General features: G+C 43.3%; 2 protein-coding genes across 3 annotated transcripts; both read left to right on the top strand.

The window, feature by feature from the left end:
• Positions 1-24633: 24633 nt before the first annotated feature.
• LOC311137836 (uncharacterized protein) lies at positions 24634-26565 on the top strand. Of its 2 annotated transcripts, XR_014613982.1 has the most exons (3): positions 24634-24683; positions 25027-25204; positions 25636-26565. XR_014613982.1 is itself a non-coding variant. In XM_084172435.1 (2 exons), exons 1-2 carry the CDS (start codon positions 25012-25014, stop codon positions 26445-26447), a joined length of 1005 nt encoding a protein of 334 aa, XP_084028561.1. In that variant the 5' UTR covers positions 24933-25011; the 3' UTR covers positions 26448-26565. The 2 variants fall into 2 exon arrangements, 1 of the variants encoding a protein (XP_084028561.1); XM_084172435.1 differs by lacking the exon at positions 24634-24683 and having other exon boundaries at positions 24933-25204.
• Positions 26566-46523: 19958 nt separating this feature from the next.
• LOC311138071 (protein ILRUN-like) lies at positions 46524-58635 on the top strand. The gene is made up of 5 exons (XM_084172722.1): positions 46524-46828; positions 47497-47651; positions 47805-48002; positions 50141-50448; positions 56805-58635. The coding sequence occupies exons 1-5, from the start codon at positions 46671-46673 to the stop codon at positions 56838-56840; spliced, it is 855 nt and encodes a 284-aa protein (XP_084028848.1). The 5' UTR covers positions 46524-46670; the 3' UTR covers positions 56841-58635.
• Positions 58636-72089: the final 13454 nt, after the last annotated feature.

Here is a 72089-nt window from a genome sequence, read left to right on the forward strand (position 1 = left end):
CCAGGGAGGGTTTAGGTAAAATATACTGAATTAAAATATAAATGTAACATGCAACAATTTCAAAGATTTTACTGAGTTACAGTTTATATAAGGAAATCTGTCAATTAAAATCAATTAATTATGCCCTAATCTATGGATTTCACATGAGTAGGAATACAAAGATGCATCTGTTGGTCACAGATACTTTTTTTTTTTAAGGTAGGGGAGTGGATCAGAAAACCAGTCAGTATCTGGTGTGACCACCATTTGCCTCATGCAGCCTGACATCTCCTTCGCGTAGAGTTGATCAGGCTGTTGATTGTGGCCTGTGGTCCCACTCCTCTTCGATGGCTGTGCGAAGTTGATGGATATTGGCAGGAACTGGAACACGCTGTTGTAAACGTCGATCCACATCATCCCAAACATGCTCAATGGGTGACATGTCTGGTGAGTATGCAGGTCATGGAAGAACTGGACATTTTCAGCTTCCAGGAATTGTGTACAGATCCTTGCAACTTGGGGCCGTGCTTTATCATGCTGAAACATGAGGTGATGCCCTACAGCCAATTCTGTCGAATCAAAATAATTTGTAAAAAACAATCAGATTTCGACCGAAATATGGCTGAGACGCAAAGAAAATTCAAGGAGAGGGGGTACAAAAATGGTCAGATTACTACTGCCATTGAGAAAATTCAAAACAAATCGAGACCTGATCTTTCAAGGACAGTCTCGCAAAAATAACCATTCTTGCGTTCTAACTACACGCTATTCAAAGTGCTCTGAACAAATTAAGAGAATCGTTCACAAACATTGGCACATTCTAAGATCCGATGACAGTATTGGTAATGTGTTTTCGGACCCTCCCTTGGTTGTATTCTCGCGGGGCAGAAACCTCAGAGATCAATTGGTAAACTCTGATTTACCACCTCTAAATATCCCTGCACAACGTCTATTTGCGCCTCTACCGGATGGAAACTACAAGTGTAACGGCTGTGCTCAATGCAATGGCACTTACAAATGTAGATCCTTTAAACACCCCCAAACAGGGAAACAGATCCCAATCAAAGGTGTTATCACGTGCTCCACTAAGGCAGTTATTTATCTTAGAACTTGTCCTTGTGGTAAACATTATGTGGGTAAAACAAAGCGTGAATTAAAAGTACGAATCTCGGAACATCGTAGCACCATTAGGTGCAAAAACTCGACATACCCAGTCGCTGCCCACTTTTTGGAAGCGAACTCCTCGATTTCGTCCCTACGTTATATCGGCATCGAACATGTCACCCTCCCTAGGAGAGGGGGTGACCTCAACAACTTATTGTTAAAACGAGAGGCTGCCTGGATCTTTGTATCTATGATCGTATGCTATCCATGTTTTTTGTATATTCTGTTTATCTGCGTGTGTCCTTTGACACTATATAAACTAGTGACCCGCAGTGTTTGTCATTATACCCTGATACGTTGGTTATTAGGTTATTAAATTATTGCATCTGAGCTCCTAGAGTGTGGGGCTTTCCTTTTCTTTTCCAAGTGTTCTACTCCGTCAGCCAGCACCTCGCCTAAATAGGTGTGTGTTTCTTTCGTCTCTATATCAATCAATTGAATTTACCACAGGTGGACTCCAATCAAGTTGTAGAAACATCTCAAGGATGATCAATGGAAACAGGATGCACCTGAGCTCAATTTCGAGTCTCATTGCAAAGGGTCTGATTACTTATGTAAATAAGTTATTTCTGTTTCTTATTTGTAGTACATTTGCAAACATTTCTAAAAACCTATTTTCGCTTTGTCATTATGGGGTACTGTGTGTAGATTGATGAGAAAATGTTTTTATTTCATCCATTTTAGAATAAGGCTGTAACGTAACAAAATGTGGAAAAGGTCAAGGGGTCTGAATACTTTCCGAATGCACTGTATATATCTATTCATCAATTTATCATGGGGTGCTGCAGTACCATCAGCACTCTTACTTCCCGCAGCTATGAACAAGACCATGATTTTGGGGGGTTTCACGAAATTGAATCCATAGAAGGGTCCTTTGGAGGAAGGATCGTTGACATATAATTGACATGTGTATCTTAAAGCATAACTGACCACATGGTATGGCAACCTGGGTGCAAAGAACAGGACAAAACTGTCCAGGGCCCGGTTTCCCAAAAGCATCTACACCTGTAAAACACAAAGTCATTAGACAAGTGCAAAACTCTTAAGAATACATATTTACAAATCTGACATTGGATACAGTGAGGGAAAAAAGTATTTGATCCCCTGCTGATTTTGAATGTTTGCCCACTGACAAAGACATGATCAGTCTATAATTTTAATGGTAGGTTTATTTGAACAGTGAGAGACAGAATAACAACTACAAAATCCAGAAAAACACATGTCAAACATTTTATAAATTGATTTGCATTTTAATGAGGGAAATAAGTATTTGACCCCTCTGCAAAACATGATTTAGTACTTGGTGGCAAAACCCTTGTTGGCAATCACAGAGGTCAGACGTTTCTTGTAGTTGCCCACCAGGTTTGCACACATCTCAGGAGGGATTTTGTCCCACTCCTCTTTGCAGATCTTCTCCAAGTCATTAAGGTTTCGAGGCTGACGTTTGGCAACTCGAACCTTCAGCTCCCTCCACAGATTTTCTATGGTATTAAGGTCTGGAGACTGGCTAGGCCACTCCAGGACCTTAATGTGCTTCTTTTTGAGCCACTCCTTTGTTGCCTTGGCCGTGTGTTTTGGGTCATTGTCATGCTGGAATACCCATCCACGACCCATTTTCAATGCCCTGGCTGAGGGAAGGAGGTTCTCACCCAAGATTTGACGGTACATGGCCCCGTCTATCGTCCCTTTGATGCGGTGAAGTTGTCCTGTCCCCTTAGCAGAAAAACACCCCCAAAGCATAATGTTTCCACCTCCATGTTTGATGGTGGGGATGGTGTTCTTGGGGTCATAGGCAGCATTTCTCCTCCTCCAAACACTGCGAGTTGAGTTGAGTTGATGCCAAAGAGCTCGATTTTGGTCTCATCTGACCACAACACTTTCACCCAGTTCTCCTCTGAATCATTCAGATGTTCATTGGCAAACTTCAGACGGGCCTGTATATGTGCTTTCTTGAGCAGGGGGACCTTGCGGGCACTGCAGGATTTCAGTCCTTCACGGCGTAGTGTGTTACCAATTGTTTTCTTGGTGACTATGGTCCCAGCTGCCTTGAGATCATTGACAAGAGCCTCCCGTGTAGTTCTGGGCTGATTCCTCACCTTTCTCATGATCATTGCAACTCCACGAGGTGAGATCTTGCATGGAGCCCCAGGCTGAGGGAGATTGACAGGTCTTTTGTGTTTCTTCCATTTGCGAATAATCGCACCAACTGTTGTCAACTTCTCACCAAGCTGCTTGGCGATGGTCTTGTAGCCCATTCCAGCCTTGTGTAGGTCTACAATCGTGTCCCTGACATCCTTGGAGAGCTCTTTGGTCTTGGCCATGGTGGAGAGTTTGGAATCTGATTGATTGATTGCTTCTGTGGACAGGTGTCTTTTATACAGGTAACAAGCTGAGATTAGGAGCACTCCCTTTAAGACCTGTATAAAAGACACCTGGGAGCCAGAAATCTTTCTGATTGAGAGGGGGTCAAATACTTATTTCCCTCAATAAAATGCAAATCAATTTATAACATTTTTGGCATGTGTTTTTCTGGATAATTTTTTTGCTATTCTGTCTCTCACTGTTCAAATAAAACTACCATTAAAATTATAGACTGATCATTTCTTTGTCAGTGGGCAAACGTACAAAATCAGCAGGGGATCAAATACTTGTTTCCCTCACTGTATATGCTTTAAATCCTTTAGCTACACATGTTCTTAGCAATGTTCAGCTGTGTGTGGAGCTGTCCAACTCCAGCAAAAGAGCACATGTTCATCCCCCATTTATAAATATGAAAACAGATGGGCGCGGAGTTTGAGAGCTGGGCCCACTTTCCCAAAAGCGTCTTAAGGCTAAGTTCATCGTTAGAACCTTGGTAGGAGCATCGTTAAATCTCTGAGCTGTTTCCCCAAAACCATCGTTTTTAACGTTGCACTTAAACACTCGTAATCTAACGCCTGCCTTAGACCACTGGTAGAGCGCTAAGTGCTTCATTAGAATATTTTATTTTGTCCTTGAGGACAAGGCTATGACTTGAATGGAGAAAGCTGATCTAAGAGCAGCGCTCCCTTTCTTCCGATCCTATCAGTATCAAAACATGCTCCAACTATGCACTTAGCAACCGTGCTCTCTGTGTGGTGTTTTGGGAAACACACGTTACATCTTTGGCCATTTTAGGAAAGGTGCATCGTTATAACACGCGTAAACGTAAGTTCTACTGCTATCGGGAAACCGGGCCCAGATTAGTAAATATGGGCAGCAAGATCATTGAAAAACCTCAAAGGCAGCTCTGTGACATGTATACTAAGCACTGACCATTATAAATCACCCCTCCCATCCTCTATTCCCGGTAGGGCTGACCCCAATTAGTCGACTGGTCGATTTGTTTGGCCGTTAGGTTGTTGGTCGATCTAGATTGTTTTAGTTGAGCAGTAATATATATATATATATATATATATATATATATATATATATATATATATATATATATATATATATATATATATATATATATATATATATATATATATATATATTAGTACCAGTCAAGGTTTGGACACACCTACTCATTCAAGGGTTTTTCTTGATTTTTTAAAACTATTTTCTACATTGTAGAATAATAATGAAGACATCAAAACTATGAAATAACACATATGGAATCATGTAGTAACCAAAAAAGTGTTAAACAAATCAAAACATATTTTATATTTGAGATTCTTCAAATAGCCACCCTTTGCCTTGATGACAGCTTTGCACACTCTCAACCAGCTTCTTGAGGTAGTCACCTGGAATGCATTTCAATTAACAGGTGTGCCTTCTTAAAAGTTAATTTGTGGAATTTCTTTCCTCCTTAATGCGTTTGAGCCCATCAGTTGTGTTGTGACAAGGTAGGAGGGGTATACGGAAGATAGCCCTATTTGGTAAAAGACCAAGTCCATATTATGGCAAGAACAGCTCAAATAAGCAAAGAGAAACGACAGTCCATCATTACTTTAAGACATGAAGGACAGTCAATACGCAACCATCAAGCGCTATGATGAAACTGGCTCTCATGAGGACTGCCACAGGAATGGAGGACCCAGAGTTACCTCTGCTGCAGAGGATACGTTCATTAGAGTTACCAGCCTCAGAAATAGCAGCCCAAATAAATGCTTCAGAGTTCAAGTAACAGACACATCTCAACATCAACTGTTCAGAAGAGACTGGGTGAATCAGGCCTTCATGGTCGAATTGCTGCAAAGAAACCACTACTAAAGGACACCAATAAGAAAAAGAGACATGCTTGGGCCAAGAAACACGAGCAATGGACATTAGACCGGTGGAAATGTGTCCTTTGGTCTGGAGTCCAAATTAGAGATTTTTGGTTTCAACCGCCGTGTCTTTGTGAGACGCGGTGTGGGTGAACGGATGATCTCCGCATGTGTATGGTGTGGGGTGCTTTGCTGGTGACACTGTCTGTGATTTATTTAGAATTCAAGGCACACTTAACCAGCATGGCTACCACAGCATTCTGCAGCGATACGCCATCCCATCTGTTTTGGGCTTAGTGGGACTGTCTTTTGTTTTTCAACAGGACAATGACTCAACACACCTCCAGGCTGTGTAAGGGCTATTTTACCAAGAAGGAGAGTGATGGAGTGCTGCATCAGATGACCTGGCCTCCACAATCCCCCGACCTCAACCAAATTGAGATGGTTTGGGATGAGTCGGACCGCAGAGTGAAAGAAAAACCGCTAACAAGTGCTCAGCATATGTGGGAACTCCTTCAAGACTGTTGGTAAAGCATTCCAGGTGAAGCTGGTTGAGAGAATGCCAAGAGTGTGCAAAGCTGTCATCAAGGCAAAGGGTGGCTATTTGAAGAATCTCAAATATAAAATATATTTTGATTTGTTTTAACACTTTTTTGGTTACTACATGATTCCATATGTGTTATTCCATAGTTTTGATGGCTTCACTACAATGTAGAAAATAGTCAAATTAAAGAAAAACCCTTGAATGAGTGTTCTAAAACGTTTTGTTTATATTTAGGTGCAGGCAGTGGCGCAACTATGGTTTAAGAAGTGGGGGGGGACTTAATTTTAGTGATTTAAATTTTTTGTTTTTTTATTATTATTTTCTTGGGGGGGTAGATCAGCTTTAATATTGCAGATAGATTGTGGCTTCCATCAATGTAATTGTTTGCATCATTTTCAATCCCCCATATATTTGTTGGTAAATATATGTATATTTTTAAATATATTTTCCTTTTATTCTTTTCCCCTAACCATACCATCCCTCCCCTAATTGGAGTAAACTAATGGACAACAACACTTACGCTTCTACTTACAGCTTATACATACTATATATATTTTACGGACACAGTATATTTTACAATAGTTATCATTTGTTTTTAGTCCCATCCTTCAGCTCCACTCAACGCCTCCCATCTATCTCTGAACACCATCCAGTTTTGATTTATATTTTTCAACTGTGATGTAATGTTTCACAAAAGTTCTGAACCTCTCTATTCTCATAGTCTACATGTTGTAAATTTAAAATATACATTTTTGCTAAGAGTATTATTATACACTGCTCAAAAAAATAAAGGGAACACTTAAACAACACAATGTAACTCCAAGTCAATCACACTTCTGTGAAATCAAACTGTCCACTTAGGAAGCAACACTGATTGACAATAAATTTCACATGCTGTTGTGCAAATAGAATAGACAACAGGTGGAAATTATAGGCAATTAGCAAGACACCCCCAATAAAGAAGTGGTTCTGCAGGTGGTGACCACAGACCACTTCTCAGTTCCTATGCTTCCTGGCTGATGTTTTGGTCACTTTTGAATGCTGGCGGTGCTTTCACTCTAGTGGTAGCATGAGACGGAGTCTACAACCCACACAAGTGGCTCAGGTAGTGCAGCTCATCCAGGATGGCACATCAATGCGAGCTGTGGCAAGAAGGTTTGCTGTGTCTGTCAGCGTAGTGTCCAGAGCATGGAGGCGCTACCAGGAGACAGGCCAGTACAACAGGAGACGTGGAGGAGTCCGTAGGAGGGCAACAACCCAGCAGCAGGACCGCTACCTCCGCCTTTGTGCAAGGAGGAGCAGGATGAGCACTGCCAGAGCCCTGCAAAATGACCTCCAGCAGGCCACAAATGTGCATGTGTCTGCTCAAACGGTCAGAAACAGACTCCATGAGGGTGGTATGAGGGCCCGACGTCCACAGGTGGGGGTTGTGCTTACAGCCCAACACCGTGCAGGACGTTTGGCATTTGCCAGAGAACACCAAGATTGGCAAATTCGCCACTGGCGCCCTGTGCTCTTCACAGATGAAAGCAGGTTCACACTGAGCACATGTGACAGACGTGACAGAGTCTGGAGATGCCGTGGAGAACGTTCTGCTGCCTGCAACATCCTCCAGCATGACCGGTTTGGCGGTGGGTCAGTCATGGTGTGGGGTGGCATTTCTTTGGGGGGCCGCACAGCCCTCCATGTGCTCGCCAGAGGTAGCCTGACTGCCATTAGGTACCGAGATGAGATCCTCAGACCCCTTGTGAGACCATATGCTGGTGCGGTTGGCCCTGGGTTCCTCCTAATGCAAGACTATGCTAGACCTCATGTGGCTGGAGTGTGTCAGCAGTTCCTGCAAGAGGAAGGCATTGATGCTATGGACTGGCCCGCCCGTTCCCCAGACCTGAATCCAATTGAGCACATCTGGGACATCATGTCTCGCTCCATCCACCAATGCCACGTTGCACCACAGACTGTCCAGGAGTTGGCGGATGCTTTAGTCCAGGTCTGGGAGGAGATCCCTCAGGAGACCATCCGCCACCTCATCAGGAGCATGCCCAGGCGTTGTAGGGAGGTCATACAGGCACGTGGAGGCCACACACACTACTGAGCCTCATTTTGACTTGTTTTAAGGACATTACATCAAAGTTGGATCAGCCTGTAGTGTGGTTTTCCACTTTAATTTTGAGGGTGACTCCAAATCCAGACCTCCATGGGTTGATCAATTTGATTTCCATTGATAATTTTTGTGTGATTTTGTTGTCAGCACATTCAACTATGTAAAGAAAAAAGTATTTAATAAGATTATTTCATTCATTCAGATCTAGGATGTGTTGTTTAAGTGTTCCCTTTATTTTTTTGAGCAGTGTATTATTGATTGATTGACTGACTTTTAAAATCACCCAGCAGTGCTATTTGCAGAGGGGACATAACTTGGCAGGGGGACTGGGGGTCCTCCCATTTTTTTCGCCATCTAAAGCACATTTCCTGCATTTCTACATAATCTAATATGACCTATGGCGCTTCTATCCATCTACATGTAGAACAAAAAGTAAGCAAAAATGCCCACAGTCATCAAGCTAGGTAAGAGATCATTATTAAATATGTTTAAGTGATTGATAAAACTGAACTAGATCCATGTTAATTCAATAATCAATATTGTGTTGCACCTTTAAGCAATAGCCTAACAAATGAACAACTCTTACCAATAAAGTACAAAGATTTTTTATTGTCTTTAAGACATCCACTATATCAAATTTCAGCCAGACCGCCCAGCCAATCCGAGCCGCCTACACGCCAGTCTAGTCAATAACTCAACTCTCTCCCCAACACAACTTCCTTCATCTTTTTGTTATGTCTCAAGGGAAAGGTTTGGAAAACAAAAGTTGAATGAAAACACACATACACATTAACACACAGAAACAGTACACCCTCCATATAATTCATATCATAGGCCTAATAGTACTGTAGAGCTCACACTATATAGCTGGGTCACCCCGTCCTGCCCCTAGGGGTCCACGGCCCTGTAGCGCCCCAACCCAACACACCCCTCTCAGCTTTAGGATCTTAGTGAAACATTCATTATTGGTTTCAGGTGTGTTAGGCCAAGGCCAGAGTGACAACAGTACCACAGACCCCCAGGGCCAGGACTGTGCAGCCCAGCAGCTAGGGATTGCCTAAATAGGTATCTCCCCTGACGTGGGCATGTTTTCAATGCAGACTCCTTTTGTCGTACAGTATTCCATATAAGGCATCCAGACCTTATGAAAGTTGCACAGTATACCCTTAATCTTAAAACAAACCTAGTGATACTGTGTACATAACTTGACATTTCTTCCATACATTGTGGGAGGATAACCAACCTTCCAATTAATGACAATGCATTTATTAGCCACTATAAATGCTAGGTTACACAGTTTCTTCTGATAATAGTCTCCAGTATCAACATTTTACAAGCAAACAAAAACAGGGAGAAGGGAAAATCTGTAGACATGCTGACAAAAAGGAATATACTCTTTACCAGAATTCAGCCAGCCTTCATAAGACCACAACATATGCAAATATGGCCCATTTTGTGCTTTACACCTCCAGCAGAATAATACCATTTCTGAGTGCATGATATTCAGTTTCACTGGCATATAGTACGTTCTATGGATGGTCTTAAACTGCAGTAATTTATGTCTGAGATTATATGCACATGACTGGACATTCTAACATATCTGTATCCATTCATCATCATCAATAGTGTCTCCCAGGTCTTCCTCACATTTTTGTTTGGCATGTTTTGTGTCATCGGGAAAAGCCTCTGTAAATCAACTTTGGAGGTTTGTCAGACTGCCTTAGAATAGCGTCTGGCTTGTCCAGTGTTTGCTGCTCAGAGAGAATAAAGTGTTGTATCTGCAAAAATTCACCTCTGTCACAGACTGGTCTTCCCTGGCTGCCTGACCCTGCTGAGACCCCTGTCACCATCTGATCTTCCTAAAATGAGGCATGACAAAGAATTACCTTGGTGTACATTTATACATTGATTCTATTCTTGGATAATATAATGGTTCAATAGTTGAAATAACCATTATTCCCAGATCCCAGACTATAGCTTTAAGCTTAAATTGCTGTCCTATAGATACTGTAGGTCTACCCATCAATTCAAGATGGAACTTTGTATCATTCACTGAATATACTGCAAAATTCACCTGAGCTCTGTAGACAGGTCTTCCATGGCTGTTTGACCCTGCTGGGACCCCTGTCACCATCTGATCCTGCTTAGACATGATGAGCATAGTATTGTGTACTGACTGCACTAGAGGGCTGCATTCCCGTGGGATGCCTGCGGGACCTGTGGGTCCCGACAGAGATCATTGCGGCGCGGTCTGCATTTTTCATGCTGCAGGCGGGAGCGGGCAGTCAGACAGGCGACTTCGAGATGAAAATATTTTTGTTGTCCCACAGATTATTTTGAAACGGTCCTCTTTCTGCTTTGTATGCTTTAGCCTACCTATTGTATTAAAAGCACATATTTTTTAGCGTTATTCACACACACAATTCGCTGCTTCAACTTCAGTTGCCTACCTCTCCTAGTTGGGCGTTAGAGTTCAAGTGCACCTAGTACGTGTGGTCTCGTTGAAATAGAGTAGTCTGTCTACATGGACGGAGAATCACGTGGCAGTTAACTTGAATATGAAATTAACTTAAATATGATTAGTCTGTAGTTTACTACAGTGTCTGTAAATAAATATTGATAATGAAAAGAAGTGGAGGGTGCTCAACCAACGTGAGTCGAAGTGCAATCAAAAAAGATAATCATAATTGAAAAGGAAAAGGCACAACGTGCACATAGGTTAGGCTATTATGGTGAGCGAGCGTTGCGCCTTTGCATTTTCAATAAGTATGGATTACCCATTAATTTTTTTCTGCCTGCAAATCGTCCTCTTAAAAGGTAGGCTATATCCTATAGGACTATGCAAAACAAAGCAAGTGTTGCTGTCATCATTCTTGCTGCTTCCAGTTCAGTAGCCATACCTGCGAGATCAGGTGCGCGTGTGGTCTCAATTAAATAGAGTAGGCTATAGCCTATGTATACATGGGCAGAGAAGCACGGGACCGTTCTCTTTCCAAGGAAATGTACTTCCTAAATAGGCCTATGATTAGGCTATAGTTTACTACATTGCCTAGAAATAGGCCTAAATATTGATCATCCATATTTCTCCGTCTGAAAATCTTCCCACTCCTAAAAGGTAGGCTATAAAAATAGCTCAAGAGAAAGTGCAAGTCTCTCCAACTCTGCACTCTTCAAACTACATCTAGCATATCGGGCGTGAGCGGGATGAAGTAATGGGTCCTGTGCAGACCTCTACTGTGCACCATGGCAGTGAAGCCTGTAACGTTAGAGCTGTTTATTACTGTGTCCGTGTGAAAAGTAGGGAATTAGCTAGGAAAACTTGACAGATCAATAATGTTACATTGCCATACTGACTAATACAACTCACATTGCACTGAAAAAACGTCAGAATATCAATTTTCAATCGTTTGGCCGATTGGTTTCATCGTTTGATTCAGATCTAGTTTGATTGAGGCAAAAATAATAGCTAATGTAAGCTAACTTTTGGCCAGCTCTAATGGTACATCAACTGGCAAAAGCTTGCCAAGTTCATTTACTTTTGAAAAGGGACAAAACAAAGGCTACAAAATATTTCCATGCAAACAACTGCTGTTAGATAGTAATAATAGCCACCTCATATCGCTATCTGACAGATAACTAGAGGCTAGAGCTGACCTGGCTGTTGTAGTTACTCACTAGCATAGCTTATTCATTCACCTCAGTCGAGAGGGGATGAAACATTAGCTAACATTACATGTAGTTTACAATGCTAGCTCAGCACTGCAAATAAACACTAGTTTAGATTTTTCTGTTAAGTTAAACAGCAGTTACTTTGCCAGCTGCATCAGTCAACTAAAGAGTAGCCCGTTTCTGTTCTGCTTCCTTTTACAACTCGGTGAAAGAGCGCAACACGTACACACTGAACTATGCTCAACTCTCCCGTGCTGGTCCAGCCAGCCTTCCAGAAACTTTGCCTTCACACAGCCTGTCAGCCTGCTCTGTGGTGTCCGCACGGTCCTAAATAGAGTCGGATAAACACTCCAAACAGCCTACCCGACTGCTCGGAGGTGTCCGCATGGTCCTAAAGCACACTGTTGTCGAGTTTTGTATTTTACATTTACATTTTTGTCATTTAGCAGACGCTCTTATCCAGAGCGACTTACAGTTAGTGAGTGCATACATGAATTGTATGTGTGTATATATATATATATATATATATTTTTTTTTTTTTTTCATACTGGCCCCCCGTGGGAATCGAACCCACAACCCTGGCATTGCAAACGCCATGCTCTACCATCTGAGCTACATCCTTGTATCACATTCCAATGATAAAACTGGGGGAACGCAAATTCAGAATGTGGGTTAGACGTGTCCCCCCCCCCCGTCCCCAGTGAAAGTTGCGCCCCTGGGTGCAGGAGCTCCACAATACTTTTGAGCTAATATTCTATAAGAGGAACAGGAGCTCAAGCAGTAGAACATTTGAGGTGCCAGGACTCGGCTCCGGTGAGCTCCTGCCCAAGCACAGCTTCTTATCCCTTGCGCAAATAGCCTACAGCTGTGTCTGTCCTGAGCTCAGCCCAGAATATTTTATACAATGTTGCTAGTTAAAATTTTTTGCTAGTTTTAAGTTTAAAAATTTCAGCCAATCGATTGGTCAAAAGAACAGACGACTTTCGGTCGACCAAGATTTTTTGGGGTCGGGGACAGCCCTAATTCCCAGAGTTTGAGAAGCTCCCCACAGGGAGGCGGTTTACATTGACATTTTAGTCATTTAGCAGACGTTCTTATCCAGAGCAACTTACAGGAGAAATTAGGGTTAAGTGCCTTGCTCAAGGGCACATTGACCGATTTTTCACCTAGTCTGCTCGGGGATTCGAACCAGCAACCTTTCGGTTACTGGCTAACGGTCTTAACTGCTAGGCTTCCTGCCGCCGGTTTAGGGTACTTGACGGCTACTAAGAATATATACAAAGTGTAATTTGTCCCAAGTGCAATAAGCATACTAAATGTTAGCTACAGATTGTTACACCAGAAAATGTGATTTAACCAAAGATTTTGGTATCCATTACTGGAAGTTGCAGGATAGGTACTGTTTGGTGTAGCACAGATCATTTTCTACCAACCTTAACTTGGCGATACTATCTTGGTTCTCGTTTCGACAAAACATGTATCTTCTAAAATGTCCGTGTCCAGTTGCAAGTGGAGCGTTTTAATTTAGAAAATGCTCCGTTATTAAAATAAATGTTTTGCTCCATTTAAGTAATCCAACAATGTATACGCCGCCATCTTGTCTGTTTTAAAATGTTTTACTCATTGATCGAGACAGGTGAGTGTCATCATGACATGGCACTTTGGGGTGGACCTAGCTCTCAAACTCTAGGTGGCATTCTGCCTGGAACTGAGAGTCCTGACCAAGGGCTAGGGTGACCCACCTGTCTCAACCAATGAGAGAAGATTTGAAATAGACCAATGACTCAACAGATATGCATTTAGAACTGCACTGGCACTGTAGCACTTTTGTACTTTGTAGGGTTTACAAAGTACAAAATGTATCTCGAGAATGATATGCTCATGATGGTGTATTAATGTCTGTCTTGATGTGGTGAAGCCAAATACATATTTCCACATTGCGTCGACATTAACGTTTTTCTAATTCAAATTGAGAAATGATTTAATTGAAGGTGGACTAGGCTATTTGTGACATTTTGTCCTTACCCAGGCCTCCTTTTAAGACTCCATAATGTTTCATTTGTAGGTGCTACAAAGTAAACATTAGTGTCATATGTAACTTTACCGCTTTACATTTCTAACAGTTTGCTTACATATATGAATATTGACAAATATAAACATGAATATTGAAAATATACCATTTTCTATTTTGCAAATGTTTCTATATATTGTTGAACATAAAATACTACATAAAATACTACTCATGTTACAAGGCAAGTGGTGAAGTTTCATATGACGCTTACTTTTGCTTTGTAGCACCTACAGATTATGGAGTCTAAAGAGGCCTGGGTAAGGACAAAATGTCACAAATATTCCAACTTCAATTAAATATTTCTTAATTATGGTTTAAGATAGAAATGTCTAATATATTTCAAGAATCCTTCTTCCAAAAGGAACCTTCTATGGATTACATTTCGTGAAAATCCCAAAAATCATGGTCTTGTTTTGTTCTAGTTTCGTGAGGAATCAAATCAAATCAAATTGTATTTGCCACATGCGCCGAATACAACAGGTGCAGACATTACAGTGAAATGCTTACTTACAGCCCTTAACCAACAGTGCATTTATTTTTAAGTAAAAAAGTAAAATAAAACAACAACAAAAAAGTGTTGAGAAAAAAAGAGCAGAAGTAAAATAAAATAACAGTAGGGAGGCTATATATACAGGGGGGTACCGGTGCAAAGTCAATGTGCGGGGGAACCGGCTAGTTGAGGTAGTTGAAGTAATATGTACATGTGGGTATAGTTATAGTGACTAAGCATAAATAATTAACAGAGTAGGTTTTAGTATCAGATATCATACAAGATTAGTATTAAAGTATTGTACATCTACTCACCACCTTCCGGAGACATTTGAAACCCCACCTTTTTAAGGAACACCTGGGATAGGATAAAGTAATCCTTCTACCCCTCTACCCCCCCCCCCCCCCCCCCCCCCCTTCTACCCCCCCCCAAAAATAAAATAAAAAAATAAAAGTATAATTGTAAAGTGGTTATCCCACTGGCTATAGGGTGAATGCACCAATTTGTAGTCGCTCTGGATAAGAGCGTCTGCTAAATTACGTAAATGTGCCCTTGAGCAAGGCACTTAACCCTAATTGCTCCTGTAAGTCGCTCTGGATAAGAGCGTCTGCTAAATGACTAAAATGTAAATGTAAATCTTATGTTGGCCTATTTCCCTGATGTTAACTTCTCCATCACTCCAGACCCCCAGCAGCTCACTCTCCCTGTCCCTGAGGAGGTTCCCCCTGAGCAGCAGCACTGTGAGCAGGAGTGGACCCCAGGTCTGGGGCAGGAGGACTCAGACCCCACACAGATTAAAGAGGAACAGGAGGACCCAGAGCCCACACCGATTAAAAAGGAACAGGAGGAGCTCAGGACCAGACAGGAGGAAGAGCAGCTTCAGGGGCTGGAGTCTGATATCAAAGAGATCATATTCACTCCTTCCTGTGTGAAAAGTGACTGTGATCAGGACCCCCCTCAGCCCTCACATCTTTCCCAAACCCTAACAATGCAGACCAGAGCGAGGGACTTAGTATGCATCAGCACAACTACAGAGATGGAAACCGAACCTGATGGCAAGGTTTACAGAGGATCAGAATCAAACAATTACTCTCAGCCCTTCCCTGGAGTAAATGGAGCTCAATGTGAAGTCAGTGAAAATGCTGATGGGGGGGTGCCAGTGTTAAAACTACTGCCAGCATTAAAGCTACTCAAATCAAAGAGAACGCGGACAAATGAGAGACAAAATTCTGATACCTCTGTGGAGGGATGGAAAACCGAGGTGTTGCCCAATCAGAAATCAGCCAGTCACGGCAATGCTGCTCCTTGTTGTTGCAAAGTGTGTGGGAAGTCTTTTAAATTTTTGGTGGGTTTAATTAATCATGCGCAAACAGTACATGCAAATGATGCAAAACATATGTGTAGTGTGTGTGGAAAAAACATGAACTCCTCTCAATGTATGATAGAACACCAACAATCTCACATTGCAGAAAAACCTTTTTGTCATATTTGTGGCAAATGTTTCCATTGTAATGCTAAACTGAGAACGCATATGCGTGTCCACACAGGAGAGAGGCCATATTGGTGCCAAGAATGTGGCAAAGGCTTCAGGCAGCAGCAAAACCTTAAAGAGCATATGAGGACTCATACAGCGGAGAAACCGTATCGGTGCGAAGAATGTGGCAAATGCTTCAAACACTCGAGCAGCCTGACTGTGCATATGAGGAACCACACAGGGGAGAGACCATATAAGTGCCATTTTTGTGAGAAATCCTTTGTCTCAGCAAGTAAACAAAGTCTCCACCAACAGATTCACATTGGGAAGAACTGGACACCGTTTCAATGCAGCGAGTGCAGTAGAAGCTTTAGTCATGTGGGGACCCTGAGAAAGCACATGAAGAATATGCACAAACGGTGCCCCCAATTCCAAACCAACACCGCACCCCTAACGACTCACTTTGCGTTCCTTCCGATGTTACCTGTTGCTGACAAAATTCAAGAGGATCACTTTCAGAATGGAGATTCTAATTAGCCCCTAACCCCTCAAGAAATGTCACTGTAATGTACACGGTACCCCCTGTATAGAGCCTCGTTACTGTTATTTTATTGTTGCGCTTTAATTCTTTGTTACTTTTATTTTTTAATTTGTATTTATTTATTGTTTACTTCAGTTTATTTAGTTAATACTTTCTTAAAACGTATTTTTTCTTAAAACTGCATTGTTGGTTAACGGTTTGTAAGCAAGCATTTCACTGTTGTATTCGGTGCATGTGACAAATAAAAATTGATTTGAATTTTTTTTGTACACAGAACCATGTTGTGTGATACATTTACATCTTATCCAGTGTGTTCATCTTAAGGCAAGCTTTCCCAAAGTTGGTCCTGGGGCCGCCCCTGCGCAAAAAACAAAACGGGGGGGAACAGACTTTGGGAATCCCTGTCTTAAGGTAACTAGGTGAGACAAGACAACCACATATCACAGTCATAGTAAGTTAAAAAAAATATCAAGATGCTGTAAATCAATATAGATACATATAGTGACCACTGAACTGCTGTTACTGTAGGATAGACATAGACAGTGTTTTTTTTTTGTGTTTTTTTAATTCATTGTTTTTTTGTCTACCAAGCTGAGAATATATGGAAATTCTGTGCTGTGTCACGTTTTAGGATGTTCATGTAATGGTGTTGTTATTGAGGCATAGTTTTGTCTGTAATATCTCTGCTGTGTGAAAATGGAAAATAAAAAGTTTAAAAAATAAGCGGTCTCCTTTGCCTTTTGCCTCAATGTAGCTGAGCAAATGTTATAATAAAATAGATATTGAATTGCAATCATTTTGAAAATGTAGTGTATGCTTAGGCTACTTATTAAGGCATTTATATCTATTACAGGATTAACTGAATGGATAACAGAGACTGAATGCAATATGTCATTTTATTAAATAGTTTGGGGAATGGCCTTGTCTCCGAGGGAAGATCCTCGGAGCCAGATGATGTGATTGCAGGTAACCCTATGCGAGGCGGCTGGTATCGAAACCCCCGCTAGGAGAAAGAAGTTCCAATAACGGGCCTTTATAAGGTTATTATAGCTGGTCGGGGAGGTGTAGGGTTGTCTAACTTTTGCTGTAACACAGCAATTAAGAGAACTTGGGTAAGTTTGACATATAAATACATTGCAAGATTTACTCCCATTGGTTGAGATAGAGAAAGGTTATAATTGCGAGAGAGAGCAGATATGTTAAACAGCTAAATCTTGCAATCATTGTGCCATGCTCATAGGTTATAAGATAAATAGGTGAATGACATTTCCCACGTGGCTAATAGAAAAGAGAATAGATAGGACACTATGCTGATGAGAACATTTGTAACCTCTTAACATATACATTCCCACTATGCACATAGAATAGGAAAAATTTGCATTATATATTGCATAATGTATTAAGTTAAAGCGAGCATTCAGACCAGCTTAATGATTGAACTTTCGTAAACTACATTGAGTATGAGGATCAGGATTTTTACATTTACGTCATTTAGCAGACGCTCTTATCCAGAGCGACTTACAGATAGTGAGTGCATACATTATTGTTTTATTTTTCATACTGGCCCCCCATGGGAATCGAACCCACAACCCCGGCGTTGCAAACGCCATGCTCTTCCAACTGAGCTACATCCCTGCCGGCCATTCCCTCCCCTACCCTGGACCAATTGTGCGCCGCCCCATGGGTCTCCCGGTCGCGGCCAGCTATGACAGAGCCTGGATTCAAACCAGGATCTCTAGTGGCACAGCTAGCACTGTGATGCAGTGCCTTAGACCACTGCACCACTCGGGAGGATGAGTTATAAAGTCCTCAATATCCAAATTCCAACTCTGGGCTATTTCCATCACTGTAAACAACTTAATCTGCTGTCTAATGGAAGTGAGATGGCCATTTTTTTAGCACTGAAAAAGCCTAAAAAGGAGCTTTACAGCCCACTTTACACCAAGACACACCCCGAAACTTAAAAGAGAAACAACCCACCTGGCCAGGACGGTCAAACCCCATATACATTTGGTGTTAAATCTTGGTCAGCTTTATTCTTCAGCATGATTGATTGGTTAAATCAGCTCTATTCCCCATTTTAGCCAACCCTAACCCTTTTCCTAACCTTAACCTAATTCTCCTAACCTGCTACAAAAAGTCAATTCTGACATTGGTTATGTTTAGAAGGGGTATAGCCTTACAGCAGTGGACAATTGTCCTTCAATGTTCTAAATTATTGTCTCTAACCACGTTTCCATCCACAGTTTTTATGAGTAAAGTCATACGGTATAATAAAAAAAATCACAACAGCTGTGATGGAAACAGGAAGTTTTGGTACAATGTTATAAATGCCAACAAATAATTTGTTCGTTTGACATGGTGGGATATTTTTGTGTCTGTAAAATGATTAAGCGTGAAATAGTGCTGGAAACGCTTTTATGTGCAAATATTGATATAATAACCATCATATCGAAGTAAACTTGAAGTCACACGATGACATGTTGTGTCGTCCTCCAATTACGACTCGTCAGGAAAGGAATGCAGTTTATAGGCAAGGCTACAGATTAAATCAATTATGATGAACTTCACAGGGTGGTGAAAGCACAAGGTGATGAGTTTGATGCAAGGTGATGAGTTTGATGCTCCTTTCCAATAAATATCGAGGTGGCATGATGATCGATGCTTGACAAATAATTTTGTTGGGAAAATGACCAACATTCATCTACTCTCACGCTTATTGCCCTCTGCTGGTAGGGTTTCGGTACCGCAAGATCGTCGCTCTTTGTATACCACGTGACTAAATGCAGAGCGGGTCGTCCACAGAGTTTTAATCTTTGGTTCGTCACTCCCGCCATCTTTGTTTGAGCAGAGCTACCGCGTGAGCAGAATAGCATAAACGTATTGACTTCAATTTCCCTCAAAATGTCCAAACTACAGCTGTTGAATGAGTTTCTCTCACAGCGCTTGACGGCGGCAACTATTGAGATATTTGGGGCAGTGGAAAAAACGATAACAGAGTACCAGGAAGAAATCTCCAGTTCAAAGGAGGAGATCGAACGTCTACAGAGGCTTCTGGATGTGGCTTTGAAACCCGACATAAAGTTACATAAAGCAGGTTAGTAGTGGCCACTGCTAACTAGATTATAAAAAACAGGAGGGTGGTATGCACATCCTAAACTTGAGTAACGGGGCTGGGCTAAACAATTATATAGATAAATAATTGAAAGTCCCGCACACGGTAGTTGCTCCCCAGTGTTTTTGGGTGCGGTAAAGCACTGTGGAGCGACTAGCTAGCTAGCTGGCTATATTACGTGTGCGGGCCTTTCTTTATCACTAACATTACTAGATCAATGACATGGCTAGAGTTGTTGCAAAGACAAGTGTTGCAGTCAGGCAGTCAGGCCGCCAACAACTGTAAACAAATTTTATGAAATATATAAACAAAAATGCATTTCTGCCACGAACTGAATGTTTATATAATTTACCCTCCAGACGCCCAGCAGCTCACTCTCCCTGTCCCAGAGGATGTTCCCACTGAGAAGCAGCACTGTGAGCAGGAGGGGAGCCCCAGTCTAGACCAGGAGGAGCCAGAGCCCACACACATTGAAGAGGAGGTCAGGACCAGTCAGGAGGAGCAGCAGCATCAAGGACTGGAGTCTGACATAGAGTTCATATTTACTCCTCCCTGTGTGGAAAGTGACTATGATCAGGACCCACCCCAGCCCTCACTAACCACCAACACAACTGAAGAGATGGAAACCGAACCAGAGGGAGAGAAAAATGGGGCATCATTAACAACGAGTGACTTCCAGTCCCCCTCTGTTGCAAATCCAGGATCCCCTGCAGCACAGAATAACACCAGTGGAAGTGTTGATGTAGTGGCGAGTGGAGGACTACTGTCAGCGTTGGGGTTAGTACGGACAACCGGTATGCAAGCAAGTGTTGGAGGCCGGAGAACCAAAAAATTACCCCACAAGAAAGTACAAAGCCCCCATTCCAGTGCAGTAAGCAGGAAAACTACCAAGTTACCCCTTAAGATAGTGCAAAGCCCTGATACCAGTGATGGAGGCAAGAAGGCTACCAAGTTGCCCCTAAAGACAGTGCAAAGCCCTGATACCAGTGCAGTAGGCAGGAAGACTACCAAGTTACCCCTCAAGACAGCGCAAAGCCCCGATACCAGTGTTGGAGGCAGGAAGACTACCAAGTTATCCCTCAAGACAGTGCAAAGCCCCGATACCAGTGTTGGAAGCAGGAAGACTACCAAGTTACCCCTCAAGACAGTGCAAAGCCCCAATACCAGTGTTGGAGGAAGGAAGACTACCAAGTTATCCCTCAAGACAGTGCAAAGCCCCGATACCAGTGTTGGAAGCAGGAAGACTACCAAGTCACCCCTCAAGACAGTGCAAAGCCCCAATACCAGTGCAGTAGGCAGGAGAACTTCCAAGTCACCACGCATAAGAGGAGAGGAGACTGGAGGACTACGGTCAGCACTTGGGTTAGTTCGGACATTGAGAGCACGGGTCAAGAAAGAACAAAGCTCTCCTACCAGTGCTGAAGGCAGGAAAACTAAAAAGTTACCCCACAAGAAAGGACAAAGTTCTCTTACCAGTGCTGGAGGCAGGAAAATCACCAAGTTACCTAAGGTAACATCACCAAGTAAAAGCCATACTGCTCCTCATTGTTGCAAGATGTGTGGGAAGTCTTTTGTTTTCATGACTTATCTAGTTAGTCATGTGCAAAAAATGCATTTAAAGGATAAATACCATCTTTGTGGGGTTTGTGGGAAAGATTTTAGGTCCACAGATAGTATGGTGAAGCATTTGCAAACCCACATGGGAGTGAAGCATTTTTGCCACGCCTGTGCTAAAGTCTTCACTTGTAGTTCCAACCTGAAAGTGCATATGAGGATCCATACAGGGGAGAAGCCATTTCACTGCAAACACTGTGGGAAAGGCTTCACTGTGAGGAAGTCCCTGGAAGACCATGAGAAGACTCACACAGGGGAGAGGCCATTTAAGTGCACTTCATGTGGAAAATGTTTCTCATCAACAACTCATCTAAGTCGCCACCAGGAAATTCACACAGGAGAGAAACCCTATCAGTGTAATGATTGTGGGAAAAGCTTCAGTCGGAAGGAAAAACTTGCTGAACATATGAGGACTCATACAGGGGAGAAACCATATCCCTGCCCTGAATGTGGCAAATGCTTTGGTCTGAAGGGAAATCTGACCACCCATATGATAAGACACACAGGGGAGAAACCGTGTAGGTGCCAAGAATGTGGGAAATGCTTCTCTTTGAATGCAGACCTGAAAATTCATATGAGGACACACACGGGGGAGAAAAGATATAAGTGCAATGTTTGTGACAAATCCTTCACTCAGAAGGCATACTTGGCTAGCCACATTATGAAACACACAGGAGAGAAATAACAGGTCCAATGATTGTGGTAAATGCTTCAATCAAATGGGAACCTTGAGAGAACATGAAGCGCATTCTCAGAGTAAAAACTCCTCCGTTCATTGTGAATTTATTTTTGTTTTTTTCCTGGTGTGAGTAAATGACAATACACCACCACAGTACAAAAAGGTGAAAGAGACCTGTGTGGGGGAAATGTAAAGGTCAGAACCTGGTTTGAGAGCACATTGTACTCTATATACCATTAGGGACCTCAGAGGACGACTGGGTAGAATAAACTTAGGGTATGCATTAATAAACTTGCAGAGCATTGTAGAAAAGCAGAGTTCGTAGATTGAGTGGATTTTAAAGCAGAAGCGACAGTCCCAGCTAATTTATTATCAAATGTCACACAAGACAATTTAGTCACTATCTTCTATTAGTAAAAGCTATATTTTGTTAGATTAAAGGGTTAGTTCACCCAAATTACAAAATGACATTGGTTTCCTTACCCTGTAAGAAGTCTGTGGACAAGGTATGACGGCAATCAATGCTTTGGTTTAGTTTCCTTGGCACTGTTTTCACATGCTAACTTTTTAGCATTTGTGGCACAAATCCCATTCAAGTGAAGGGACCGATTAATAGATTTTTTTGTGAATCGTGTTCAAATCATCTATAAGTGACTGAGGTTCACAATTTGGACATGATGCGTGAAAAATGCTAAAATCGGTTCCATGACTTGAATGGGATTTGTGCCACAAACACTAAAACGTTAGCATGTGGCCTCCTGTAGCTCAGTTGGTAGAGCATGGCGCTTGTAACGCCAGGGTTGTGGGTTCGATTCCCACGGGGGGCCAGTATGAAAGAAAAAAAAAATTGTATGCACTCACTAACTGTAAGTCGCTCTGGATAAGAGTGTCTGCTAAATGACTAATGTGGAAATGGTGCCAGGGAAACTAAACCAAAGCATGGATTGCGCTCATACCTTGTCCATAGACTGCTTACAGGGTGAGGACATTTGGGTGAACTAACCCTTTAAGGCTAATGGTTGTTTGATAATAAATGTATCTAAATCACAGGAGGTTGGTGGCACCTTCATTGGGGAAGATGGGCTCGTGGTAATGGCTGGAGCGAAATTAGTGGAATGGTAGCAAATATATCAAACACAGGGTTTCCAGGTGTTTGACGCCATTCCATTTTTTCCGTTCCAGCCATTATTATGAGCCGTTCTCCCCTCAGCGCTGATCTATATAATACTGTATCATCAGTATCGGCTTGATTTCATCTTATGAAAATATTTGTTGCAGCAATAACAAAGATAATTTTGTACATGTTTTGTCATTGTAATGGATTGGCTTGGCGCAAATTACATGTGTAGCTTTTTGTTTGACCTAACATTAGCATTTTGTGTGAAACCTATGAATATTTGTCCATTACATTTACCATTAAATAAAAAAGGTAAATGTTTGTTCTTGAAATAATAGCCTACTCCTTCAGTTTGCACCCATTGCACACAAAACATCCATAGATATCATCGATCAGAATCATCTTTATTCGCCAAATACATTTGCATGTAAAGGAATTTGACTTCGTGAAATGGTGCTGCCACAGTATACAGACCCATGATAAACAGGATATACAGACCCATGATAAACAGGATATACCGACCCATGATAAACAGGATATACAGACCCATGATAAACAGGAGATACCGACCCATGATAAACAGGAGATACAGACCCATGATAAACAGGATATACCGACCCATGATAAACAGGAGATACAGACCCATGATAAACAGGATATACAGACCCATGATAAACAGGATATACAGACCCATGATAAACAGGATATACAGACCCATGATAAACAGGATATACAGACCCATGATAAACAGGATATACAGACCCATGATAAACAGGATATACAGACCCATGATAAACAGGATATACAGACCCATGATAAACAGGATATACAGACCCATGATAAACAGGATATACAGACCCATGATAAACAGGATATACAGACCCATGATAAACAGGATATACAGACCCATGATAAACAGGAGATACAGACCCATGATAAACAGGATATACAGACCCATGATAAACAGGATATACAGACCCATGATAAACAGGAGATACAGACCCATGATAAACAGGAGATACAGACCCATGATAAACAGGATATACAGACCCATGATAAACAGGATATACAGACCCATGATAAACAGGATATACAGACCCATGATAAACAGGATATACAGACCCATGATAAACAGGATATACAGACCCATGATAAACAGGATATACCGACCCATGATAAACAGGATATACAGACCCATGATAAACAGGATATACAGACAGATGATAAACAGGATATACAGACCCATGATAAACAGGAGATACAGACCCATGATAAACAGGATATACAGACCCATGATAAACAGGATATACAGACCCATGATAAACAGGATATACAGACAGATGATAAACAGGATATACAGACAGATGATAAACAGGATATACAGACCCATGATAAACAGGATATACAGACCCATGATAAACAGGATATACAGACCCATGATAAACAGGATATACAGACCCATGATAAACAGGATATACAGACCCATGATAAACAGGATATACAGACCCATGATAAACAGGAGATACAGACCCATGATAAACAGGATATACAGACCCATGATAAACAGGATATACAGACCCATGATAAACAGGATATACAGACCCATGATAAACAGGATATACAGACCCATGATAAACAGGATATACAGACCCATGATAAACAGGATATACAGACCCATGATAAACAGGATATACCGACCCATGATAAACAGGAGATACAGACCCATGATAAACAGGATATACAGACAGATGATAAACAGGATATACAGACCCATGATAAACAGGATATACAGACCCATGATAAACAGGATATACAGACAGATGATAAACAGGATATACAGACAGTCAGTATCATGAGCGACCATGGAGGAGACATACCACTTCAATCATCTAGGTTTGTTTCTTATTAACTTAATTTTATGCATAATGAACTTGGCTATTATGATATCAAGTGGCCCAAATACCCTACTGTTGGAGTTTAATTAATGTGTCATATGTTTTGGTCAGCAAGCTGAAATAATTATTAACTCAATCAGTCATACTGCACAGCAGGTGGCGGTAATGTAGCAAGCTGTTCAACACGGCCAATAACTTCCCAGGGCAAGAGCTATAGCTGCGCATGTGTATCCGTTTATATGCATTTGCGAGCAGAAATGCAATAAATTCAATGAATATTGGTGATTCTGTGGATTAAGAGATACATAACATTAATCTATCTGAAAATGTCCAAACTGCAGCTGTTGAATGCGTTTCTCACCGAGCGATTAACTGCGGCGGCTGTTGAGATATTTGGGGCAGTGGAAAAAACGATAACCGAGTACCAGGAAGAAATCTCCAGTTCAAAGGAGGAGATCGATCGTCTACGAAGGCAACTGCACATCGTTACCCAACCGAAGATAAAGTTACATAAATCAGGTTTGTGGCCAGCTACCTACCATTACAGATAGGCCTAGTTATTAATTATGCTACAACATTAAATACATTACACATTGATTGCGTTCTAGGTAGCCTGTCGCGCTGTGCACGATAATCTTGATACCACCTTTCGGGTAGCACACGCTAGTGTAATATCTCAGGAAGCAAATATACTAAGCGATTTTCTGAGATTCACAGATCGACTGCAATAAAGATACCATGGCATGCAAATACTGTTGGCTGATTAAATAATCTGTGCAAGCCTCTAGAGTTTTTACAACACACCCATTCATTTATTAACAAAGTGAATATTTTAAAATGTTAGTGTCAGGGCTCATATGCCTAAAATTTGGACAGATTACATCTCATCTTGTCACTACTATGAATATGGAGATCTAGACAACTCTTTCATCCTCTGTCCTTTCTGCCAGATACCCAGCAGCTCACTCTCCCTGACCCTGACGAGGTTCCCCTTGAGCAGCAGCACCGTGAGAAGGAGTGGAGCCCCAGTCTGGACCATGAGGATCCAGAGCCCACACAAATCAAAGAGGAACAGGAAGAACTCAGGACCAATCAGGAGGAAGAGCAGCTTCAGGGGCTGGAGTCTGATACCAATATTCTAACATTTTCTCCTCCCTTTGTGAATAGTGACTTGGATCAGGATGACCCACATAAGTCCTCCCAACTTTACCATATACAAACTGTAGAGGACAGAGAGAGGGACTCACTACCTACCAGCACAATTGAAGAGATCAAAATAGAACCTGATGAAGAGGGTTACAGAGTATCAGAGCCAACCAGTGTCTCTCAACCCCTCTCTGTAGTAACCCCTTACAGCTCTGTGAGCACATTAAATATGAATCAGCTAATTGGCAATGCAGAATCAGACAAACCATTTCAGTGCAATGTATGTGGCAAATTCCTCAAGCGGGAGAAAAGTCTTATTGTGCATATGATGGGTCATGCAGGAGAGAAACCATTTACATGTCCTTTATGTAACAAAGGCTTTGTTGCGGTAGGCACTTTAAAGACGCATATGAAACTTCACACAGGGGAAAGGCCACACCGGTGCCATGTTTGTGGAAGATGTTTTAAACTGAAAGGAGCCCTGACGGAGCACATGAGGATACACACTGGGGAGAAACCATTTAGCTGCCATGATTGTGGCAAATGCTTCAGTCGGACGAATGCCCTTACAAATCACATGCTGCACATTCACAAGAAAAAAAGAACTTACAAGTGACCTGTGGAGAAAGAGTCAGTCTGAAAAGTAGCCTTCGATCTATATGGCACACTCAAGCCCTTTAATTGAATAAATTATGGGTAAATATTTGAAGGAATAAACGCATGGACCATTTACTAAACAACAGGAGTTCTCATTTTATGAAGCTATAGCTAAGTAGGAGCCTCTGTCATCCGTCTATTATTCAAAACAAAATGATTGAAGACCAACATACAGTGGGGAAAAAAAGTATTTAGTCAGCCACCAATTGTGCAAGTTCTCCCACTTAAAAAGATGAGAGAAGCCTGTAATTTTCATCATAGGTACACGTCAACTATGACAGACAAAATGAGAAAAGAAAATCCAGAAAATCACATTGTAGGATTTTTAATGAATTTATTTGCAAATTATGGTGGAAAATAAGTATTTGGTCAATAACAAAAGTTTCTCAATACTTTGTTATATACCCTTTGTTGGCAATGACACAGGTCAAACGTTTTCTGTAAGTCTTCACAAGGTTTTCACACACTGTTGCTGGTATTTTGGCCCATTCCTCCATGCAGATCTCCTCTAGAGCAGTCATGTTTTGGGGCTGTCGCTGGGCAACACAGACTTTCAACTCCCTCCAAAGATTTTCTATGGGGTTGAGATCTGGAGACTGGCTAGGCCACTCCAGGACCTTGAAATGCTTCTTACGAAGCCACTCCTTCGTTGCCCGGGCGGTGTGTTTGGGATCATTGTCATGCTAAAAGACCCAGCCACGTTTCATCTTCAATGCCCTTGCTGATGAAAGGAGGTTTTCACTCAAAATCTCACGATACATGGCCCCATTCATTCTTTCCTTTACACGGATCAGTCGTCCTGGTCCCTTTGCAGAAAAACAGCCCCAAAGCATGATGTTTCCACCCCCATGCTTCACAGTAGGTATGGTGTTCTTTGGATGCAACTCAGCATTCTTTGTCCTCCAAACACGACGAGTTGAGTTTTTACCAAAAAGTTTTATTTTGGTTTCATCTGACCATATGACATTCTCCCAATCCTCTTCTGGATCATCCAAATGCACTCTAGCAAACTTCAGACGGGCCTGGACATGTACTGGCTTAAGCAGGGGGACACGTCTGGCACTGCAGGATTTGAGTCCCTGGCGGCGTAGTGTGTTACTGATGGTAGGCTTTGTTACTTTGGTCCCAGCTCTCTGCAGGTCATTCACTAGGTCCCCCCGTGTGGTTCTGGGATTTTTGCTCACCGTTCTTGTGATCATTTTGACCCCACGGGGTGAGATATTGCGTGGAGCCCCAGATCGAGGGAGATTATCAGTGGTCTTGTATGTCTTCCATTTCCTAATAATTGCTCCCACAGTTGATTTCTTCAAACCAAGCTGCTTACCTATTGCAGATTCAGTCTTCCCAGCCTGGTGCAGGTCTACAATTTTGTTTCTGGTGTCCTTTGACAGCTCTTTGGTCTTGGCCATAGTGGAGTTTGGAGTGTGACTGTTTGAGGTTGTGGACAGGTGTCTTTTATACTGATAACAAGTTCAAACAGGTGCCATTAATACAGGTAACGAGTGGGGACAGAGGAGCCTCTTAAAGAAGAAGTTACAGGTCTGTGAGAGCCAGAAATCGTGCTTGTTTGTAGGTGACCAAATACTTATTTTCCACCATAATTTGCAAATAAATTCATAAAAAATCCTACAATGTGATTTTCTGGATTTTTTTTTCTCAATTTGTCTGTCATAGTTGACGTGTACCTATGATGAAAATTACAGGCCTCTCTCATCTTTTTAAGTGGGAGAACTTGCACAATTGGTGGCTGACTAAATACTTTTTTTCCCCACTGTACACGTTCAAGTCTACTCATTTTATTTATTTAAAAAAAGAAAAGGTTGTGGGTAAAAAAAAAAAGAAGCATATTTTATATTGGAAAAACAAAACCCACGGGATAAGAGGTGTTTACATCAGGCCAGTGACAATCATACCTGCTCTTTCTGACATGCATGCGCTGTGTGCAACTGGTGCCACATCAAACTTCCACAGCTGTATTATTTTTTTGTAATATTCTTTTTATTGGAATTTTAGTTTCTTCCACATTAAGAGATACAACAAAAATATAAAATAACAATAAATACAATTAAAACAAACAAACAGAGGGAAATGACACACTAAAGCTCAGTTTAAATAATGGAATTAGGCCCAACACATGGAACGTACAGTATAATCATGAGACAAGTAAACAACAACCATTCTAAGAGAATCCTTGCAGCATAACAAAAATAACATAAATCAGGTTCTAGATCATTCAAATAAGGTTCCCACACTTTGTAGAGCTGATGTTTTAGAATTTAACATTGTCACTTATCCATTGTAAGAGGATGTTTTTCCTCGCTGCGACGGTAAGAATGTTGTACAGCCTCCTCTTAGCCGCAGAACTAACATTCCTATTAGGGAGAATTAACAGCAAAGGAATTGGTTTTAATTCTAGGTTGACCCTTAGAAATTTTTCAATTTCTTGAAGGACATTAGACCAGTACCTTTGTAATTGGAACATGACCATAAGCAATGTGTAAGGGTGCCTGCATCAGTTTTACATGTAAGATACTGAGGAGAAAGGGTTAAAAGCAGGTCTGCAATATTTGCAATGTGCCTATTATTCTTAATTGGATTGCGCTAGTGCGATTACAGATATATATATATTGTTTTTGCATATCTCCAAATGTCCTCCCACATCTCCTCGTCAGTAGTAACAGACAGTTCATTCTCCCACACTCGCTTGACCCCCTGTGTGCCTACAGTAGAAAAGGACCTTTGCATCATTAAATACAATTACAGACATTTTCCTTTGTGAGGAAAACAAGCATTCTTTCAATGACAGACACATCAGGGTTGCCAACCAAGGTGGTGCGCTTCAAAATATGTCTTCACTTGTAGAAAGTGGGAAATGTCCTGCTTTGGGAGACGATATTTCTCAACCATCTGCTCAAATGACATTAGAATCTTGTCATCAAATAAATCATTTAGTCTGCCTATGCCCTTATTAATATAAAGGTTAAAGCCAACATCCAGCAATCTTGGTACAAAATCTGTGTTGTTAAGAATCTAGGTAAGAGCAGAGGTTAGTTTGGACCTTCCCTCAAAACGTTGAACTGATCTCTATGCCTTGCGTGTATTAAGTGTAATGGGATTCTCGCAGCTATCTTTTACAGATTTGAAGCTTCTGAAAAATAAAAGATCCTGCTAGGGGTATTTTGAAAAAGAAGTCTCAATATCTAACCAAATAGAGGAGTCGTCATTTGTGATCCAGTCAGACATACAGTGAGGGAAAAAAGTATTTGATCCCCTGCTGATTTTGTACGTTTGCCCACTGACAAAGACATGATCAGTCTATAATTTTAATGGTAGGTTTATTTGAACAGTGAGAGACAGAATAACAACAACAAAAATCCAGAAAAACGCATGTCAAAAATGTTATAAATTGATTTGCATTTTAATGAGGGAGATAAGTATTTGACCCCTCTGCAAAACATGACTTAGTACTTGGTGGCAAAACCCTTGTTGGCAATCACAGAGGTCAGACGTTTCTTGTAGTTGCCCACCAGGTTTGCACACATCTCAGGAGGGATTTTGTCCCACTCCTCTTTGCAGATCTTCTCCAAGTCATTAAGGTTTCAAGGCTGACGTTTGGCAACTCGAACCTTCAGCTCCCTCCACAGATTTTCTATGGGATTAAGGTCTGGAGACTGGCTAGGCCACTCCAGGACCTTATTGTGCTTCTTCTTGAGCCACTCCTTTGTTGCCTTGGTCGTGTGTTTTGGGTCATTGTCATGCTGGAATACCCATCCATGAACCATTTTCAATGCCCTGGCTGAGGGAAGGAGGTTCTCACCCAAGATTTGACGGTACATGGCCCCTGTCCATCGTCCCTTTGATGCAGTGAAGTTGTCCTGTCCCCTTAGCAGAAAAACACCCCCAAAGCATAATGTTTCCACCTCCATGTTTGACGGTGGGGATGGTGTTCTTGGGGTCATAGGCAGCATTCCTCCTCCTCCAAACATGGCGAGTTGAGTTGATGCCAAAGAGCTCGATTTTGGTCTCATCTGACCACAACACTTTCACCCAGTTCTCCTCTGAATCATTCAGATGTTCATTGGCAAACTTCAGAGGGGCCTGTATATGTGCTTTCTTGACCAGGGGGACCTTGCGGGCACTGCAGGATTTCAGTCCTTCACGGCGTAGTGTGTTACCAATTGTTTTCTTGGTGACTATGGTCCCAGCTGCCTTGAGATCATTGACAAGATCCTCGCGTGTAGTTCTGGGCTGATTCCTCACCGTTCTCATGATCGTTGCAACTCCACGAGGTGAGATCTTGCATGGAGCCCCAGGCAGAGGGAGATAGACAGTTATTTTGTGTTTCTTCCATTTGCAAATAATCGCACCAACTGCTGTCACCTTCTCACCAAGCTGCTTGGCGATGGTCTTGTAGCCCATTCCAGCCTTGTGTAGGTCTACAATCTTGTCCCTGACATCCTTGGAGAGCTCTTTGGTCTTGGCCATGGTGGAGAGTTTGGAATCTGATTGATTGATTGCTTCTGTGGACAGGTGTCTTTTTATACAGGTAACAAGCTGAGATTAGGAGCACTCCCTTTAAGAGTGTGCTCCTAATCTCAGCTCGTTACCTGTATAAAAGACACCTGGGAGCCAGAAATCTTTCTGATTGTGAGGGGGTCAAATACTTATTTCCCTCATTTAAAATGCAAATCAATTTATAACATTTTTGACATGCGTTTTTCTGGATTTTGTTGTTGTTATTCTGTCTCTCACTGTTCAAATAAACCTACCATTAAAATTATAGACTGATCATTTCTTTGTCAGTGGGCAAACGTACAAAATCAGCAGGGGATCAAATACTTTTTTCTCTGTATATATATATATAATACTTTTTTTCAAATACTTTTTTTTTATACTGTATATATATATATATATATATATATATTGTTTTTAAGAGAGTACTTTTTTATTTTTAATGGGATTATGGCTCCCTCTAATGTTCCATGTACATAAACACAGTCTGTTACCGGTCATTGCACTTTGACCAATCAATATGCTGATCCTACTGCAAACAGGATGGTACCATTCGCTATGTGCTGTGCCTTTCCCATTATCACCGAGCCTGAACAAACTATATGAACCCTGAACAAGAACTATAATACACCCCAAAAAAAGAAACGTAAAGTTCCAAAAGGGGTTTTTCCCGCCAGCTAACATGCAGGGGATTTCAACTCTCCAATGTAAACTTAAGTGTACATATCCATTCTCTAGTCTCATCACTTACACATATGAAAATCAATAAGACCAAGCCTTGGCACCAATATAGAGTCACACAGATCTCAGTCTGAGCTATGGTGGCAATTACTGTAGCAAGAAAAATAATAAATACAAAAATAATGATGTTACAGAGGAAAAGCATTAGGGTACTCACATCAATACTTACATTTACATTACATTTACGTCATTTAGCAGACGCTCTTATCCAGAGCGACTTCATGACCCGATTTGAATAAAGTTATCAAATGCTGCTAAAGCGCAGCGTAAAGTTATTTACCCGAGAGAGTCAATAAACTCAGCAGCCTCTTCAGGTGTGTAAAGCTCCTTAGACGTTCCGTTGACCATAACCTTCATTGTGACAGGGTACAGCAGTGCGTAGTCCATCTTCATTCTCTTGAGTCTGGCCTTCACCTCATCAAACTCCTTGCATCTTCGTACAACCGCAGTGGAGTAGTCATTGAAGAATGAGACCCTTGGTCCTTGGCGCTGGTTACCGTCAGATCCGATGTGCCCACGACGCGCCGCTTGTCTGTGAAGTTGTGGAACTTTATAACCACTGGTCGTGGGCGCTGGTAGGGACCGGGGATTGATGTTTGAGAGCTATGGGCTCTGTCAAACTTCACACGTCCAGCCTTTGTGTCCATTTGTAGGTAGCCAGGGATCCATTCCTCTAAGAATTTGATTGAGCATGTCCCTTCAGTATTTTCCGGAAGACCCACCACACAGATATTGCATCTGCGTCCTCGATAATCCAAATCATCAATGTGCTCCACCATTTCGCGTACCTGCTTCTCAAGTGCCTTTATCTTAGCGTCCATTGATGTATTCAAAGTTCATCAACACGCTTGACAACCTTCTGTAGTTCGATTGAATGACCTGCTATTACTTCCAAGGCAGTTCCTATCTTGACATCGATTACCTTAGTAATGTTGTCAGTCATCTTTTGGATCACCAGATCCATTGTGTTTGGATTTGCAATGGTGTTAGCCTAGCTAACGTTAGCTAACTCATCCTGCACATCTACAGGGGTGGTGGTTTTGGTCGAGTTCTTAGTAGTTCTGCTGGGCATGTTGTCAGAAACTTTTGACAAATAATCGTCAAGACTCATTTAGCAGATGTTACTACTTTTTCAAGCTAAGAAATGGTTTTGATGGAGATAAAGATGGATGATGTGGAACTACACCAAAAGAGTTTTAGGGTCGAGACAATAGGCATTTCAAAAACCCCAAACAATGCATTTGGGGCAGCAGTGTCCTCCAAAGAGCATGTAAGGCAGTGCAAAACACTTGATTTTGGGTCTCATCTGTCTGGCCGGATCATACCCGGTCTGATTAGCATCATTGGCCGATGGGTCGCATCATATGTGGGCCAGGCATCATCTGCATGTGGCCCATTGGTGGTCGCATACCTGGACCTACAGGACAGCAAACATCACAGACATCTTAACTGATTTCACTTGGTATTCACATTAGATCATAATCATGGTCGAGTATACATGTCCCTTCTGAATCCATTCTATCAAATCTTGGTGAAAAATACATCTCAAAGTGATGACCTTGACCAGGCATGAACTACTGTATTTTGTTCAGCAGCAGATACATTTAGTAAACGCAGGTGAGAACTTACAGAACTTCAATCCAATGCCTATCAAAAATATTTTTACATCAACAATATATAATGTAGGTGTTGGGGCAACAATCTCACCTACAGGCATCATCCCAAGTGGTGGGGGGCCCATCATAAGAGGACAATGACCACCCTTAGGGGGCCTGGGTGCTGGTAGCATGGCTGGGCATGGAGGGCCACCTGGGGTTCACAAATCACAGGTTTATTGCTGCGTTCATAACCAAGTGGGAAGGTGGTAATTACCAGTTGTGAAGTCATAAAAAACAGTTCAACGTTTTCACGTGTTTTGAAGTGGTTGAGAAACGCAGATTGGCTAATGTCAAACAAGCTTTGTCAAACATAAACTAAAATAACAGCTATCATGCTTGTAAACAAATTATAGTGTTAAAAAACAATATAAATAGATAGCCTTTTATAAAAAATAAAAAAAATGTTTGCATTTAACTGCCGAAAATGATGTTATTGAGGTAATTTCTTTAGTAGGTTATAGTTTCTGAGGTGGAAGTTGGGAGAGTTATATTTGGGTGTTTCAGTGAAACGTAAGTGAGGGAGGCCCCGCTCTCTCGCTTTCCCAGATGTTTAGTTCATTTCATTCCGATCTCCTTTGCATTATTGTAGCCATTTTCTGTAGCCTGTCAACTATGCCTCTGTCTATCCCTGTACTCTCCTCTCCGCACAGGCTATACAAACGCCTCACACCGCGTGGCTGCTGCCTCTCTAACCTGGTGGTCCCTGCACGCACGACCCACGTGGAGTTCCAGGTCTCCGGCAGCCTCTGGAACTGCCGTTCTGCGGCCAACAAGGCAGAGTTCATCTCAGCCTATGCTACCCTCCAGTCCCTCGACTTCTTGGCGCTGACGGAAACATTGATTACCACTGCTACTCCTACTGCTCTCTCCTCGTCTGACCATGTGTTCTCGCATACCCTGAGAGCATCTGGTCAGCGGGGTGGTGGCACAGGAATCCTCATCTCTCCCAAGTGGACATTCTCTCTTTTTCCCCTGACCCATCTGTCCATCTCATTTGACATTTTAGTCATTTAGCAGCCGCTCTTATCCAGAGCGACTTACAGTTAGTGAATACATATATATATTTTTTTTATACTGTTCCCCCGTGGGAATCGAACCCACAACCCTGGCATTGCAAACGCCATGCTCTATCAACTGAGCTACATCCCTGCCGGCCATTCCCTCCCCTACCCTGGACGACGCTGGGCCAATTGTGCGCCGCCCATGAGTCTCCCGGTCGCGGCCGGCTGCGACAGAGCCTGGATTCGAACCAGGATCTCTAGTGGCACAGTTAGCACTGCGATGCAGTGCCTTAGACCACTGCGCCACTCAGGAGTATCTCCTCATTTAAATTCCATGCTGTCACAGTCACTAGCCCATTCAAGCTTAACATCCTTGTCATTTATCGCCCTCCAAGTTCCCATCAATGAGCTTGACACCTTGATAAGTTCCTTTCCTGAGGATGGCTCACCACTCACAGTTCTGGGTGACTTTAACCTCCCTACGTCTACCTTTGACTCATTTCTCTCTGCCTCCTTCTTTCCACTCCTCTCCTCTTTTGACCTCACCCTCTCACCGTCCCCCCCTACTCACAAGGCAGGCAATACACTTGACCTCATCTTTACTAGATGCTGTTCTTCTACTCTCACTGCAACTCCCCTCCATGTCTCCGACCACTACTTTGTATCCTTTTCTCTCTCGCTCTCCTCCAACACTACTCACTCTGCCCCTACTCAGATGGTAATGCGCCGTCGCAACCTTCGCTCTCTCTCTCCCGCTACTCTCTCCTCTTCCATCCTATCATCTCTTCCCTCTGCTCATCCTTCTCCCTCCAATCTCCTGATTCTGCCTCCTCAACCCTCCTCTCCTCCCTTTCTGCATCCTTTGACTCTCTATGTCCCCTATCCTCCCGGCCGGCTCGGTCCTCCCCTCCTGCTCCGTGGCTTGACTCATTGCGAGCTCACAGAACAGGGCTCCAGGCAGCCGAGCGGAAATGGAGGGAAACTAGACTCCCTGCGGACCTGGCATCTTTTCACTCCCTCCTCTCTACATTTTCTTCCTCTGTTTCTGCTGCTAAAGCCACTGTCTACCACTCTAAATTCCAAGCATCTGCCTCTAACCCTAGGAAGCTCTTTGCCACCTTCTCCTCCCTGCTGAATCCCCCCCCCCCCCCTCTTCCCTCTCTGTGGATGACTTTGTCAACCATTTTCAAAAGTAGGTTGACGACATCAGATCCTCGTTTGTTAAGTCAAATGACACTGCTGGTCCTGCTCACACTGCCCTACCCTATGCTTTGACAATCCGATAAAAACATCATGACTTTGTGTTTATGCCACATTAAATGGTAATACATTTTTACAGTTACATTACATCTTTACTACAGAACCCTTTTTTTTTTATAAACGTGCCCTCCAATAGATATCAAATGCCCATCCAACTGATTCTTTCTGGCGCTGGCTGTGTATCTGTACCACATTTAACTAGATAGAATTTCCCCCAAATGCTAGCACTGTTGTGGTTGGTCCACAGTCTACTTACTGATGTTTGGAGGAGGGAGCATGGCTCTGCCTGGGGAGGTGCACCAGGGAACGGACTAGGCAGGATCTTCCCCAACAGGAAGGCAGCCACTGAGGAGGAAAACACAAGGCAACATGTTAACATATTGTAGCAACCCGACACCTAACCAAACAACACCTAGGGCTAAGGTGTTGGGTTGACAGTCTCTGTATCCTGGTTTGAGTCCCAGTCGGGGAAGATCCTACCAAGTCCGTTCCCCTGAATTCACTACATTGGTGTCAAACGTGGGATGGTGCCCGTGAGGCCATCGGAGAGGCATGTGTTTACGTGAGGGACTTGGCATAAAGAAGCGTGGGGTCACACTCTCAAAGGAAGGGGGTAGTGTAGCGACCTTAAATGAGGTTGGGATCTCTTGGCGTAAGGCAGCGTTTCCCAAACTCGGTACTTGATGATTAGTTGATTATTTGAATCAGCTGTATAGTGCTAGGGTAAAAAACAAAAACGTAGGTCCCGAGGACCGAGTTTGGGAAACGCTGGCGTAAGGGCTAAGGCGTTGGTCTGACAGTGGCTGGATCAGAGTTCAAATCCTGATCAGGGGGCTACCCCTGAATTCGCTACGTTATTCACACTATGCGATTATTATGGGTGTGTGGGGCTTGTGAATGTTTTTTTTATCTGCACAAGCTGTTGCTTATAAATATAGAATGTGCTGAATGTTTAGCTATCCCCTTCATATGTGCTGACTTGTTTTATCGGTGAGGCTCTGTGTCTGCTCCTCCATCCATTTCTGGTAGTAGTCTTTCACATTCTCTTTATGCTTTCATCCACTGTAGTGGGTCTTTCTCACCGATGGCTGTAAAAATATATTGGGGTGGTTTCGCGGACAGAGCCTAATCCTAGACTAAATTGCACTTTTAAACTGGACTAAATGAAATGGCATTTTTCAGTCATGGTTTAAAATTGTCTCAGGTTTGCCCTAGTATAGATTTAAAAAGTCTGATTTCCAGAAAGACGATTAGAGTTAATCTAAGGTAAGATTTAAATTAAACCTGGCCAGAGGCAGGAGAACTATGGCCTTATGGTGAGGATAGCTGTGTTGCAAGCACAGCTTCAGATGCAATCGTTAGGCATGGGCAATTTAAGTGTAGAAAAGGATGAAACAGCGTCTGTGCCACCAGTAAGTACAGATAGTAGTAAAAATCCCCCCGCATAGTCCCTGCAGCCGGACAATTTTTTCAAGGCTTCTGGAAATAAATGCTGTCGGCATGCTCAACTGGTGTTGCTCATTCAGCCGACAGAAACGTTCAACCAGTTCTCCCCATTAAGCAAAGAGTCTGAGTCAGAGACCGACCTTTCTCAGGTCTCTCATCCACTCGTTATGGGGTCTGAGCTGCCGAAGCCTCCCACCATTAGCTCTGACAAATTGAAAACCCTAGTCATTGGCGACTCCATTACCCGCAATATTAGACTTAAAAAGAATAATCCAGCGATCATACACTGTTTACCATGGGGCAGGGCTACCAACGTAAAGGCTAATCTGAAGATGGTGCTGGCTAAGGCTAATACTGGCGAATGTAGCGAGTATAGGGATATTGTTTTCCACGTCGGCACCAACGATGTTAGGATGAAACAGTCAGAGGTCACCAAGCGCAACATAGCTTCAGTGTGTAAATCAGCTAGAAAGATGTGTTGGCATCGAGTAATTTTCTCTGGCCCCCTCCCAGTTAGGGGGAGTGATGAGCTCTACAGCAGTCTCACAACTCAATTGCTGGTTGAAAACTGTTTTCTGCCCCTCCCAAAAGATAGAATTTGTAGATAATTGGCCCTCTTTCTGGGACTCACCCACAAACAGGACCAAGCCTGGCCTGCTGAGGAGTGACGGACTCCATCCTAGCTGGAGGGGTGCTCTCATCTTATCTATGAACATAGACAGGCCTCTAACTCCCCTAGCTCCACAATCTCACTGGAATAAAGACCTACTTAATGTTAGATCCCTCACTTCCAAGGCAGTCATAGTCAATGAACTAATCACTGATCATAATCTTGATGTGATTGGCCTGACTGAAACATGGCTCAAGCCTGATTAATTTACTGTGTTAAATGAGGCCTCTCCTCCTGGTTACACTAGTGACCATATCCTCCGCGCATCCCGCAAAGGCGGAGGTGTTGCTAATATTTATGACAGCAAATAAAATAAAATAAAACATAGATTGCGTTTTCGTCTTTTGAGCTTCTAGTCATGAAATCTACGCAGCCTACTCAATCACTTTTTATAGCTACTGTTTACAGGCCTCCTGGGCCGTATACAGAGTTCCTCACTGAGTTTCCTAAATTCCTATCGGACCTTGTAGTTATGGCAGATAATATTCTACTTTTTGGTGACTTTAATATTCACATGGAAAAGTCCACAGACCCACTCCAAAAGGCTTTCGGAGCCATCATCGACTCAGTGGGTTTTGTCCAACATGTCTCCGGACCTACTCATTGTCACAGTCATACCCTGGATCTAGTTTTGTCCCGTGGAATAAATATTGTGGATCTAAATGTTTTTTCCTCATAATCCTGGACTATCGGACCACCATTTTATTACGTTTAAAATCACAACAAACAATCTGCTCAGACCCCAACCAAGGATCATCAAAAGCCGTGCTATAAATTCTCGGACAACCCAAAGATTCCTAGATGCACTTCCAGACTCCCTCCACCTTCCCAAGGACGTCGGAGTACAAAAATCGGTTAACCACCTAACTGAGGATCTTAATTTAACCTTGCGTAATACCCTGGATGCAGTCGCAACCCTAAAAACAAAAAAACATTTGTCACAAGAAATGTGCTCCCTGGTATACAGACAAGCAGTAAGGAAAGCAAAGGCTAACTTTTTCAAACAGAAATTTGCATCCTGTAGCACTAACTCCAAAACGTTTTGGGACACTGTAAAGTCCATGGAGAATAAGAGCACTTCCTCCCAGCTGCCCACTGCACTGAGGCTAGGAAACACTATCACCACCGATGAATCTACAATAATTGAGAATTTCAACAAGCATTTTGCTACGGCTGGCCATGCTTTCCACCTGGCTACCACTACCCCGGCCACCAACTCTGCACCCTCCGCTGCAACTTGCCCATGCCCCCCCCCCGCTTCTCCTTCACACAAATTCAGACAGCTGATGTTCTGAAAGAGCTGCAAAATCTGGACCCCTACAAATCAGCTGGGCTAGACAATCTGGACTGTAAACTCTCCTTCCAGACTCACATTAAGAATCTCCAATCCAAAGTTAAATCTAGAATCGGCTTCCTATTTCGCAACAAAGCCTCCTTCACTCATGCTGCCAAACATGCCCTCGTAAAACTGACTATCCTACCGATCCTTGACTTCGGCGATGTCATTTACAAAATAGCCTCCAACACTCTACTCAGCAAATTGGATGTAGCCTATCACAGTGCCATCCGTTTTGTCTCCAAAGCCCCATACACTACCCACCACTGTGACCTGTATGCTCTTGTTGGCTGGTCCTCACTACATGTTCGTCGTCAAACCCACTGGCTCCAGGCCATCTATAAATCACTGCTAGGCAAATCCCCGCCTTATCTTAGCTCATTGGTCACCATAGCAGCACCCACCCGTAGTCTGCGCTCCAGCAGGTATATCTCACTGGTCATTCCCAAAGCCAACACCTCCTTTGGCCGTCATTCCTTCCAGTTCTCTGCTGCCAATGACTGGAACGAATTGCAAAAATCTCTGAAGCTGGAGACTCTTATCTCCCTCACTAACTTTAAGCATCAGTTGTCAGAGCACCTTACCGATCACTGCACCTGTACACAGCCCATCTGAAATTAGCCCACCCAACTACCTCATCCCTATATTGTTATTTATTTTGCTCTTTTGCACCCCAGTATCTCTATTTGCACATAATCTCTTGCACATCTAGCATTCCAGTGTTAATACTAATTGTAATTATTTTGCACTATAGCCTATTTATTGCCTTACCTCCATAACTTGCTACATTTGCACACACTGTACATATATTTTCTGTTGTATTTTTTGACTTTATGTTTTTTTACCCCATATGTAACTCTGTGTTGTTGTTTTTATCGCATTACTATGCTTTATCTTGGCCAGGTCGCAGTTGTAAATGAGAACTTGTTCTCAACTGGCTTACCTGGTTAAATAAAGGTGAAATAAATAAATAAATAAAATACCCGAGCCCTGAAGCAAGCTTCCAGAAAATTGGAACGGAAATGGTGCTCCACCAGACTGGAAGTCTTCCGACTAGCTTGGAAAGACAGTACCGAAGAGCCCTCACTGCTGCTCGATCATCCTATTTTTGCAACCTAATTGAGGAGAATAAGAACAATCCCCCCCCCAAAATGTGATAATGTCACAAAAGCAGCTTTCACTTCAGCAGTGATAAATTCATGAACTTCTTCGATGAAAAGATCATGATCATTAGAAAGCAAATTACGGACTCCACTTTGAATCTGCGTATTTCTCCAAAGCTCAGTTGTCCTGAGTCTGCACAGAACTGCCAGGACCTAGGATCAATGGAGACACTCAAGTTTTTTAACCCTGTATCTCTTGACACATTCATGAAAATTGTCATGGCCTCTAAACCATCAAGCTGCATACTGGACCCTATTCCAACTAAACTACTGAAAGAACTACTTCCTGTGCTTGGCCCTCCTATATAGAACATAATAAATGGCTCCCTATCCACTGGATGTGTACCAAACTCACTAAAAGTGGCAGTAATAAAGCCTCTCTTGAAAAAGCCAATCCTTGACCCGGAAAAATGTAAAAAACTATTGGCCTATATCGAATCTCCCATTCCTCTCAAACATTTTAGAAAAAGCTGTTGCGCAGCAACTCACTGCCTTCCTGAAGACAAATAATGTATACGAAATGCTTCAGTCTGGTTTTAGACCCCATCATAGCACTGAGACTGCACTCATGAAGGTGTTAAATGGCCTTTAAATGGCGTCAGACCAAGGCTCTGCATCTGTCCTCGTGCTCCCAGACCTTAGTGCTGCTTTTGACACCATTGATCACCACATTCTTTTGGAGAGATTAGAAACCCTAATTGGTCTACACGGACAAGTTCTTGCCTGGTTTAGATCTTATCTGTCGGAAAGATATCAGTTCGTCTCTGTGGACGTTTGTCCTCTGACAAATCAATTGTACGTTTCGGTGTTCCTCAAGGTTCGGTTTAGGACCACTATTGTTTTCAGGACCACTATTGTTTTCATTCTATCTCTTGGTGATGTCATTCGGAAACACAATGTCAACTTTCACTGCTATGCGGACGACACACAGCTGTACATTTTGATGAAACATGGTGAAGCCCCAAAATTGCCTACCCTGGAAGCCTTTGTTTCAGACATAAGGAAGTTGATGGCGGCAAATGTTTTACTTTTAAACTCTGACAAAACAGAAATGCTAGTTCTAGGTCCCAAGAAACAAAGATATCTGCTGTTGGATCTGACAATTAATCTTGATGGTTGTACAGTCATCTCAAATAAAACTGTGAAGGACCTCGGCGTTACTCTGGACCCTGATCTCTCTTTTGACGAACATATCAAGAATATTTCAAGGACAGCTTTTTTCCATCTTCGTGACATTGCAAAAATCCGAAACTTCTTGTCCAAAAATGATGCAGAAAAGCTCATCCATTCACTAAATAAAATTCAGTTAGTGCTAAACACGGCTGCTAGAATCCTGACTAGAACCAAAACATTTCATCAAATTACTCCAGTGCTTGCCTCTCTAAATTGGCTTCCTGTTAAGGCTAGGGCTGATTTCAAGGTTTTACTGCTAACCTACAAAGCATTACATGGGCTTGTTCCTACCTATCTCTCCAATTTGGTCCTGCCGTACATAGCTACACGTACGCTAAAGGTCACAAGACGCAGGCCTCCTTATTGTCCCTAGAATTTCTAAGCAAACAGCTGGAGGCAGGGCAAGGTCCTTGCTGTCTCTGCCTGGCCGGCTTCCCTCTCTCCACTGGGATTCTCTGCCTTTGACCCTATTACGGGGGCTGAGTCACTGGCTTACTAATGCTCTTCCATGCTGTCCCTAGGAGGGGTCCATCACTTGAGTGGGTTGAGTCACAGACGTGATATTCCTGTTTTGCGCCCCCTCGGGCTCGTGCGGTGGAGGAGATCTTCGTGGGCTACACTCAGCCTTCTCTCAGGGTAGTAAGTTGGTGATCTGTTGATATCTCTCTAGTGGTGTGGGGGCTGTGCTTTGGCAAAGTGGGTGGGGTTATATCCTGCCTGGTTGGCCCTGTCCGGGGGTATCGTCGTACGGGGCCACAGTGTCCCCCGACCCACCCCTGTCTCAGTCTCCAGTATCTATGTTGCAGTAGTCTATGTGCCGGGGGACTAGGGTCAGTCTGTTATATCTGGTGTAATTCTGCTCTCTTATCTGGTGTCCTGTGTGTATGCTCCCTCTAATTCTCTCTTTCTCCCTCTCTCCCTCCCCTCCCGGAGGATCTGAGCCCTAGGATCATGCCTCAGGACTACCTGGCCTGATGACTCCTGGCTGTCCCCAGTCCACCTGGTCGTGCTGCTGCTCCAGTTTCAACTGTTCTGCCTGCGGCTATGGAAACCTGACCTGTTCACCGGACGTGCTAACTTGTCCCGGACCTGCTGTTTTCGACTCTCTCTCTCTACCGCACCTGCTGTCTCGACCTTTGAATGCTTGGCTATGAAAAGCCAACTGACATGTACTCCTGAGGTACTGACCTGTTGTACCCTCTACAACCACTGTCATTATTATTTGACCCTGCTGGTCATCTATGCACATTTGAACATCTTGAAGAACAATCTGGCCTTAAATGGCCATGTACTCTTATAATCTCCACCCGGCACAGCCAGAAGAGGATTAGCCACCCCTCAGAGCCTGGTTCCTCTCTAGGTTTCCTCCTAGGTTTCTGCCTTTCTATGGAGTTTTTCCTAGCCACCGTGCGTCTACATCTGCATTGCTTGCTGTTTGGGGTTTTAGGCTGGGTTTCTGTATAGCACTTTGTGACATCTGCTGATGTAAAAAGGGCTTTATAAATACATTTGATTGAAATTTGATTGATGTTGGCCCCCAGGTTGACCTTGGCAATGGTGTAAAATTGATTTTTTGATGATCAAAGAGCACAACCAAGGCCAGACAGTAGGGTGGTTATAGTCAGGAGCAACCCACTGAATTATTTAATGAAATACATTTCCGTGACCGTTTCCGTATGTACAAAGACAATGCAGCTGATATTTGTTTGCTTGAGCCAAGGCTTTCATCTGGCTCTCTTTGGGGAAGGCCCATCCCTCCTTCCCTACAGGTACTGATCACCTTGAGGTTTTTTGGCATCTGGAACCTTCCATTTTGAAACAGGAGATATGTGTGGTGTAAGTGAACTGACTATGCAGAATAGTCCACAAAGTCTGCAATGAAATATGTGAACTGAAAGACAATCACATCAAGTTCCCTGATGCTGCTGGCCAAGCCAACTACAAGGTTCTATGAATGTGAGAATGCCATATTCCCATCAAGTGTCCTTCTACAGCAGATGCTGAGGAGTACAGGAATCTTAAAAACTGGTTCTTAATAAATGTACAGTGTGTGCACTCCCAGTGTGCAGTTCTCCAACATCGAGGGATGTTGGAAAGGTGCAACTCATGACTCAAGGATTTTCCAAAATTCCTCTTTGTGTGCTCAGCTTGAAGGAGGACAACATAGTGGAATCATACTTGGTGACAGTTGACAGTGGGTACGTACGCACATACAGTGGGGAGAACAAGTATTTGATACACTGCCGATTTTGCAGGTTTTCCTACTTACAAACCATGTAGAGGTCTGTAATTTTTATCATAGGTACACTTCAACTGTGAGAGACGGAATCTAAAACAAAAATCCAGAAAATCACATTGTATGATTTTGAAGTAATTCATTTGCATTTTATTGCATGACATAAGTATTTGATACATCAGAAAAGCAGAACTTAATATTTGGTACAGAAACCTTTGTTTGCAATTACAGAGATCATACGTTTCCTGTAGGTCTTGACCAGGTTTGCACACACTGCAGCAGGGATTTTGGCCCACTCCTCCATACAGCCCTTCTCCAGATCCTTCAGGTTTCGGGGCTGTCGCTGGGCAATACGGACTTTCAGCTCCCTCCAAAGATGTTCTATTGGGCTCAGGTCTGGAGACTGGCTAGGCCACTCCAGGACCTTGAGATGCTTCTTACGGAGCCACTCCTTAGTTGCCCTGGCTGTGTGTTTTCGGGTCGTTGTCATGCTGGAAGACCCAGCCACAACCCATCTTCAATGCTCTTACTGAGGGAAGGAGGTTGTTGGCCAAGATCTCACGATACATGGCCCCATCCATCCTCCCCTCAATACGGTGCAGTCATCCTGTCCCCTTTCCAGAAAAGCATCCCCAAAGAATGATGTTTCCACCTCCATGCTTCACGGTTGGGATGGTGTTCTTGGGGTTGTACTCATCCTTCTTCTTCCTCCAAACACGGCGAGTGGAGTTTAGACCAAAAAGCTCAATTTTTGTCTCATCAGACCACATGACCTTCTCCCATTCCTCCTCTGGATCATCCAGATGGTCATTGGCAAACTTCAGACGGGCCTGGACATGCGCTGGCTTGAGCAGGGGGACCTTGCGTGTGCTGCAGGATTTTAATCCATGACGGCGTAGTGTGTTACTAATGGTTTTCTTTGAGACTGTGGTCCCAGCTCTCTTCAGGTCATTGACCAGGTCCTGCCGTGTAGTTCTGGGCTGATCCCTCACCTTCCTCATGATCATTGATGCCCCACGAGGTGAGATCTTGCATGGAGCCCCAGACCGAGGTTGATTGACCGTCATCTTGAACTTCTTTCATTTTCGAATAATTGCACCAACAGTTGTTGCCTTCTCACCAAGCTGCTTGCCTATTGTCCTGTAGCCCATCCCAGCCTTGTGCAGGTCTACGATTTTATCCCTGATGTCCTTACACAGCTCTCTGGTCTTGGCCATTGTGGAGAGGTTGGAGTCTGTTTGATTGAGTGTGTGGACAGGTGTCTTTTATTCAGGTAACGAGTTCAAACAGGTGCAGTTAATACAGGTAATGAGTGGAGAACAGGAGGGCTTCTTAAAGAAAAACTAACATGTCTGTGAGAGCCGGAATTCTTACTGGTTGGTAGGTGATCAAATACTTATGTCATGCTGAGGGATGTAGCTCAGTTGGTAGAGCATGGTGTTTGCAACGCCAGGGTTGTGGGTTCGATTCCCACGGGGGGTATGAAAAAAAAAATGCATTCAGTGTATACATTGTGTAAGTCGCTCTGGATAAGAGCGTCTGCTAAAGGACTAATGTAAATGTGTCAGTGTTTCCTCTGGTCCCAAAAACAAAATATGTATAAGTACTGACAAGCTTGGTTCTGGTGACTTTTTTTTAAGTAAAACAACTCAAATAAACCATGAAAAAACTCAAATAAACCATCTAAAATATAATTTCCACCACTAGAAATGAGCTCAATAACGTATTGGTAAAATTATTATAGTATACAGGATGCAATTTAAGGTTGAGTGCTGCAGCTATCTAAAGAAACACAACAGAGACCTTCTTTCTGAAATAAAAAAGTTTATCTTGGCAAAATTAACAGAGAAACATTTGACTGAACATGAATTAGAGCCCACTAATTCATGTTCATCACAAAAGGAGGGCGTTGGAAGTCTCTTTCCAGGTTCTGACATACAGTACCAGTCAAAAGCTTGGACACACATTTTAGTCATTTAGCAGACGCTCTTATCCAGAGGGACTTACAGGAGCAATTAGGGTTAAGTGCCTTGCTCAAGGGCACATCGACAGATTTTTCACCTAGTCGGCTCGGGGATTAGAACCAGCAACCTTTCAGTTACTGGCACAACACTCTTAACCACTAAGCTACCTGCTTCTACTCATTCAAGGGTTTTTCTTTATTTTTACTATTTTCTACATTGTAGAATAATAGTGAAGATATCAAAACTATGAAATAACACATATGGAATCGTGTAGTAACCCCCCCAAAAAATACAATCAAATCTGTGGGATACAAAAAAGCAAGTTAACCAAGTCACTGAAATCAAAATATATAGCTGCACCATGGACCAGAGCTAACTATACTGAAAATATATATATATAAACGCAACATGTAAAGTGTTGGTCCCATGTTTCATGAGCTGAAATAAAAGATCCCAGAGGAGGATTATTTATGTCTGAAATAAAACTAATTCTGACTGGCTGAGCCTGGCTCCCAAGTGGGTGGGCCTATGCCCTTCCATGTCTGTGCCACTGCCCAGTCATGTGAAGTCCATAAATTACAGCCTATGAATTTATTTCAATTGACAGATTTCATTCTATGAACTGTAACTCAGTAAAATCTTTGAAATTGTTGCATGTTGCGTTTATATTTTTGTTCAGTATAGTAACTACAAAAAGATGGATGAACAGCATTAATTGAATGACCTAATCTGTTTTATCATTAGCTAAAGAAAAGCCAATGAAAATAATAACTCGAATAGCAACAGATGACGTAGGCAAAAGTCCACACATAGAGATCCTATTAAATGAACGATTTTTAATTCCTAATTCTAGTCCACACACCGTGACGAAAGGTGACGTACGATTGCACCGACGTCCAACGTTGTCCCTCCCGCCGCCATGCGTATTACGCTTGTTGTTGTTGAACTGATTGTTATGACTGGATAAGGCCTCGGACTAAATTAGGAGAGAACCCCCCGTCGCTGCCACGGGAGACCTGCCAATGGAGGGCATGGACATAGACCTGGACTCGGAGCTCGTGCAGAAATTCAACTGCATGGGCACCACTGACAAGGACGTCCTCATCTCAGAGTTCCAAAGACTGCTGGGCTTCCAGGTCAACCCGGCAGGATGCGCTTTCTTCCTTGACATGAGCAACTGGTGAGTTCGGGGATGTGGGGCCTAGCTTGCATAGTAGCTAGCTAGGTACCTTTTGAGTAGTCACGGAGGCTGTCTCTTTTTCTCTTTCATGTATCGCTATATAGCTTCTTGTGTCGATAATTTGCATTGACTGTCATTGCTGCTAGGACATAGCTAGGCTAACGTTAGCTATGTGAAACTGTAGCTAACGCCAGATACATTGTAATAGATTACCATTGGCTAACTAAGTCTAGCTACCTTTGCTAAAAACAAAGGACGTATTGCAACAGAAATATTCACCATAGCTAACCTGACCAGATTTGTTAATTGTGTAACGTTAGCTAGCTAGTTGTGGTGTAGATATCATATGTTCAAGCTCGCACCAATGGGCTCTAGGCGTACATTTTATATCACCTAACAAGTGTTTGTGATATGATGACGTAATTTAATCGGTAGTGAGATAAACTAGCCTAAAACGACTATCACTGAACAAAATAAAACGATCCTGATAAATGACCTCGACTCATATTCTTGCCAGGGGAAATCATTATCAGCAATATTTTTTTTTTTTTCTTATTTTAAATGTTGTTGTGAAGTAGTTTCAGGAACTGGATCAGGTTTGAATACTTGCAAATTAAACATGACATTGACTCACCCACTCTTCTCAATGCCTTTTGCCATTAAAATAGGAATCTACAGGCAGCCATCGGTGCCTATTATGATGTTGAGAGTCCCAGCATCAACACACAATCCATGTCCTTTGTGGAGGATGTTACGATTGGTGAGGGAGAGTCTGTTCCCCCCGACACACCATTCACAAAGATCTGGAGGATACAGAACACAGGTGGGGTTACCTTTCAGTCATCCGGATCATATCACCCTACCTATGATTCATCAATGTAAAGTCACACAATAAGAAAAACCTTCACTGCAATGTAAGACCCGGAAACCACTCGCCTGTAAACGTGTGTAATCTCTTTGTCTGTCTGTTTCACAGGTGCAGATTCCTGGCCACCCGGGGTATGTCTGAAGTACATTGGAGGGGACCAGTTTGGCCACGTCAACATGGTGATGGTGCGCTGTCTAGAACCCCAGGAGATCTCAGATGTCAGTGTGCAGATGCGCAGCCCCGCTGCTCCCGGCATGTACCAGGGCCAATGGAGGATGTGCACACCCACAGGGCTGTTTTATGGAGGTAGGTCCAGAACGGCGCAGATACACTGTTTTGTTGACAATTTGTTTTATAAGGGTGTAACCAATTCTAGAAATAATCCACACACGTTAACCTTTGCATGTTTGTGGCAGGTTAGCGTTTATCGTCATGGATCTTGCTCTGGAGGCAGCTCGGCCGAGTGGTCAGTAGTTGGCACAGCCACAAAGTCATAAAATCTGATTTTAAACCTAACCTTAACCCTAACCACACTGCTAACCCTAATGCCTAACCTTTAATTAAGACTATAAAGCAAATGTTTGTTTTCATGGATTTTTACAATAAAGCCAATTTTGACTTTGCTGCTGGCCCATCTAGCAGAAATTACTCAGTTCTGCCTCCAGGGCAAGACTCATGACAATAAACGTCAACCTGCATGTTTGTTTGCTAACTAGAGGTCTTCACGGTTTCAACAGACCAGAAATTCCGAGATCCGACATGGGACCGTAGCGGGTGCGGGTCCTAAATTCTGACTTTTGTCATAGATCTGGGTCGGGTCTGATATAATTGCCACGGGTCTCGGATATGTGCAATTAAAATGTATTTACCGACTGGACCCGATTGGACCTGTCTTCTGTTAATTTAGTGTTTGTGTGATGAGAACTGCAAGCTTGTTATCTGTTTTAGCCAATTGCAACTCAATAAAACGTACAGCTTATGTCCAGCTGAAACTGGTGCGCCTGCTACTGAGGAGAGGGAAAGAGAGATGGCCAGTAAAAGGGGTCTTGGCCTAAGCTACTGTTGATTGTGAAGATGAAGTCCTTTTTCATTGAAGTAAAACTAAAGTTAGAGGAGAAAGAGTTCAGGGAAAAGAAGCCGACGAGGGGAATGTCCTCAGGGACGACGAGGGGAATGTCCTCGGGGACAAGTTTTAATATTGTAGTGGACAAAGAAGAACGCTGGCGTGACCAAATGGACTGTGTGCAACTCGCTATTCAGGTTTGATGCAATTTTTGACCTTTAATTTATTTATTTTTGTATTTATTATCAATTGTTTAGGCATTATTATTATTATTATTATTATTATTATTCTAGGCATATTTAATCATCTAAACCAGTTCTTTAAATAGCCTATGCAAAAAGTGTTTTGTCTCATTTTGTTGATACATTTTTGTTGGCTAAATTAAGTTCTAACTGTCTTTTAATTTTGTCCTCCCTATTTAGTTTAAGGTTAAAAGTAGGCCTGTTGTAAAATAAATAGCATTAGCCTATTGCTGTCATTTGTTGGGTTGGCCTACGGTAGGCCAATCGCCTTTGTTGGTCATTAATTTAATGCTGCAATATAATAACCTGTTCGTATTTCCCCTATAAACCATGACTTGACTTGACTTTTCATATTACCCTAATAAATTTAAGCAACTTTTGTGAAGGTTTGGTGGGGTATGGCTATTATTAGGGTTAGCTACTGCAGGCTTGTCTCCTTTAATATTTATTGGACGCGTAGGCCGATATGCATGCAATGCCCTGATGCATTTATCGCTCAAATCTCCAACAGCTGAACCGTGATGTAGACAATTATTGTTTTAGGAAAGTAAAAATGGAAAAAGCAATAAATAGAATATAATGTTTTGAATATGCTGCACATCGAAACACAACAAATATTTTTTTTGTAATTTGTTATAGGCAGTTTTTAAGGACATGTCACTGGATCATTTAGCCAATATGGCTTGTTTATTGACGGCGCTGGCAGAGCCCAGTTGGAGGTTTCTTTCTCTCTTTCTACTCTCAGATCCGAACCAGCACGGGTCTGTTTGGGTCTGTTTTCCACGGTCCTTTTCGGAACGTGCCTGACTGTCCTCTGGTCCATTTGGAACGTGTCTCAATTTTGCAAAAAAAATATTTATGCGTATTGGGTCTGGTGGGAAAGCCACGGATCCATTTCGGAACCATGAAGACCTCTATTGCTAACGTTTTAGTGTGAAGTACTTTTTCAAGACATTGAGTGGTCAATCAATGTCTTGAAATTAGTCAACTTGACCAAAATGTAAACTCGTGAGTACTTTTTATAAATGATTACTGAGCATTTGGGGTATTTAACTCCTAGCACTACCACCAGTGATGTCTCCTGGACAGAACACGTCACCCTTAACGCCTGGTGTGTGTCACTCTCTCTGCCCACACAGACGTGATCTGGGTGATCCTCAGCGTGGAGGTGGGGGGCCTTTTGGGCGTGACACAGCAACTGTCCTCCTTCGAGACGGAGTTCAACACCCAGCCGCACCGCAACGTGGAGGGAGACTTCAACCCTTTCGCCTCGCCACAGAAGAGCAAACATGACGCCAGAGGCAACAACAACTTCAAAGAGCCTGGAGGAGCCTGGGAGGGCAGGCAGGATGCCATCCAGCAAGATGAAAACGGACTGTCTCACAATGCTGTAAATAGAGCATCGAATGGGCTCCAAAACAATCTATCAGTAGTGACTTACAGTCAGGTATGTATGAATGAATGAACCATGGTTGGCTTTCCTCGAAACAAGCTGATGTCCACTCCTCACTGTTTTCTGCTTAAACATCGGGATACTTGTGGGAGCACAAGTCCAATTTCTGTGCCACGTTTGGATTTGTGTAAAAAGTACTCTTTTCATGCCTGGCTTTGAAACCTCCAATTGAAAATATTTTTTTTTGCTGTCACAAGAGAGTAGTGTTAGGGAGGTTTTCCAGGTGTTACCACTGCAGTACAGTTACTATCAGTAGTGTGGAAAAAACACAATAGAGCTCTGCTTTGAGTTGTGGCACAGATAAATTGTTCTTCATCAGTATTGTTAATCAGTAATCTATGAAAAGCATTGTTGTGATTTAGACACTGGTTAAATGTTACAAATTTTTCCATTGTTTACTGCACCCTCACCTGGCTCAAAGGTAAGCCTTCCTGTCACGTTGGCGACCAGACGCAACAGACAGACCTTCTAAAAATTCCACCATCCTGTTATGCAAAACAATAGTAGTATAGGAAAAAATAACATATCAACCACCGTCCTCCATTGTACCACATTATGCGATTGAACAGATGTAGAAAACACATGAGAGCTCTTCCAGAGGTACATTTGTTATTCTATGTGTCTGTGCGGTTCCTCTAAGGCATGCATTCCCAAACTTTTTCACACCCTTCCAGCATTGGGGACTATCCCTGTGAGGTCCGGAGTGCCGCACTTAAAATGTGTTATATTTCCTCTCCATCGCTTTTGGAATTTTCAACGCTCCCTGACTGTTAGCAAGCTGGACAGAGTAAAGAGACTGTAAATGTAGCTCCATTATCATTTCTACACAGTTTCATACCCAATTGGTAGTTAGTCTTGTCCCATCGCTGCAACTCCCCTACGGACTCAGGAGAGGCAAAGGTCGAGAGCCATGCATCCTCTGAAACACGACCCTGCCAAGCCGCACTGCTTGCTTTACCTGGAAGCCAGCCACACCAATGTGTCAGAGGAAACACCGTCACGCTGGTGACCGAAGTCAGCTTGTAGGCACCCGGCCTGCCACAAGGAGTCACTAGAGCACGATGGGACAAGGAGATCCTGGTCGGCCAAACCCTCCCCTAACCTGGACGACGCTGGGCCAATTGTGCGTCGCCTCATTGGTCTCCCAGTCACGGCCGGCTGTGACACAGCCTGGGATCGAACCCGGGTCTGTAGTGACGCCTCAAGCACTGCGATGCAGTGACTTAGACCTCTGCGCCACTTGGGAGGCTTAGTTTTAGTTATTTCAATGTTGATTGAGATCGTTTCCCCCCCCCCCAAAAAAAAAATTAGCTATTTTTTTGCGCAAACCACCTTGCGGTTCACGGGCCGTATGTTTGACACCCCTGCTCTAAAGGTAAACTCTACGGGTTTCCCAGACGCATATTAAGCCTAGTCCTGGACTAAAAAGCATTCTCAATTGAGCTTCTCCATTGAAAGTGCCTTGTTGTCCTAATCTGTGTCTCTGAAACTGGTCCTACGTGTCAGTTGGTGGTTTTCACTGAGCAATAACATCCACCATTACAGCAGCTGTACACCTCCTGCTCTGCCCAGTTTATTCCCCTTTTATTGATTTACCTGTTTATGTGATAATAACCCTTCGTCAGTTCACAACCATATACTGGTGCAATAGCCCTCAGAGCTGCTTGGATGTGATGTGTGTGCGTGCCTGCTTTAAATCACCTCATACTTCTGTCATGGCGATCCATTTTATTCCAGCCTGTAAACTTACTGCCACTCCTGGCTGGGTAAACTAGTCTGTTCAGAAACGCGTGCCTCTGTTGCTCATTCACAGCTTTTATTGAGCCAATAATGGACTGAGGTACTTCCTTACGTACGGGGTGAGATTATCTTTCAAAAAAATACAGCTGTGCTGTATGTAGGGGCCTGCCCTGTTCAGGATGTTGCTGCAACCTTACTGGCCTGCTACACCGGATGCGTAACTTTTGCTGAGTGTGATACGCTCCTATTCATTTCAATTAAACCTAGGTGTGAGCACGCCATCTCCACGAGAGGCATGTGCTGTTCAGCATAGAATTGCGCTCTGGCTCTAATTTCAAGATTGACACGTAGCTCACGCCCGAGAACAATAGGATATTTCAAATAAAATTGTATTTGTCAAATGCGCCGAATACAACTGGTGTAGACTTTACCGTGAAATGCTTGCTTACGAGCCCATCCCAACGATGCAGAGTTATGTTTGGCCATAATGACCATCGTTATGTTTGGAGGAAAAAGGGGGACTTGCAAGCCGAAGAACACCATCCCAACCGTGAAGCACGGGGGTGGCAGCATCATGCTGTGGGGGTGCTTTGCTGCAGGAGGGACTGGGGTACTTCACAAAATAGATGGCAACATGAGGAAGGAAAATTATGTGAATATATTGAAGCAACATCTCAAGACATCAGTCAGGAAGTTAAAGCTTGGTCGCAAATGAGTCTTCCAAATGGACAATGACCCCAAGCATACTTCCAAAGTTGTGGCAAAATGGCTTAAGGACAACAAAGTCAAGGTATTGGAGTGGCCATCAAAAAGCCCTGACCTCAATCCTATAGAAAATGTGTGGGCAGAACTGAAAAAGCGTGTGCGAGCAAGGAGGCCTACAAACCTGACTCAGTTACACCAGCTCTGTCAGGAGGAATGGGCCAAAATCCACCCAACTTATTGTGGGAAGCTTGTGGAAGGCTACCCGAAACGTTTGACCCAAGTTAAACAATTTAAAGGCAATGCTACCAAATACTAATTGAGTGTATGTAAACGTCTGAACCACTGGGAATGTGATGAAAGAAATAAAAGCTGAAATAAATCATTCTCTCTACTATTATTATACATTCTTAAAATAAAGTGGTGATTCTAACTGACCTAAGACAGGGAATTTTTACTAGGATTAAATGTCAGGAATTGTGAAAAACTGAGTTTAAATGTATTTGGCTAAGGTGTATGTAAACTTCCAACTTCAACTGTATGTACATGAAGGTAAATTGACTAGGCATCAGGATAGATAATAAGGTATTTGAGGTAGATATGTACATGAAGGCCGGGTAAAGTGACTAGGCATCAGGATAGATAAAGAACAGAGCAGCATCATCAAATCATGTGTTTGTGTTGTCGGTTTGCTTATGTAGTGTATGTGAATGTGTGTGGGAGTGTCAATGTAGTGTGTGTGAGTGAGTGTGTATATGGTGTGCAGTGCATTCGGAAAGTATTCAGACCCCTTCACCTTTTCCACATTTTGTTACGTTACAGACTTATTCTAAAATGTATTATTGTTTTTTCCCCCTAATCAATCTATACACAATACCCCATAATGACAAAGCAAAAACAGGTTTTTAGAAATGTTTGCAAATGTATATAAAAAAAACTATCACATTTACATAAGTATTCAGACCCTTTACTCAGTACTTTGTTGAAGAACCGTTGACAGCGATTACAGCCTCGAGTCTTCTTGGGTACGACGCTACAAGCTTGGCACACCTGTATTTGGGGAGTTTCTCCCATTCTTCTCTGCAGATCCTCTCAATCTCTGTCCGGTTGGATGGGGAGCGTTGCTGCACAGCTATTTTCAGGACTCTTCAGAGATGTTAGATTGGGTTCAAGTCCAGGCTCTGGCTAGGCCACTCAAGGACATTCAGAGACTTGTCTCGAAGCCACTCCTATGTTGTCTTTGCTGTGTGCTTAGGGTCATTGTCCTGTTGGAAGGTGAACCTTCGTCCCAGTCTGAGGTCCTGAGCGCTCTTGAGACGGTTTTCATCAAGGATCTCTCTGTACTTTGCTCCGTTCATCTTTCCCTCGATCCTGACTAGTCTCCCAGTCCCTGCCGCTGAAAAACATCCCCACAGCATTAGGCTGCCACCACCATGCTTCACCATAGGAATGGTGCCAGGTTTCCTCCAGACGTGACACTTGGCATTCAGGCCAAAGAGTTCAATCTTGGTTTCATCAGACCAGAGAGTCCTTTAGGTGCCTTTTGGCAAACTCCAAGTGGGCTGTCTTTTGCCTTTTACTGAGAAGTGGCTTCCGTCTGGCCACTCTACCATAAAGGCCTGATTGGTGGAGTGCTGCAGAGATGGTTGTCTTTCTGGAAAATTCTCCCATCTCCACAGAAGAACTCTTGAGCTCTGTTCAGAGTGACTATCTGGTTCTTGGTCACCTCCCTGACCAAGGCCTTTCTACCCCGATTGCTCAGTTTGGCCGGGCGGCCAGCTCTAGGAAGAGTCTTGGTGGTTCCAAACTTCTTTCAATTAAGAATGATGGAGGCCACTGTTCTTGGGGACCTTCAATGCAGAAATGTTGTGGTACCCTTCCCCAGATCTGTGCCTCGACACAATCCTGTCTCGGAGCTCTACCGACAATTCCTTCGACCTCTTGGCTTGATTTTTGCTCTGACATGCACTGTCAACTGTGGGACCTTATATAGACAGGTGTGTCCCTTTCCAAATCATGTTTAGTCAATTGAATTTACCACAGGTGGACTCCAATTAAGTTGTAGAAACATCTCAAGGATGATCAATGGGCTTCCCGCGTGGCGCAGCGGTCTAAGACACTGCATCACAGTGCTAGAGGCGTCACTACAGACACAGGTTCGATCCCAGGCTGTGTCGCAGCCGGCCGCGACTGGGAGACCCATGAGGCGGCGCACTATTGGCCCAGCGTCGTTAGGGTAGGGTTTGGCCGGCTGGGATGTCCTTGTCCCATCACGCTCTAGCGACTCCTTGTTGCGTGCCGGGTGCATGCACGCTGACTTCGGTCGCCAGCTGTACAGTGTTTCCTTTGACACATTGGTGTGGCTGGCTTCCGGGTTAAGCGGGCAGTGCGGCTTGTCGGGGTCGTGTTTCAGAGGACGTATGGCTCTCGACCTTCGCCTCTCCCGAGTCTGTACGGGAGTTGCAGCGATGGGACAAGACTGTAACCACCAATTGGGGAGAAAAAGGGGTAAAAATATTGTAGATTGGGATTTCCTCTGACACCGCCTGATATAGAGGTCCTGGATGGCAGGTAGCTCGGCCACCAGTGAAGTACTGGGCTGTCCGCACCACCCTCTAGCGCTTTGCGGTCAAGAGTGGTGCATTTACCATATCAAGCGGTGATGCAGCCAGTCAAGATGCACTCGATGGTGCAGCTGTTGAACTTTTTGAGGATCCGAGGGCCCATACCAAATATTTTCAGCCTTCTGAGGGGGAAGAGGCGCTGTCGTGCCCTCTTCACAACTGTGCAGGTGTGTGTGGACCATGTTAGGTCCTTAATGATGTGGACGCCAAGGAACTTGAAGCTCTCGACCCACTCCACAACAGCCCCGTCGATGTGGATGGGGACCTGCTCTCCCCTCTTTTAACTATAGTCCACAGTCAGCTCCTTGGTCTTACTGACGTTGAGGGAAAGGATGTTGTCCTGGCACCACGCTGCTAAGTCTCTGACCTCCTCCCTGTAGGCTGACTTATCGCCGTCGGTGATCAGGCCTACCACCGTCAGCAAACTTGATGATGGTGTTGGAGTCGTGGATGAACGGTCGTGGGTGAACAGGGAGTACAAGAATGGACTAAGCACACACCCCTGAGGGGCCCCTGTGTTGAGGGTCAGCGTGGCAGAGGTGTTGTTGCCTACCCTCACCACCTGGGGCCGGCCCTTCAACACGTCCAGGATCCAGTTGCAGAGGAAGGGGTTCAGTCACAGGGTCCCTAGCTTGGTGATGAGCTTGGAGGGGACTATGGTGTTGAACGCTGAGCTGTAGTCTGAGTTATTTCCCCTCTTGTCCAGGTGGGAGAGGGCAGTGTGAAGTGCAATTGAGATTGGGTCATCTGTGGATCCGTTGGGGCGCTATGCGAATTGGAGAGTGTCTAGGGTGTCTGGGATGATGGTGTTGATGTGTCATGACCAGCCTTTCAAAGCACTTCGTAATTAGAGATTGGAGTGCTACAGGGCGATAGTCGTTTAGGCAGGTTACCTTGCAGTGGCTTACGCTATGCTCACTCCGGCAAAAAGTTTAACGTCCAGTCTAGCAGGTTAAAATATATACTGTTTTCCCAATGCCCTAGTGTAGCTCCTATGTTAGAGAACGTTCAGATAGAAATGCATTGTGTAGAATAAATATGATCGCCTGTCGCTTAGATTGGGGAATGTTCTTAGCGTTTCACCTCACTGAACCCCTACGCAAATCAAAATAATTTTGTACACATTTTATTTGTCACATGTTTCGCAAACAACAGGTGTAGACTAACAGTGAAATACTCCCCAAAAATGCAGAGAGAGAAATAGAAAAGTAACAGAAGGATAATAACACAAAGAATACATTTTGCTTTTGCCATGTGTTGACTGTATTCTGTGTCTCTCCTCAGGGTGTTCATGGGCCCTATCCGTTAGGCCAGAGTTAGAAAGATGGAGACCCAGACCAGGTGGTGCTGAACAGACCTGGGAATGCTGATGATGAGCTGCGGGCAGGGGCACCGGAGAGGGTGAGGGACACATTTCATACAGACTCTAGACAACCCTCTCCCTTGGGCCCTACCCCAATCCACCAAAACACAAACTACAGTGAGAACAAGGAGGCACCTATCCCAGTGAATACCCTACCTGTGTTGCTACATAAAGAGTGCTATAAATCCTAAATTCTACTACATACCTTTTTGTTTTTAGCTGTCAACACACCTCATTAGTGTAGGGTAGGCACTGCTGGATGAGCTTAGCAAAATGATGGATGTGTGTGAGCTTGAGCAAATGAAATGTGTGAGAAAATGCCATCTAAAACAATTTTGCCTGTTGAGCTATTATTGTAGGATTTGAATTCATGTCTGTGTGTTCTGAATTGTGCGTCTGTGCACGTGTATAGTTTCCTTTTGGATTTTACTAAGCACGAAGTGGTGGATACAACTTTGGTAAAGAAGTTGTTGTGACCTATGTACGTACACATCTAAATAGATTAAACTAGATATAATACTAATTCCCCAAAAACAATCCTCCACCTGATGTTTCAGAAACTAGGATACAGGCCTGTGAATGAGTTGCCCCGTAAATAAGCCTTTGCTGTACTGTACTTACGACACAGAGATGCATCATTCAGTGGTGAAGCTTGTTCTTTCGAGCCAGCAGATGGTGCTATTAACTAAACAACCAAACCACACTGACTGACATGACAGACATCATAGAAAAATATACTTTCCTTTCCCATCATAGGGAGGGGTATTTAAATCATAGGGAGGGGTATTTAAATTCGGCAATATCTGCACCGTTTGTTTTGTTTCTGCAGTTTGCACGATGCCACTTCAGATGTTTACAAGTGGTGATTTGATTTAGTTTCTGTATGGTGTCTGGATCTAGATATTATTGTCTGTTGTAATAGTATATGTTGTCCTTGTTTTAGTTTTCTTCCAAACTTGACAACATTGAGTCCCGTTTTTGATTGTCAAATTAAGTAAATTGGGTACATACACTCAAAAGGACATAGGTTCAACCCTAGAATTCATTCATTCATCTGCATAAAAGTGGAGAATGCTCTATAAGAGATGTAGTTATATTAGTCATTGTTTACAATTTATATAGTATCAACCAAGTTAACAACATCATGTTATGCAATTTGTTTCTCATTCGGAATGTTGTCGTGTTTTTGTTTTTTTACCGTCACGTTCTTCAAGCAAGATTTCTCTGCTTCCAATGTTCCACCATTTCCACAAGGTTATGAGTAAATAAAAAAAGAAGGAAATTGATGACAATTGTTATGGATAGACTAAAGATCTTGTAGATGCCCATACAAGAGTATATATGATGGGTATCTTATGGTTCCTTCTGATGGAAAGGCCCTGTTTTCTTGTAGCCGTTGTGCTTTCACACCAGCCTTTTCATATTTCTGTATTTGTCAAGGTGATTATGTTAGTCCTCTCAAACAGTGTTCAGTGTTCACTGTTCTGCCTCTTACTCGTAGAGCCCCTTGCTGTCTGTTTGTGTGTGAGATGGGGAGAGAGAGAGTTTAATTCTTAGCTTTATTCCGTCTTTATTTTTTTATTTTTTGGGATTTGTGTCAGTGCAGTTTTAAGCAAGGAGGCATGGTGAGTGGAGCGTTTGCATATTCTTATGATAGAACATTCACGAGAACGGAAATTGTCAAATTAAAGCCTTTTTTCCTATATGTATAAATGAACATTTGTATGATTAAATTAACACTGAAACCAAAAATGTGGCACCATGTTTTTTTTGTTGTTGTTGTTGATTGACTCATGTAACACACTGTGTTTGAAACATTGGTTAGCAGGTGACAGTGGTAATGACTTTTCCTAGGAATCAACCGCGTTTGGCAGGGAGACGACAGCACAGTTTTATGTCCTCTTTTGCCAGGATGAGGCTGTGGTTCCCAAATGACAGAACAATGAGTTATTGAGAGAAACGTTCCTGTGGCAATACAAAAAAACTGCAAGTCTATTGGTGAGAAGTAAGCAGTAGTGGTGACAGAGGGGCTGCTTCCCACATTTATGGTGTGGCTGTTGGTTTATGGGACATGCTATAAGGTATGATGTTTCCTCACGGTGGGCTCTGCTATCCAGGGTTACAGGGTTCAGTATAGGCCATCTCACTTCTTCATCTTACTGACTAAGTGGTGTCATCGTCATGATGACTAAAGTTCAGACATGCTCAAAAGCAATAAAAAAATCTAAAGGAAAAAGTATAATCCCACAGCACCCCCCACCCCCCCCCCCCCCCCCCCCCCCCACCTATTAAAAAAAAAAAAATGAACACCCCTTGCCTTTCATGAACTAACACTTGCACTTTACTTCTTTCCTACTAGCACTGACTTTGCTGATAGCTACACCTCAATCACATTGTATGTCATAAGAGCGGAAAATAAACTACATACGGTGCATACACATTAAGGAAAAAAAACATTTTACAGTAGGCAAATGGTAGACACAATTGACATTCATTAAACAACCCATCGCTTTTGTTGCAGACTAACAATATGACCATTTCATCATAAGCATTATTCATAATTCAAGACATTTATAGTTCCTGAAAAGGAGAAACAATGTATTTATTCTTAAACAACCCCACTTAATGTTGGAGACAATAGAATACGGTTTATTTTTTTAGGGACTAAAGACTAGTCTGAAAGGACCAGACTTGAGTGAGTGATGTCTGAATGTCGGAGGTGTGCCCCTGGCTATCCGTAAAAATAAAATAAAATTGTGCCGTCTGTTTTACTTAATATAAGTATATATAAATGATGACATTTACTTTTGATACTTAAGTATATTTAAAACCAAATACTTTTAGACTTTTACTCAAGTAGTATTTTACTGGGTGACTTTAACTTTTACTTGAGTCATTTTCTATTAAGGTTTACTCAAGTATGACAATTGTGTACTTTTTCCACCACTGCAGTACGTCTCTCATTGCTTGAGGCGTTTGTCTGTCACCAGTCCTGGCATCTGAACAAATAACCTCAGAAATTCCCATGTTTGGCTTTCAGGTAGTGTTTAGCAATGGCATAGTTATCCATAGTTACCCATGCGTATAGTGTAGCTGTGTTTTTCTTCATGCTCAAAAGAAAGTTCCCATAATAGTTCTTACAAAGGTTCTTGGGACAGTTAATGGTGATTTTCATGGTAATAGGTAACGTCTTCTTTGGAATTCTGATGCACACTGATTCACCTAAAAGGCCATCTCACTTCTTCATCATACTGTACACTGACTTGTGTTATCATCATCATCATCATTACTAAATAGTAAAGGAAAGGGGGACTCCAAGCTAGGTTGAAAAGACGGGCTACACAGCCTCCTCTTCCTAGTATCCTGATAGCTAATGTCCAATCGCTGGAAAATAAACTTTGTGAACTCAGAGCAAGAACAGTTACTGTCCTTGAGCTGTTCTCGTCTATTAATGTTCTGTATTATGTCATGTTTCATGTTTTGTGTGGACCCCAGGAAGAGTAGCTGCTGCTTTCGCATCAGCTAACGGGGATCCTAATTAAAGATAAAATACCAAAGGATTCAATCGCAGAGGGACATCAGGGAATGCTGTGTCTTTGTTTTTACTGAGACGTGGCTTACGGACAATACACTCGACTCTGCTATTCAATCAGATGGCTTCTCCATATTCCGAATGGATCTAACGGCGGCTTCTGGTAAGAGTCGGGAAGAGGGGTGTGTTTCCTCATAATCAATTCCTGGTGTACTGAAGTTGAAAACATCTTGAGCTCCTGTTCACCAGACCTGGAGTTTCTGATGCTAAAATGCCGACCACACTATATGCCGAGGGAATTCATGTGTGTTATTATCACAGCTGTGGACATACCGCCACAAGTAAACACCAAGGCGGCACTCCGCGAACTGTACAAGATTATTAGCCAGCAAGAATCCTCTCACCCGGAAGCAGTCTTTAACCAAGCCTGTCTAAAACACATTTTCCCAGAATATCACATGTATCCTGCCTCACAAGAGGATCCAGCATGCTTGACTATGTATACACAAACATCCGTGATGCTTACAAAGCCATCCCCCACCCCCACTTCGGCCAATCAAATTTTTTTAATTTTTTTTAGTCATTTTAGCAGACACTCTTATCCAGAGCGACTTACAGTTAGTGAGTGCATACATTTTCATACTGGCCCCCCGTGGGAAACAAACCCACAACCCTGGCGTTGCAAGCGCCATGCTCTACCAACTGAGCTACAGGGGACTACATCAACACAGGGAATGGTGAGGCACTGGACAGAGGAGGCAGACTCAATGCTGCAGGATTGTTTTGAGAATACTGATTGGAATATGTTCAAAGACTCATCCACACAGGACTCATCCATCAACACTGAGGAAATGTGTTGATGATGTTGTACCCACAATAACAATCCGGACATACCCCAACCAAAAACCCTGGATGAACAGAGATATCTGTACAATGCTGAGAGCCTGTACCTCAGCAATCAATGTTAGCAGAACGAACCCTGATGTCTCAGTGACGCGCAACGTGTATAAGACAAGCAGGTATGAGCTCCGCAAATCCATTAGGGATGCAAAAAGACAATACAGACTCAAACTTGAATTGATGTTCAACAACTCAGACTCGCGTCACATGTGGCAAGGACAACAGACTATCACAGACTACAAAGGTAGATCCAGCTGTACATTCCCCACCAAAGCCTCCTTCCCAGACGATCTTAACACATTCTATGCTCGCTTCGAGGCAGACAATACCGAGCCATCCAGGAAGACTCTCGCTGCTCCGGATGACCAGGTGCTTTTGCTCTCCGAGGCTGACATGAGGAAAATTCTCAAAATAATGAATACTCACAAAGCCGCAGGCCCAGATGGCATCCCTGGCCGCGTCCTCAGAGTGTGTGCTGACGAGCTGGTGGGCGTCTTCTCAGACATCTTCAACCTGTCCCTGTCCCAGGCTGTAGTCCCCACCTGCCTTAAGGAGACTTCCATTGTCCCAACGCCCAAGAAAAACAAGGTGATATTCCCAAATGACTATCGCCCCGTTGCACTCACCTTGGTCATCCTGAAGCTCTTAGAGAGGCTGGTCATGGCCCACATCAAGGCCATCATGCCAGGCACACTGGACCCAGTCCAATCTGACTACCGCTCCTACAGATCCATGGAAGATGCCATTTCCATCGCTATTCACATGGCCGCAACACATCTGGACAAGAGGAACACCTACAGTGAGGGAAAAAAGTATTTGATCCCCTGCTGATTTTGTACGTTTGCCCACTGACAAAGAAATGATCAGTCTATAATTTTAATGGTATGTTTATTTGAACAGTGAGAGACAGAATAACAACAACAAAATCCAGAAAAACGCATGTCAAAAATGTTATAAATGATTTGCATTTTAATGAGGGAAATAAGTATTTGACCCCCTCTTAATCAGAAAGATGTCTGTCTCCCAGGTGTCTTTTATACAGGTAACGAGCTGAGATTAGGAGCACACTCTTAAAGGGAGTGTTTGCTAGAGTGCATTTGGATGATCCAGAAGAGGATTGGGAGAATGTCATATGGTCAGATGAAACCAAAATATAACTTTTTGGTAAAAACTCAACTCGTCGTGTTTGGAGGACAAAGAATGCTGAGTTGCATCCAAAGAACACCATACCTAGTGTTAAGCATGGGGGTGGAAACATCATGCGTTGGGTCTGTTTTTCTGCAAAGGGACCAGGACGACTGATCCGTGTAAAGGAAAGAATGAATGGGGCCATGTATCGTGAGATTTTGAGTGAAAACCTCCTTCCATCAGCAAGGGCATTGAAGATGAAACGTGGCTGGGTCTTTCAGCATGACAATGATCCCAAACACACCGCCCGGACAACGAAGGAGTGGCTTCGTAAGAAGCATTTCAAGGTCCTGGAGTGGCCTAGCCAGTCTCCAGATCTCAACCCCATAAAAAATCTTTGGAGGGAGTTGAAAGTCCGTGTTGCCCAGCGACAGCCCCAAAACATCACTGCTCTAGAGGAGATCTGCATGGAGGAATGGGCCAAAATACCAGCAACAGTGTGTGAAAACCTTGTGAAGACTTACAGAAAACGTTTGACCTGTGTCATTGCCAACAAAGGGTATATAACAAAGTATTGAGAAACTTTTGTTATTGACCAAATACTTATTTTACACCATAATTTGCAAATAAATTCATAAAAAATCCTACAATGTGATTTTCTGGATTTCTTTTTCTCATTTTGTCTGTCATAGTTGACGTGTATCTATGATGAAAATTACAGGCCTCTCTCATCTTTTTAAGTGGGAGAACTTGCACAATTGGTGGCTGACTAAATACTTTTTTCCCCCACTGTAACTGTCAATCTCCCTCGGCCTGGGGCTCCATGCAAGATCTCACCTTGTGGAGTTGCAATGATGAGAACGGTGAGGAATCAGCCCAGAACTACACGGGAGGATCTTGTCAATGATCTCAAGGCAGCTGGGACCATAGTCACCAAGACAACAATTGGTAACACACTACGCCGTGAAGGACTGAAATCCTGCAGCGCCCGCAAGGTCCCCCTGCTCAAGAAAGCACATATACAGGGCCGTCTGAAGTTTGCCAATGAACATCTGAATGATTCAGAGGAGAACTGGGTGAATGTGTTGTGGTCAGATGAGACCAAAATCGAGCTCTCTGGTATCAACTCAACTCGCTGTGTTTGGAGGAGGAGGAATGCTGCCTATGACCCCAAGAACACCATCCCCACCGTCAAACATGGAGGTGGAAACATTATGCTTTGGGGGTGTTTTTCTGCTAAGGGGACAGGACAACTTCACTGCATCAAAGGGACGATAGACGGGGCCATGTACTGTCAAATCTTGGGTGAGAACCTCCTTCCCTCAGCCAGGGCATTGAGAATGGGTCGTGGATAGGTATTCCAGCATGACAATGACCCAAAACACACGGCCAAGGCAAGACAGGAGTGGCTCAAGAAGAAGCACATTAAGGTCCTGGAGTGGCCTAGCCAGTCTCTAGACCTTAATCCCATAGAAAATCTGTGGAGGGAGCTGAAGGTTCGAGTTGCCAAACATCAGGCTCGAAACCTTAATGTCTTGGAGAAAATCTGCAAAGAAGTGTTGGACACTATTGAGCGTGCCGTCTTTAGCCAACTCTCTTGCTATCTCTCTCAGAATGACCTTCTTGATCCAAACCAGTCAGGTTTCAGGACTGGTCATTCAACTGAGACTGCTCTTCTCTGTGTCACGGAGGCTCTCCGCACTGCTAAAGCTAACTCTCTCTCCTCTGCTCTTGTCCTTCTAGACCTGTCTGCTGCCTTTGATACTGTGAACCATCAGATCCTCCTCTCCACCCTCTCCGAGCTGGGCATCTCCGGCGCGGCTCACTCCTGGATTGCGTCCTACCTGACCGGTCGCTCCTACCAAGTGGCGTGGCGAGAAGCTGTCTCCGCACCACGTGCTCTCACCACTGGTGTCCCCCAGGGCTCAGTTCTAGGCCTTCTCCTTTTCTCCCTATACACCAAGTCACTTGGCTCTGTCATATCCTCACATGGCCTCTCCTATCATTGCTACGCTGACGATACACAACTAATCTTCTCCTTTCCCCCTTCTGATAACCAGGTGGCGAATCGCATCTCTGCATGTCTGGCAGACATATCAGTATGGATGACGGATCACCACCTCAAGCTGAACCCTGGCAAGACGGAGCTGCTCTTCCTCCCGGGGAAGGACTGCCCGTTCCATGATCTCGCCATCACGGTTGACAACTCCGTTGTGTCCTCCTCCCAGAGTGCGAAGAGCCTTGGCGTGACCCTGGACAACACCCTGTCGTTCTCCGCTAACATCAAGGCGGTGACCCGCTCCTGCAGGTTCATGCTCTACAACATTCGGAGAGTACGACCCTGCCTTACACAGGAAGCGGCACAGGTCCTAATCCAGGCACTTGTCATCTCCCGTCTGGATTACTGCAACTCGCTGTTGGCTGGCCTCCCTGCCTGTGCCATTAAACCCCTACAACTCATCCAGAATGCCGCAGCCCGTCTGGTGTTCAACCTTCCCAAGTTCTCTCACGTCACCCCCCTCCTCCGCACACTCCACTGGCTTCCAGTTGAAGCTCGCATCCGTTACAAGACCATGGTGCTTGCCTATGGAGCAGTGAGGGGAACGGCACCTCTGTACCTTCGGGCTCTGATCAGTCCCTACACCCAAACGAGGGCATTGCGTTCATCCACCTCTGGCCTGCTGGCTCCCCTTCCTCTGCGGAAGCATAGTTCCCGCTCAGCCCAGTCAAAACTGTTCGCTGCTCTGGCACCCCAATGGTGGAACAAGCTCCCTCACGACGCCAGGACAGCGGAGTCACTCACCACCTTCCGGAGACATTTGAAACCCCACCTCTTTAAGGAATACCTGGGATAGGATAAAGTAATCCTTCTACCCCCCCCCCCCCCCCCCCAAAAAAAAAATTGTAAAGTGGTTATCCCACTGGCTATAGGGTGAATGCACCAATTTGTGAGTCGCTCTGGATAAGAGCGTCTGCTAAATGACGTAAATGTGCCCTTGAGCAAGGCACTTAACCCTAATTGCTCCTGTAAGTCGCTCTGGATAAGAGCGTCTGCTAAATGACTAAAATGTAAATGTAATGTAAATGACAAAATCCCTCCTGAGATGTGTGCAAACCTGGTGGCCAACTACAAGAAATGTCTGACCTCTGTGATTGCCAACAAGGGTTTTGCCACCAAGTACTAAGTCATGTTTTGCAGATGGGTCAAATACTTATTTCCCTCATTAAAATGCAAATCAATTTATAACATTTTTGACATGTGTTTTTCTGGATTTTGTTGTTGTTATTCTGTCTCTCACTGTTCAAATAAACCTACCATTAAAATTATAGACTGATCATTTCTTTGTCAGTGGGCAAATGTACAAAATCAGCAGGGGGTCAAATACTTTTTTCCCTCACTGTATGTGAGAATGCTGTTCATTGACTACAGTTCAGCATTCAACACTATTGTTCCCTCCAAGCTCGACACCAAGCTCAGAGCCCTGGGTCTGGACACCACCCTCTGCAACTGGATCCTGGACTTCTTGACGGGCAGACCACAGGCTGTGAGATTTGGCAACAACACCTCCTCCACACTGACTCTTAACACAGAGGCCCCCCAGGGGTGTGTCCTCAGTCCTCTGCTGTACTCCCTGTTCACCCACGACTGCGTGGCTTTGCCTGACACCAACTCCATCATCAAGTTTGCTGACAACACCACAGTTGTAGGCCTGATAACCAACAGCGACGAGTCAGCCTATAGGGAGGAGGTAAGTGAACTGGCATTTGGTGTCATGAAAACAACCTCTCCCTCAATGTCAGAAAAACAAAAGAGTTGATTGTTGACTTCAGGAAGCAGAGGTTGGAACATGCCTCGATCCACATCAACGGGACTGCAGTAGAGAGAGCCACAAGTTTTAAGTTCCTCGGCGTCCACATCACCGAATACTTGTAATTGACCAACAACACCACTACTCTTGTCAAGAGGGCGCAACAGCGTCTACTTCCTATTGCGGCTAAAGAAATTCAGCATGCCGCCCCGGGTCCTCTCTACCGCTGCACCATCGAGAGCGTCCTGACCAGTTGCATCATGGCCCGGTACGGGAATTGCTCCGTCCACGACCGCAAGCCCCTCCAGCGGGTGGTGAAGACGGCCCAGTACATCACTGGGACCATGCTCCCACCCATCCAGGACATCACTGGGACCGTGCTCCCACCCATCCAGGACATCACTGGGACCGTGCTCCCACCCATCCAGGACATCACTGGGGCCGTGCTCCCACCCATCCAGGACATCACTGGGGCCGTGCTCCCACCCATCCAGGACATCACTGGGACCGTGCTCCCACCCATCCAGGACATCACTGGGGCCGTGCTCCCACCCATCCAGGACATCACTGGGGCCGTGCTCCCACCCATCCAGGACATCACTGGGACCGTGCTCCCACCCATCCAGGACATCTACTTAAAACGGACCCCACACACCCCAGCTACAAGCTGTTCTCTCCCTTATTGTCGGGCAGATGGTATCGGAGCATGAGGTCTGATACCAACAGCAGTGGCGACCCGTCATTCTGCCCCACCTGTTTTGAGCCCCAGCTGTTTAGCTAAAAATTTAATAAAAAAATACAAATATATATTTGGCCTGTTCTGTCATTTTGGCATTAATTCGTGTTACATATCAGTTTGTAAACAATGTAAAAAATATATCCTTAAGTTAAAGCTGCATACAAACATGGTCTCTTTCTTGAGTAAGGCAGCTCCAAAATGCAGGTTTTTCAGCCTAGCTCAGTGCTTTCTGTGGTGGAGGGGCAGCCAGCAAAAGCACAGAGCATAGTTGCACCGTGATAGGCTCAGTGTTCTGTCACTTATGGGGACACTATGTCACCGCAGAATCTACAGGGAGAGCTAGGCAGTTCAAGCCCCCCTTGGGTGCTGTCATATATTGACATTAGAAGTGCCCGTCCAATAAGGCTGAAGGTCAATGGCCACAGATAAAACTATGTCAAATCACATTATATCTACCGTAGCTTTGATTGGACTGATCGTGTCAACATCATACTTTCTAAATCTTAGCTAGCTAGCTAGACAAGCAGTCGTCATCATAATAATAATAATATGCCATTTAGCAGACGCTTTTAACCAACGCGACTTACAGTCACGCGTGCATACATTTTTGTGTATGGGCGGTCCCGGGGATCGAACCCACTACCTTGGCGTTACAAGCGCAGTGCTCTACCAGCTGAGCTACAGAGGACCCAGAGGATCATGAATCATGACAACAGTCTACTGGCAAATCCTTTTTAATCCTTGTCATATGAAGATAGATTATAGATAAAACGTATCATTTTCATTTACATTTTCGTCATTTAGCAGACGCTCTTATCCAGAGCGACTTACAAATTGGTGCATTCACCTTATGATAGCCAGTGGGACAACCACTTTACAATATTTTTTATTTTATTTATTTTTTGGGGTGGGGTAAGGGGGGGTAGAAGGATTACTTTACCCTATCCCAGGTATTCCTTAAAGAGGTGGGGTTTCAAGTGTCTCCGGAAGGTGGTGAGTGACTCCGCTGTCCTGGCGTCGTGAGGGAGCTTTTTCCACCATTGGAACGGTATCGGCCATTCGACATAAACATTACACAAGTCGGAAATCACAAATTCAACAATGAGTGGTTTGGAAGGAATCAGTGGCTAACTGCGAGCATTGCAAAGCAATCACTATTTTGCTTCCCCTGCCTGCTATTCAGTGGTGAGGGTGTGTGGTCCAAGTCTGGGTTTAAGGTATTAAAACATCTGTCTGAAAGGGTCTCTTGACCAAGCTTAAAAGGATAAACATTAATGCGCAACACCATGGGCCAGAAAAGGTTGAACACATTGGCCATGCTGTCAATCCAGCAAGATTTATGCCGCAATCTCGACTTCCGACTTCAGTGCATTCAAGACAACTGGGAAATCAGAAAACATTTGCTCCAATTGGGAAAATACATTTTGAACGGTCATCCAACTCGGAATTCAAAGTCGGGAACTCTGGCTTCTTTCTAGCGCTCCGATTTTCCGACCTGAAGATCACTGACGTCATGATTTGGCCTCGTTTTTTTCAGAGTTCCCAGTTGTCTTGAGAGCACCTTAAATCCAGAGAATGCCAGACTTTGATAACAAAGTTTGATGACAAATTTGCCCACAAGAAGGACCGCCGCGCCACCTTTCTGAGCACAGCACAACAGAGTCCAAAAATATGTATTGTATGCTGCTGTATAAATGATGTAATATGCCAGGATATGCATACTGTAGCTAAGAAAGTAATACTACATGTATGTTGTGTAGTAAGCTGTTAGTAGCCCATATGCCTCACCCTAATAATTTGGTCCCTTTCCCCCTCATAACTTAGCCTACTGTTCTGACTTGGTGGTGCACATGTAGCCTATAGCCTGTTTTAGAGAAATGTCATCATCGAATATTGTAAGAGCTTTCATTGTCTGCTTATATGCCCCTGTTATTTATCCTACGGTTCTGACTTGGTGTACAGGGAGAATACTGTATGAACGGCCCATGTTCTGAATTCTTTCGCTGTACATTTCAAAAGTGCTGAACAAATAGTTATATTGACTACGTCCGTCTTAGCTCGCTCGTTAATGTCTTAATCGAAATCCGCTCATCGTTCCCATCGTTTCCTTTAACATAATTTGTACATCTAAACTGTTATATTGCTTATATAGCTCTATCTGATTAGTATCTTATTCATAATTTTAGGTAATGTTGGAATGATGCATTTCATTGTTTTGCTTACTTTGTGTATTATAATTAGCTCATGCGCTTTTCTCAATGAGGAGGGGATACTATACAGTGCTGTGAAAAAGTATTTGCCCTCTTTCTAATTTTCTCTACTTTTGCATATTTGTGATACTGAATGTTAGCAGATCTTCAACCACCTTTGGTATGATGTTCTTACTGTGGAATGCAGAGTTTAGTTTTCGCCAGGCATAATGGGACCCATCTCGTCCAAAAAGTTGACTCAAGTTTGCCAAAAAGCACCTGGATGATCATCAAGACTCTTGGAAGAACGTTCTATGGACAGATGATTCAAAAGTATAACTATTTGGACGACATGGTTCCAGTAATGCCTGGCGAAAACCAAACTATGCATTCCACAGTAAGAACATCATACCAAAGGACAAGCATGGTGGTGGTGGTGTGATGGTTTGGGGATGCTTTGCTGCCTCAGGACCTGGACGACTTGCCTTAATAGAAGGAACCATGAATTCTGCTCTGTATCAGAGAATTCTACAGGAGAATGTCAGACGATCCGTCTGTGAGCTGAAGCTGAAGCGCAGCTGGGTCATGCAGCAAGACAATGATCCAAAACACACAATCAAGTCTACATGAAAATTGCTAAAAAGCAACAAATTGGAAGTTTTGGAATGGCCTAGTCAAAGTCCAGACCTAATCCCAATTGAGATGTTGTGGCAGGACTTGAAACGAGCAGTTCATGCTTGAAAACCCACACATCACAGTTCTGCATGGAAGTGGGCCAAAATTCCTCCACAGTGATGTGAGAGACTGATCAACAACTACAGGAAGCATTTGGTTGGAGTCATTGCAGCTAAAGGTGGCACAACCGGTTTTTGAGTGTAAGGGGGCAATTTCTTTTTCACACAGGGGAATTGGGTGTTGCATAACTTTGTTTATGAAATAAATGAAATAAATATGTAATTGATGTGTTATTTGTTCACTTATGTTCCCTTTATTCCAATATTAGGTTTTGGTTGAAGATCTGATAACATTCAGTATCACAAATATGCAAAAGTAGAGAAAATTAGAAAGGGGGCAAATACTTTTTCACAGCACTGTATAATGTTGTTGGGTCTGTAACCATGTTTGCCAGTGGCAGTCTCTTCCCATTGAAATATATGTTTATAAACAAAAAGTTAATTAATAGGTTGTTTTGTTTGCGCAATGCGCTGTCTGTGCGTCAGTATGTTGTCTATAAAAGTGGATCCTTGTGATGTAATGTTCCTTCCTTTTTAGATCACATAGGCCTAATAAAATACTTTAAATGGTAGGATAACCACATCTCTCTCTCTGTGGTGACTTAAAGAAGACTAAAGTGAAGGCCTCAACATCTTGCTGAATTTATCTGAACTAACATCTATCAGAATTTCTGTCGGTGTCCATTTTGAAAGTGCTGAACGAAGACCTACCTGGTTGACTACGTCCGTCTTAGCTCGCTCGTTAATGTCTAAGCTCGTTTGTGCGTAAGGTGATTATTTGAGTGGGACTGTGCAGACAGAACAAATTAGAACAAATATTGACTTTAACTCTCTGCTGTACGTTGAGCAACTTGAATAAGAAAGACATGGCAAACTGCTGCTTATCATATCTGGGATCTGCAAGTGCATTTAAGTCAACCCAATTATTAGATATGAAGAACAATACATTGTCCGGTAATGGTGGAATGGACAAATGGCCACCACGGCCGCCAGAGGGTGTTTTTACGATGGCTCCATCTCTTTTTTCGTGACCAAATTGTCATTTTTTTCATTATTTTTTAAAAATGTGGGTGAAAGTTTGGGTCCAACTCTGAAAATGTTCATGGCCCCAAACTGTACAAGTGTACCAAGTTTCATGCTTTTATGAAAAAGTTAACATTATTTTCACATACAGTACCTTGCTTGACTTAAAGGAAAGATTCACCCATTTTGAATGTTATATTGTTTTTGTGCATCTCTGAGCGATGTTCTATCGATTCCCAGGGTCATTTCATGTTTTCATGTGTATCTGAGCTATAGTCCGGCACAGTGGTCGCATCATCATACCCAGCGGTACATTTTAAATGTACATTTGAGTCATTTAGCAGATGCTCTTATACAGAGCGACTTACAGGAGCCATTGGGGTTAAGTGCCTTGCTCAAGGGCACATCAACAGATTTTTCACCCTGTCGGCTTGGGGATTCAAACCAGCGACCTTTCGGTTACTGGACCAACGCTCTAAAACCCAGTAATGGTTCCAATATTTTTTGGGTCTGTATTTCGTGTAGGCTTACCCTGGCATGATGTTTTGATAACCGCGGAATTCTCTCTTGGACAAGGTGAGTTTTATGAATTTATTCACTCCCCCAAAATTGAAACGCAAATTAGCAACAGAGAAGACATTTACATTTTAGCAGACGCTTTTATCCAGAGCGACTTACAGGTAGTGAGTGCATAAATGTTTCATATTGGTCCCCTGTGGGAAACGAACCCACAACCCTGGCGTTGCAAGTTCCATGCTCTACCAACTGAGCTACAGGGGACCTCGGCAATACTACAAATTCCTGCAGTAAGCTCCTGCACGTCATTTCTAGCTGACGCTGTCAGCTACCGTTCACCAGCATGATCAGAGACCTGTGTCCAATCCATGAACTTCTTATGTCCCCTTTCTCTGTCTTAGTTAGCCACTGACCACACTTCAGCTAGCAAAGCAGTAGATCAAAAATAGTGACATTTATAATTGTTTGTACAGTATGTTGACTTTGGTGTCTATTTCAGAACTTATGGCATTTTTCAAGGAGAAGCATAAGAGCATTAAAAGGGGAGAAGACCACTATAAATCTGGCCATGTGGAGAAGTGCAGCTATAGTGAGGAGCAATTTCCTGGTTTGGTCAGGGCCAGCATGAGGGATAAA

Source organism: Coregonus lavaretus, assembly GCF_964263955.1.
Source record: "Coregonus lavaretus genome assembly, chromosome: 12".
NCBI classification, from domain to species: Eukaryota; Metazoa; Chordata; class Actinopteri; order Salmoniformes; family Salmonidae; genus Coregonus; species Coregonus lavaretus.

What these genes read in the sequence shown, in the direction of transcription:
- LOC311137836 (XM_084172435.1), top strand. Translation starts at nt 25,012, where the DNA reads ATGTCCAAACTGCAGCTGTTGAATGCGTTTCTCACCGAGCGATTAACT. An exon ending in GATAAAGTTACATAAATCAG is followed by an intron (nt 25,205 to 25,635) that starts GTTTGTGGCCAG and finishes CCTTTCTGCCAG; the next exon opens with ATACCCAGCAGCTCACTCTC.
- LOC311138071 (XM_084172722.1), top strand. Translation starts at nt 46,671, where the DNA reads ATGGAGGGCATGGACATAGACCTGGACTCGGAGCTCGTGCAGAAATTC. An exon ending in TTCCTTGACATGAGCAACTG is followed by an intron (nt 46,829 to 47,496) that starts GTGAGTTCGGGG and finishes CCATTAAAATAG; the next exon opens with GAATCTACAGGCAGCCATCG. An exon ending in CACAGGGCTGTTTTATGGAG is followed by an intron (nt 48,003 to 50,140) that starts GTAGGTCCAGAA and finishes CTGCCCACACAG; the next exon opens with ACGTGATCTGGGTGATCCTC.